The sequence below is a fragment of the Chiloscyllium plagiosum genome, unplaced genomic scaffold (assembly GCF_037043375.1).
Source record: "Chiloscyllium plagiosum isolate Xiang-an unplaced genomic scaffold, Cpla_swu_hap1 HiC_scaffold_53Y, whole genome shotgun sequence".
Taxonomy (NCBI): Eukaryota; Metazoa; Chordata; class Chondrichthyes; order Orectolobiformes; family Hemiscylliidae; genus Chiloscyllium; species Chiloscyllium plagiosum.
In genome coordinates, this window is record NW_028270192.1 from 11211561 (window position 1) to 11283649 (window position 72089).

The 72089-nt window shown below is 43.1% G+C and overlaps 1 long non-coding RNA gene, 2 other non-coding genes and 1 pseudogene across 4 annotated transcripts in view; 3 read left to right on the forward strand and 1 right to left on the reverse strand.

Moving 5' to 3' along the window:
* The first annotated feature begins 7519 nt into the window (after positions 1-7519).
* LOC148134621 (uncharacterized) lies at positions 7520-22371 on the forward strand. The gene is made up of 2 exons (XR_015755795.1): positions 7520-7633; positions 19622-22371. It is a non-coding gene; the product is annotated as an uncharacterized LOC148134621 (long non-coding RNA).
* Positions 22372-27408: 5037 nt separating this feature from the next.
* On the forward strand, positions 27409-27481 carry trnar-ucg (transfer RNA arginine (anticodon UCG)). The gene has a single exon. It is a non-coding gene; the product is annotated as a tRNA-Arg (tRNA).
* An 830-nt stretch (positions 27482-28311) lies between these two features.
* Positions 28312-28384, forward strand: trnar-ucg (transfer RNA arginine (anticodon UCG)). Its single transcript has one exon. It is a non-coding gene; the product is annotated as a tRNA-Arg (tRNA).
* Positions 28385-60285: 31901 nt separating this feature from the next.
* Positions 60286-72089, reverse strand: part of LOC122548296 (Ig heavy chain C region, membrane-bound form-like) — a 19605-nt pseudogene continuing 7801 nt past the window's right edge. Inside the window, exons 4-9 of the transcript XR_015755803.1 lie at positions 69179-69478; positions 66814-67122; positions 64659-64967; positions 63870-64199; positions 60874-61001; positions 60286-60733 (exon numbers count right to left, since the gene is read on the reverse strand). The product of XR_015755803.1 is annotated as an Ig heavy chain C region, membrane-bound form-like (transcript). The remainder of the gene's footprint in view (positions 60734-60873; positions 61002-63869; positions 64200-64658; positions 64968-66813; positions 67123-69178; positions 69479-72089) is intronic.

Consider the following 72089-nt stretch of genomic DNA (forward strand, 5'->3'; position numbering starts at 1 on the left):
GGTCATTAGGATTCTCAGGGTGCACCAACTGTTTGAATCATGATATAGTTCTGCCTACAGTTTTCCTATAAGCCAGTATTTAATAGCATTGGATATCATGTCTGTGTGGACAATGGATTTGACCTTACACAATGATCCCGACTGTAATGGCTCCGCATTGCCGTTTGCACTATTTCCATCATATTTTGACGTGAATACAAGTACTTTCCACAGTTGCTGGTGAAGTGATAGTTTACACAATATCACTTAACGTTCATGAAACAAAACAGAAGAACAATGACAATTGAAACAAAAATTACGACATCCATGCAGACAAACTCGTGGGCGCACACACTCATCTGATCACTTCATTACTGTCAGAATGGAAGTGTTTTCGAATGAGTCTCGGAGGATGCTGCTGAGACTGGAATAAAGCAGTAATAACGAAATTCGGATTCAGCTGGAGCTGTTCATTTGGAGCAGAGGAGGTTGAGGGATATTTTTCCTAAGAAACACTCAAATGTGATGCATGGATAAAATAGATGGGAAAAGCCTCCTTCGCTTGGCTGGGGAGGGGGGGAGGCGGTGGCGAGTTCGATAACTAAGGTGCTTAGACACAAGTGATAGACAGCAAACTCACGGGGAAGATTCGGAAAATTCACAACCTGAAAGGATAGTCGATGCAGGAAAACTCAAATCATTAAAAATGAGCTTCGCTATATACTTCATGTGCTATGACCTGAAGAGTTACGGATAATATACTATGAAGTGGGTGTAGGTTGGGAGCTTCTGTATTTACGTGGCACAGGCCTGATGGGCAAAGTGATCCCTCTCTGTCATTAAACATTTCTATTACTCTAAGTCCACTCTTCCTACTTTGTTGAATTCGAAGGCTGTAATTCATATGATTTATACGGGAAATGTTTCAAACTTTCATTTCAATGATATCCCAAATCAATAAAGTCCACCCGACACTCTGTCTAGTGATGTGGAAATTAATGGTCCAGTTAATGATCCCAAATGCTGCCTGGCATAACATCCCTTTATTCAAATAATGATTTGGGGATGCCGGTGTTGGACTGGGGTTAGAAAGTGAAAAATTACACCACACCAGGTTATAGTTCAACAGGTTTATTTGGAAGCACTATCTTTTGGAGCGCTGCTCCTTCATCAGGTCGTTGTGGAGTACAAGATTGTAAGACACAGAATTTGCAGCAAAAGTTTACAATGTGAATGTAACTTTAAGAATGTTCTGCGATTTACATATGAAAGAACTGAAACCAACATGTTCATTCTAAAAGATGAGAAAATTAAGTCAATCCAGTTAAATATTTAATTTACGTTTCTCATCTTTTAGAATGAACATGTTGGTTTCAGTTCTTTCATATGTAAATCATAGGACATTCTTAAAGTTACATTCTCAAGTGAACTTTAACAATTAGTGTCATGTCGGCCCAGATAATGCATTTAAGTTGTGAGGTGTCCTCTGTGAGACTGTCTGTGGCACAATGTTCAGGCTGATTCTGATCTAGAAAAAGGATTTACAGAATCTAACATGGATTCGTGCAGTTTTTGAGAAAAATAAAATGTAATTCTGCAAGTACAAATTCTCCCGACAAATTTCTTTGTGTGTGTTTGTGTGTGTGGGTGTGTATGGGGGGAGGTTATGAGCGTTCGTGTGAGCGTATGTGTATGTGTGTGATTGTGAGAGGCTGCACGTCTGACCATGTGAGTGTGTGTGTATGAGAGAGAGATCTTGTGCATGAGAGGACCCACATGAGTGTAATTGTAGGATTGTGTGTGTGTATGTAGGAGCGTGCCTCTAGGAATGTGTGTGGTGTGTCTGTGTCTGTGCATGCATCTGTATGTGTGCGCATGTCTTTATCTGGGTTTACGTCTGTTTGTGTGTGTGTGTGTGTGAGTGTGTGAATGGGAGAGGTGATGAGTGTGTGTGTGTGTGTGTGTGTGTGTAGTGCAGTGTGTAGTGTGACATGAACCCAAAGACCCGTTTGAGGCCATCCGCACAGGTACCGAACTTGGCTATAAGCACCTGCTTGGCCACTTTGCTTTGGTGCCCATCCTGGAGTTCACCTTGGAGGGCAATCACACGAAGATCCAAGGTCGAATGTCCTGGACCACTGAAGGGTTCACCGTCTGGAAGGGAACACTCCTGTCTGTTAATTGTTGTGTGGTGTCCATTCATATGTTGCAGGAGCTTCTGCTCATTCCCACCAAAGTACTATGCCGCATAGCATCCTTGCCTACAGTGTATGAGATAGACAACGTTGGATGAGTCACATGCGTGCCTGCCATGTCCACACACAAAGAGAGAAAACCAGATACATACCCAGACACAGACACACACACAGACACACACACACAGATACAGATGCACACACACACTCCTACAGACCGTCAAACATTCCTACAGATACACATTTTGAGGAAAGACATTCTGGCTATTGAAGGAGTGCAGCGTAGGTTCACGAGGTCAATTCCCAGAATGGCGGGACTATCTTATGCTGATAGATTGGAGCGACTGGCTTTTCTCCGCTTGTGTTTAGAAGGGGATCTGATTGAGACGTATAAGATCATTAAAGGATTGGACACTCTGGAGGCAGGAAGCATGTTTCCGCTGAGTCACGAACCAGAGGTCACAGTTTAAAAATAAGGGGTAGGCCAGTTAGAACAGAGTTGAGGAGAAACGTCTTCACCCAGAGAGTGGTGTGTGTGTGGAATGCTCCGCCCCAGAAGGGAGTGGAGGCCAAGTCTCTGGATACTTTCAAGAAAGAGTTGAATAGAACTCGTAAGGATAGTGGAACCAAGGGTCACGGGGATAAGGCAAGAACAGGATACTGATTGAGGATGATCAGCCATGATCATAATGAATGGTTATGCTGGCTCGAAGGGCAGAATGGCCTACTCCTGCACCTTTGTCTATTGCCTGTTGTCTATTCCTCACACGGGCTCTCTCGTAAGACAAGCTCTCTCACATACGGTCACATGTACACTCCCACATTCACATGCATCCACTCACAGACTTATACCCCTTTCCACTCACACTCATACTTGCACACATATGCACACTCTCCACCCCTCCGTGACACACACACACAGACACAACCACAAAGAAGTTTGTGAGTTGAATTTGTACTTGCAGAATTAGATTTTATTCTGCTCAAAAATTGCCTGAATCCATGTAAGATTCTGTAAATCAGTTATTTTTTAAGATGAGAATCAGTTTTTTTTTAAAGATTAGAATCACTCTCATGGACAGTCTCGCACAGGGCACCTCACACCTTAACCGCATTATCTGGGCCGACATGATACCAATTGTTAAAGTTCACTTGAGAATGTAACTTTGAAGAGTTCAGCGATTTGCATATGAAAAAATTGAAACCAATATGATCATTCTAAAAGATGAGAGACTTAGTAAACAAGTCAGGTATTTTCATTACATAATTTCAATTATATCACACTGTAAAATTTTGCTATAAATTCTGTGTCTAGCGATCTTATACTCCACAACCATCTGATAAAGGAGCTGCGCTCCGAAAACTAGTGCTTCCAAATAAGACTTGTTGGACTATAACCTGGAGCTGTGTGATTTTTAAGTTTATTCAACTAAGGTCAATAAATTAAATTAACAAACTGAAAAGCACACTCCATACACTTAGGCAGATCAGACAGTTTCATGTCTCAGTAGACACAACTTAAAATTCAGAACATTGTAATGAAGAAAGATGAGCCCTCATAACATTGGAAATTATTTTGTTTGATAAAATGATCCATCGTAGACATGCTTAGAGTAATTCCTGCGAACCAACTTGTTTATTTTTTTTGCCGGGTAACACACGAGATGTTACTTTAATCCGATTGATGTGAACCATTTACACGTTTAAAGTTATTTGAAAACGTTCTTTACAACTGACATGCCAGCAAAGTTTAGAAATTATGGATCAAAATGGGCAGTTGTTTTTTTTTCGACTCAAGGAAGATCCATAGGGATGGTTTGCAGGTGGAAGTGTTTGGACCTGTGACTGCTTTCATTTATAGTTTTGACTAAGCTCTTGGTAAACAATGAACAGCTTCTCAAGTTGCTCTCACACGAACCTACCAACCATTGGGATCCAGGAAGACGGTAATAGAAAATTTAGTAAGGACCGAGCGAGGTTTGCAGATGGGACGACGAGGTGACAATGACATTTAGCACAGGGATTTTTGACGTAATTAATTTAGCTAGGAAGGACACAGAAACACAAATTCATGTCTCTGTTTGCATTTCCATATACTATAAATTACTTTTCTATTATATTCTAAAATACTGGTGTCTTTGTCTGTTTGTAGTTAATACAGCATGTCTTCTCCTGGGCTAAGATAGTTCATTTATTTATTGAATACAAGACTCTATCTAAAATACGCTGGACTTTCTCTCAGTAGTGACCCAACTCGTGTCAGCTTATATCACTGGATGTGCTTTTTCAGCAATTCAATCTCTCGTGGATTTGGAGATGCTGGTGTTGGACTGTGACTTACAAAGTTAAAAATCACACAACACCAGGTTATAGTCCAATAGGTTCATTTGGAAGCACTAGCTTTCGGAGAGCTGCTCCTTCATTGGGTGGTTTTAGAGTATAAGACCATAAGACACAGAATTTATCGCAAATGTTTGCAGTGTGACCTAACTGAAATTATATTTTGAAAAAGACATGGATTGTTTGTTAAGTCTCTCATATTTTAGAATGAACATGTTGGTGTCACTTTCGTTTTGGGTGCATGGTGGCACAGTGGTTAGCACTGCTGCCTTACAATATAAGAGACCCGAGTTCAATCCCTGTCGCTGTGGACTGGGACTACTCTTCACTAGAGTCATCAAGTCATAGAGTTATGCAGTTCTAAACCAGACCTTTCGGTTCAACTCATTCATGCTGAACAGTTATCTGAAACTAATTCGCCCCATATGCCAGCACTTACCCCATATCTCTCTGAAATCTTCGTACTCATGTAACCACCCAGATTCTTTTTAAATGTTGCAATTGGACCAGCCTCCACCACTTCCTCTGGCAGCTCAATCCATGCACGTTCCATCCTCTGCGTCAAACCTTGTTCCCTTAGGACCCTTCTATGTCTTACCCCTCTCACCTTAAATCTATGCCCAGTAGTTCGGGACTCCCAAACACCAGGGAAAATCCCTTGTCTATTTATCGTATCCATGTTCATCATTCTTTTACAAACTTCTATAAGATCACCCCTAAGCTTCCAACTCTTCGGGGAAAACAGCCCCAGAAAATTTATCCCAACTCCTCAGAATCTGTGTGTCTCCCTACACCCCACATCACCCTCCCCACTTCACGGAGTCTGCATGTCTCCTCATTCCCACACCCAAGGCTCTGCGTGTCTCCCTCCCCCCCACACCACAGTCCCACTCCCACAGTCTGAGTGACTCCCTCCCCCCACGTCCCCATTTCCAGTCCCCAGAGTTCGAGTTTCTCCCACACCGCACACCCCATTCCCACTCCCCAGAGTCTGTGCATCTCCCTCCCCACACCCTCATTCCAACTCCCAGAGTCTGTGTGTCTTCCGCCATCCACGCCTCCATTCCCCGTCCCAAGAGTTTGAGTTTCTCCAAACCCCACACCACAACCCACTCCCAGAGTCTGTGTGTCTCCCTACCCCTCACACCCCCACCCCTACTCCCCAGAGTCTATGTCTGTCTCTCACCCCACAACCCAAACTACACTCCCCGAATCTGCATGGCTCCCTCCTCCCAACTCACACCAATCCCCGTTACCAGAATCTGTATGGCTTCCCCCCACACCACAATCACACTCCCAGGGACTGAGGGCCTCTCTCTCTGCACGCCTCCATTTCCAGTTCCCAGAGTTCGAGTTTCTCCAACACCGCACACCCCATCCCCACTCCCAGAGTCTCTGTGTCTCACTTCATCCCCACAACCCCATCCCCACGCCCCAAGTCCGTGCATCTCCCTCCCCAACACCCCCATCCCCACTCCCAGAGTCTCTGTGTTTATCTCCCCTCGCACCACCATCCCCACTCCCAAGATCTGTGAGTCTCCCTCCCTCCATAGCCCCATCTCAACTCCTAGAGCCTTTGTGTCTCCCTGCCCCCAATGCCCCATCCCCACTCCCAGAGTCTGTGTGTCTCTCACCCCATCTTTACTCCCAGAGTCCATGTGACTCCCTCCCCTACACCCCAACCCCACTCCACAGAATCTGTGCATCTCTTCACCCATACTCATCCCCACTTCCACAGTCTGTGTATATCCCTCCTGCAACATCTCCATCCCCCTCGCAGAGTCTATGTGTCTCCCTCTCCCTCACACACCCATCCCCACTCCGCAGTCTGTGTGTCTCCCTCCTGCAACACCTCCAATCCCACTCCCAAAGTCTGTACTTCTCCCCACTCCCACACTCCCATCCCCACAACCTGAGACTGTGTATCTACCTCCCTTTACATCCCCATCCCCGCTGCCACAAACTGTGTCGCCCTCCCCTTACACCTCCATCCCCACTCTCAGAGTCTCTGTGTTTATCTCCCCTCACACCCCCATCTCCACTCCCAAGGTCTGTGAGTCTCCCTCCCTCCATATCCCCATCGCCACTCCTAGCGTCTGTGTGTCTCCCTGCTCCCCAATGCCCCATCTCCACTCCCCAGGTTTCTCTGTCTCCCTCCACTCCCCATACCCCCATCCCCACGCCCAGAGTCTGTGTGCTCCCCTTTACCCCACAACCCCATCCCCACTCCGCAGAGTGTGTTTAACACCCTCCCCACACACCTCAATCCTGATTCCCAAAGACTGTGTCTCCCTCTCACCCCACACTGCCATTTGCACTCCCGTAGTCTGTGTGTCTCCCTGGCCCCCACATCTCCATCCCCACTCCCTAGAGTTTGTCGTCTCCCTCCACACCTCCCCACACTGCTGGGGAGATGATGGCTGCAGAATATAGAATCTAAAACTGATTTTAAAAAACTTTATATCATAAGAAAAAGTAACAAAAAGTGCAAGATCAGAATTATTAAAAGGTACAGTCGAAGTGTTCCAGATTTTGAGAATTGAATGATCTTGTTAGATGGTTTGGAGATTCGTCCAACAACGTCCTGGAATCGGACTGTTAAACCGAGTTCGACAGGTTGATTTGTAAATGTTACTTCAACGTAATTGCCCCATGAACCTGTTACCAGATATAGGCCACATTGGCAGATGTTTCCTCAGACTGTTTCCCCTGGGTTTTTATTTTCTGATCAGAAGTGAAATGTGTGGCACACAGAAACAGGAAGTTTTGTGTCAGCTGAGAATGACACACGGGGCAACAATTCCCTGTTATCAATGCAAGCAGTCTTCCTGCCTGTGAGGGTGAACGCACACTGACAGCATCAAAACCAAATAGGCAGATTACAGTTGGTTTCAACATTGTATTCAATTCCATTCCCAGGTTCCAGAATGAAACATAAAGCACCCAAGATAATTTTAGCTAAAGTACATTAACTGCCAGCCGAGAGTTATCACTGGGCGAAACATGCCAAAGGACAATTATTAGTTGCATTTGCAATTCTCTGTTTAAACACGGAAACCTTTCGCAAACTTCGGCGATATCTCAGGTCAAAGGCAAGGAGAGTTTGCATCAATGCACAGGTATTTCTACCTTGTACCTATCTTCAGTCATATTTTGCTGTTCTCTTTTTGTTTCATTCATGTAAGATATCAAGAAGCAATATAAGATATTAGTTAGTGAATAACAGGTATTTCTAAGAGAAAGAGGAGAGATTTAGCGCTTCTGGTGTGACGCCACGAGATTTGATTAAATAATGACCCGAGGCAGTAGCGATCTTGTTGCGAATTTTCTCTTTGTTCTGAGGTCACAAACAGTGGGCTAAGACTAGTATTATTTAATTAAATAAGGACAACTATGAAGGTATAAAAACAGAACTAATTAAAATGAGTTGGTAAATCATTCAAAGGAATAATTAATAACGGTGTGCTAATTATTAACGCCAAAAACGAGATTCCTGGATAGAATGTTGTTTCCCTGGAGCTCGGGTCAGGGATGTCACCGATCGGTTGCAGAGCATTCTGAAAGTGGAGCGTGAACAGCCAGCTATCGTGGTGCATATAGGCACCAATGATATAAGTAAAAATTGTGATGAGGTCCTGAAAGCAGAACTCAGGGAGACAAGAGAGAAGTTAAAGATGAGGACCTCGAAGGTAGTGATCTCAGGATTGCTACAAACCCCACGTAATGGTCAGGATAGAAATGAAAGAATAGGCAGGATGAACACGTGGCTTGAGAGATGGCGATGGAGGGAGAGGTTCCGATTTGTCGGACATTGGGGCCAGATCTCGGAAAGGTAGGACTATTACAAATTCAGGTCTACACCTGAACCAGCCAGAAACTGATGTCCTTTGGGGAGCTTTTGTTACTGCTGGTGAGGAGGCTTTAAACTAATGTGGCAGGGGCTGGGAACAACAAGAGAAGACGAGTAGACAGTGAGGGGGAAACTGCAGACTGTAAGGATCATGAAGCTACCATTACCAAGGGGCAGAGTAGGCAGAGAGCAAATGAACGCAAGAGAACTGGCAGTCTGAAGGGCACACACTTTAATGCAAGGAGTATAGTGAGTAAGGCAGAAGAACGTAGGGCTTGGATTGGTGCCTGGGAGTATGACGTTATTACGATCACCGAGAATTGGTTGAAGGAAGGGCATGATTGTCTACTAAATGTTCCAGGATATAGATGATTGAGACAGGACAGGGAGGGAAGTAAAAATTGCGGGGTGGGGGTGGGGGGGGGGAGTTGCTTTACTGGCTAGGGATGATATCATGTTTGTGCTAAAGGAGGACACTAAAGAGGACTTGAGCAGTGAGGCATTATGTGTAGAGCTGAGGAATAAGAAGGGTGCAGTTCAATTTTGGGGGATGAAATGCAGGCTCCCCAACAGTGACCGTGAGGTAGAAGAACAAATAGGTAAACAGATCATGGAAAAATGTAGAGACAACAGGTTGATGGTGAAGGGAGATTTTAATTGTCCCAACATTGACTGGGAAACACTTATTGGCAGAGGTCTGGATGGGCCACAATTTGAAGGAGCGTCCAGTAAAGGTTTCTAGAGCAGTATGTCAATAGTCCAATGCGGGTAGAGGCCATATTGGACCTGATGTTGGGGAAAGATCCAGGCCAGGTGGTAGCCGTTGCAGTGGGGGATTTCTCTGGGAACAGTGACCACGATTCTGTAAGTTCTAAAGTACTGGTAGACAAAGATGAGAGTTGCCCTCAGAGAAGAGTACTAAACTTGGCCAATGCCAATTATATCAAAACTCGGCACGGGCTGTGAAATGTGGATTGGGAGTCGATATTTGAAGGGAAGTCCACATTTGACATGTGGGAGGCTTTCAAAGATAAGTTGAAGATAGTGCAGGACAGGCATGTCCCTTTGAAAACAAGGGATAGGTAACGCAAGATTCGTGAACCTTGGATGACAGGAGTAATTGTGCGACTAGCCAAGAGAAAAAAGGAAGTGTACATAAAGTTCAGGCAACTAAGAACGGAATGGGCCTTGGTGGAATATCAGGAGAGTAGAACCAATCTTAAATGAGGAATGAAGTGGGCTAAAAGGGGTCATGAAATAACTTTAGTGAACAGAATTAAGGAAAATCCCAAGGTATTTCATTCATATATTAGAAACAAAAGGGTAACTATAGAAAGTTTTGGTCCTCTAAAGGATAAGGAAGGAAGGTTGTGTGTTGAACCTGAGAAAATGGGTGAGAGTCTCAATGATTACTGTGCATCAGTGTTCACTGAGGAGACGGACATGTTAAATGTTGAGGTTAGAGATAGAAGCTTATTTACTCTGGATCACATTGACATTAGGGGGGAAGATGCGTTGGGTAGCCTAAATGGTGTTAAGGTGGATAAAGCACCAGGAGAGGAGGGATCTATCCCAGGTTGTTGAGGGAAGCGAGAGAATAGCTGAGGCCCTGACAGATATCTTGGTAGCATCCTTAAACACAGGTGAGGTGCTGGTGGACTGGAGGGTTGCTCATGTTGTTTCCCCTGCACAAGAAGGGTTGTAGGGATATTCCAGACCAGTGAGCTTGATGTCAGTCCTGGGAAAATTGCTATGAATGTACTGAGGGATGAAATCCATTTATCTTTGGAAAGGAATGGGATTATCAGTGATAGACAATGTGGTTTTGTGTGGGGGAGATTGTGCCTTACCAATTTAATAGAGTTGTTGAGGAAGTGACCAAATTGATAGATGAAGGAAAGGCTGTAGATGTCATATACATGGACTTTAGTAAGGAGTTTGATCAGGTTTCCAATGGTAAACTAATGGTGAAAGTGAAGTCAAATGGTGTGCAGGGTGTTCTAGTTAGGTGGATAAAGAACCGGTTGAGCAACAGGAGACAGGGAGCAATAATTGAAGGAAGCTTCTCGAAATGGAGAAAGTTGGTCAGTGGTGTTCCACAGGGATCAGTGCTGGGGACACTGTTGTTTGTGATATACAAAATGATCTGGAAGAGGGCATTGCTGTTCCGATCAATAAGTTTGCAAATGACTGGAAGATTGGTGGAATAGCAGAAAGCATAGGGGTCTGTCAAAGAATACAGAAGAATACAGTTAGACTGGAGAGTTGGGTGGAGATGTGACAGTTGGAGTTTAATCCAGGCAAATGTGAGGTGATGCATTTTGGGAAGTCTAATTCTAGAACAAACTATACTGAAAACGGAAGAGTCTTGGGGAAAATTGATGATCAGGGAGATTTGGGAGTTAGGTTGTACCCTGAAGCTGTCTGCACATTTGGATAGAGTTGTCAAGAAGGCATATAATTTGCTTGTCTTCATCGGATGGGGCATTGAGTATAAAAGCTGGTAGGTCTTATTAAAATTGTACAAAACCTTGGTTCGGCCGTGTTTAGAATGCAGTGTACAGTTCTAGTCGACACATTACCAAAAGGATGTGGACACTTTGTAGAGGGTGCAGAGAAGGTTTACGAGGATGTTGCCTGGTGGAATAGGTTGAAGTTGTTTTCATTAGAGAACAGAAGATCGGAGGGAGGGGGGTGCGGTACCTGACTGTGGTCTACAAAATCATGGAAAGTGCACTCACGGTGGATAGAGATAAGCTTTTTCCCAGGGTGAGGGATTCAATAACGAGAGTTGACGCATTCAAGGTGAGAGGTGAAAAGGTTAAGGGGGATACACGCGTGAAGTCCTTTACACCGAATGTGTTCGGTGCCTGGAAGGCGTTGCCAGCAGAGATAGTAAAGGCAGGCACGGTAGATTCATTTACGGTGGGTCAGAACAGATACATGAGTAGGACACAGATTCTTAGGAATTGAGTAATAGGTTTAGATAGTGAATTTGGATCAGCACAGGCTTGGAGGGCGGAAGGGCCTGTTCCTGGGCTGTTAATTTACTTTGTTAATTGTTCTTCCTTGTGTAGTAATGGACATTAAAGTAGATATTTCAGAATATGCCGCGGAGATCATTTCTGCAGCGTAAGAAAACAAAACCCAAAGAAAACAATCACAATCCATGTTTCAAAATAAAATACCGGCACTAAACTGAGCATAAATCTATATTATTGCACACTGATAGGGGCTAGTCCAGAAGATTTGACAGATATAGGAAAGTGGAAGAATATAAGTTTAATAAAGAAACAAGTATCAGACTAAAAGTTAGGGTGAGCTAGTTAGATTAAATAGACAGAGATATTACTGACATGTTTTAAAATATAATTAACAATATGGACGTTGGTGTTGTGGACATTGAGTCAGTGAAACTAGCAACAAAAAGGAAATGATCAATTCATTGTATAGGTACATTGCGACAGTCCTCCACATCAGAAATAGGTGGAAAATCAGGAAAACCAAAGAAGGTTGAGATAAAATTAAAATTACAATCGCCAGTGAAGCGTTCCTGATAAAATAGTTGTAGCCCAGATAGGGGTTCAACTTCATGCTCGGAATATTAACAGAAAAGTGACTCGCAAAATGTTTCATGCATTAGTTTTTAGTTTCCAAAATCAGGGAATGTTCTATGAGATTGGAAAATTGTCAATTGAAATCCTTCATTAAAAGGGGGAGATACAGAAAGCAGAAGCTACTTGACAGTTAAGTCAGCTTCTTGCATAAGGAGTAAGATAGAAACTATTATCAAGAACGGTCAAGTTAATCAGATGGAATCAATGTGACTTTGTAATGGAAAAATCATGCCTGCAGTTCATTGCAGATTTCTGACGAATTTCAGCGTGTGCAGTTGATAAAGGAGTAGCAGTTCATGTAATGTATTTAGATACAGGAGTCATTGAAACATAAAAATATTGACCAGGAGTAGGCTATACACATCACCGAGCTTGTCCTGTGATTCAATACAATCAGGGCTAATAAAAGTCCAATGAACTTTCACAGCACTCCCTCTATGGTGATAATAGCTTTCCAGACATAAGGAAAACTTAATTGCACACCGTTCACCAATTATGGTCTACCCAAACTGCTATGCAACTAAAGCAAAGCTTCATTGCTCCAATGTTCAAATTATCTTGTAGTAAGGGCTCACATTCCATCAATCTTCCAAATGTGCATTGAGTAAAGGGTCACATCAAACATTTTTCTGGTGGATAATTAAGCAACTCATCGGAGGGGTAGGCTCCACAGATATTTCTATCGTCCCTGATGGAGAGCACAACATATCAGTTAAGGCTGAAGCATTCACAGCAATCTATCGTCAGAAGTGCCAATTGTACGATCCATCTCAGCTTCGTCCAATTATCAGCAATATTACAGATACATGTTTTCAGCCAATTCGCTTCTCTCCCCGTGATAACAAGATACTCTGGGGAGCACTGCTTACTCAAACATTATGTAGCCGACAAAAATACTGATGGCTTGAGCGAGGCAAACACTTCCAGTGTAGCTGCAACACTGGCCAAAATCCGACAGTGTGTGAAATAGTTGAAAAGTGTGGTGCTGGAAAAGCGCAGCAGGTCATGCAGCATCCGAGGAGCAGGAGAATCGACGTTTCGGACATAAGCCCTTCTTCAGGAATCAGGACTCCTGAAAAGGGCTTATGCCCAAAATGTCGATTCTTCTGCTCCTCGGATGCTGCCTCGCCTGCTGCACTTTTCCAGCACCACACTTTTCAACTCTGGTCTCCAGCATCTGCCGTCCTCACTTTCTCCCAGTGTGGGAAATAGCCAGGCACGTCCTGAGCACAGAAAACAGGACAATCCAAACTGACAAATTTCTGCTCCCATGCTCAGTCATGAGTTGGGTGTGTGAAAATGCCATCAACAGAGCAATCAAGCAGCACTGGCTCAGCAATAACCTGCTCAGTGACATGAAATGTGGGTTTCACAAGCTCCACTCAGCTCCTGACCGAATTCCACACTTGTTTTAAGCATTGACAAAGAACTGAGTTCCTGAAGTGTGGGCAGAGCGACAGCACTTGACGTAAAGGTCACATTCGCCCGAGATTGATATTACAGGGCCCGACGAGAACTGGAATCAGTGAGTATCAGGTGACAAACTCTGTACTGCCTAGAGTCGCACCTCGTACATTGAAAGATGGATCTGATTGTTGGAGGTCAATCGTCTCTGCTCAAGGATATCTCCATTAGAGTTCCTGAAGGAAGTATCCTTGGCCAAAGCATCTTCAGCTGTGTCATCAATCATCTTCCTTTCATCATAAGACCAGAATTGAAATCTGCGCAGATGATAGCACTTTTTATGACACCTCGTACATGGAAGCAGTCCACATTCAAATGTAACAATATAAGGACAATATCCGGAATTGGACTGACGAGTGGCATTGACATAACTTCCAGACAATAAGAGATAATCTAGCAGAACGCCTTGACATTCAATGGTGTTACCATCATTGAACCCTCCCCCCCACCCCCCCCCCCCCACCCCCCAACCCCATCCCTACTATCAACATGCTAGGTTTTATCGTTAACTAGAAACTGAACTCGACATTCCATATAAGCACAACGGTTAGAAGAGGAGGCCAGAGGCTAGGAATTCTGTGGCAACTAATTCATCCTCCTGACCCCCAAAGCTAATTGACTCTCGAAAAGGCAGAAGTTAGGAGTGTGATGGCACAACTCCCCACTTGACTGGATGGGTGCAGCTTCAGCTACACTCAAGAAGCTTGACATCATCCAGGACAAAGCATCCCACCTCAGTAGTAGCCTTCTCACAAGCACACATTGCTTCCAAATCTGATACTCAGTACAATCAGTATTCAGTATATAAAAAATACACTGCAGTAATTGACCAACATCCTAAGACAGTACCTTCCCATGACCACTTCCATCTCGAAGGACAAGAGCAGCAGATATATGAGAACAGCAATACTTGTAAGCTCATCTCTAAACCACTCAGCATCCTGACATGGAAATATTTCATCGATCCTTCACTGTGACTGGATCAAAACTCCAGGAATTCCCTTCTTAAGAACATTTTGGACCGCAGCATTTCAGAAAGGCAGATTATTTTGATCTTCTGAAGGACACCTACTGATGGGTAATAGCGCTCACTGTGTCGCGTAGGTCAGTTACAAAAAAAGATCCTTGAAGTGAACATATCAGTTCAATAAAGTGGTTAAGCAGGCATTATGAATACTTGATAAGCAATCGAAAGATCTAGATTCAGAGTTCAATCTCTACCATGGTAGCTTCAATTCATTGAAGGATATGAAATGAAAATTCTGGTGTAATGAACGATGATCATGGACCTTCCAAAGTTCTCAAGCAAGTTCCATGGCTCATACTGTCCTTCAGGTGACGCCTGCCCTTCCGACCTGATCTTCCCACCCGATTCAACAATAAGGTGCTTGTTCCTTGCATGTGACGAACGTGACTCAGAAGCTAAACATTTGTATTAAAGCTTCTTCTGAAAGATTAACCATAATTAGTCTAGCAAGATAGCAGACTTTCGAAAAGATAGCTGACGACAACATTGGGATATGTGACTAACATTTTCATATTTCAACCAAGAACTCAACACGTGCAAATTATGGGGGAGCATGGAAATCTGAAAGGAAAACAGAACAGAAATTTGGGAATTATGTACCAGGTGAATCAGGTTCTGCAGCCAGAGCATCAGATACAGATTTTAGATTGAGTATTGGATGCAAAGTCTCCTGTGATGCTGCCAGCATTTCATTCCAATATTTATTCGTGATATAAAGTGTCAGATTTATTGCATTTCTGTTTGTGAGAGCTTTCTCACTGCATTCCCAACATTAGGATCAGAGTGGTAATATCACTGGAAGAGTATTTCAAACTCCAGTTGGACTTTGAGTGGACAGGAGGTGGAATACACCATTTGCCAAGGGGAAATTTGAATTCAAAGTAATCCTGGAATCAGGGAAAAAAGTGGTGACAAGGTAACCACAGTCAATGGAAAAATACTAAAACAGCTGGTTTACTAATCACCATTAGAAAATCCGTCTATCGCCTTGACCTCATCAGCCAACATCATGGATGGTACTGTGGCTCAGTTGTTAGCACAGCTGCCTCACAGCGCCAGGGAGCTGGGTTCGATCCCCACACCCCGCCACCCCACCCCCGTCTGTTTGGAGTTTGCACATTCTCCCTGTGTCTGCGTGGGTTTCCTCCCACAATCCAAATTGGCCATGCCAACTTGCCCACAGTGTTACGTGCCCTAGTCAGGGGTAAGAAAGGGTAGGGAGATGGGTTTCTCTTCGGAGGGGCGGCCTGGACTTGTTGGGCCAAAGGCCCTGCTTCCACACTGCAGAGAATCTAATCATCAGAATCCGCACCCACTGTCAGGTAATTGATGATTTCTGAAGTGGCACAGTGTGTAATTAGGGAGAGATTCCCATCGATGACTGAACCAGCAACATCAACATGTTATGAAAGATTAAAAGAAAATATAAGCGTGACTAAACCTCGCAACAACAACATCGATTAGATGAAATTGCTGTGGCGGTTCTTGATTTCATTTCAACTATTTTATATGAATATTCTAAAACGCACTTTGAGCTATGTTGCATTGTTGGAAATTTTACTGTATAAAAGGACGACAATATAAATCAATGTTCAAAGTGGATCCATTTGGAGAGAAATGTTTCATTGCATGAACTTCCAGAATTCAAATATTAAGCTAAATTCAAATGTTAAATTATGTTCATCTTCCAGATATAAATAATATCTGTAGCAATCGATAGTCATGAAATTTGCATTCACTTCTGCAAACTGTCAACATTCTTCAAATAAACTTGGTTTGATTTGAAACTTATCATTTGAAACTCCGTTCATCTGGCTTTACTGTCATCAACTCTTCTTTGAAACCAGTGAAACGTTTATGTAAATAAACACAGAAATAGAACTCTCAGAATAGATGACAGAACAACAAAACCCCAGGTTATATTTCCCCACAAGCACAGCACACAAATAATGTCAAATATGCAAATAAAACAACGGATTTTAAAAAAGTATTATTCATTTGTAGGACCTAGGCATCTCTTGGCTGGCTGGCATTGATCCCTACTTGCCCTCGAGAAGGCAATGGTCAGCTGCCTTCTTGAATCGCTGTTGTGGATTGATCCATTATGCCGGTAAGCAGGGAATTTCCATACTAATTGATGTTAGTCCCTTTAAATATACAAGTTGTCTGATTCTAAAAATCACAGTGATATCAATTTCCAAGTTTAGTCCAAAAAAAACTACAATTTCCAGATTGATTGGTACAGCTAACGTTTCTTTCTCTGTCTCTCTTTCGCTTTTCCACTCCTGCCTTCCCCCATTTTTTATATCTGATGCCGTGTTTTGCATTTCCACAATCAGACAATGTTTTCTTAAATAACATGAAGTCAACGCCTTACCAATATATTGGCTCATAGAGTCATAGCGATGTCCAGCGTGGAAACAGACCCTTTTGTCAGACTCGTCCATGCAGACCAAATATCCCAACCCAATCTAATCCCAGCTGCCAGCACGCGACCCATATCCCTCCAAACCCTTCCTATAAATCTATGTAGATGCATTTTAAATGTTGCAATTGTACTTGCCTCCACCACTTCCTGTGGCAGCTCATTCCATACACGTACCACCCTCTGTGTGAAAATGTTGTCCCTTAGGTCTCTTTTACATCTTTCCCCGCACACCCTCAACCTACGCCATCTAGTTCTGGACTCACCCACCCAGGGAAAAGACTTTCTCTATTTATCTTATCTATGCTCCTCATGATTTTATAAAACTCGATGAGGTCACCCCTCAGCCTCTGACGCTCCAGGGAGAACAGCCATAACCTATTCAATCTCTCCCTGTAGCACAAATCCTCCAATTCTAGCAAAATTTTTGTAAATCCTTTTTGAACCTTTTTCAAGTTTCACAATATCCTTCCCAAAGGACAGAGACCAGAATTACATTAAATATTCCCTAATCAATGTCCTGTACAGCTGCAACGTGACCTCCCAACTCCTGTACTCAATACTCTTACCAATAAAGGAAAGTATACCAATCGCCTTCTTCACAATCCTATCGATTTGCGACTCTGCTTTCATGGAGCTATGAAACTGCACTCCAAGGTCTCTTTGTTCAGCAACGCTCTCTAAGACCTTACCATTAAGTGTATAAGACCTGCTATGATTTGTTTTCCCAAAATGCAGCACTTTGCATTTATCTGAATTAAAATCCATCTGCCACTTCTCAGCCCATTGGCCCATCTGATCAAGATCCCATCGAAATCTGAGATAAGCGTCTTCATTGTCCACTACAAATCCAATATTGGTGTCATTTGCAAACTTACTAACTATACCTCTTATGCTCGCATCCAATTCATTTATATCAATGATGAAAAGTAGTGGACCCAACACCGATCCTTGTGGCACTCCACTGGTCACAGGCCTCCAGTCTGAAAAACAACCCTCTACCACCACCCTCTGTCTTCTACCTTTGAGCCAGTTCTGTATCCATATGGTCAGTTCTGCCTCTATTCTGTGAGATCTCACCTTGCTAACCAATCTCCCTTGGGGAGCCTTGTTGAACGCCTTACTGAATTCCATATAGATCACATCCACTGCTCTCATCTCATCAATCCTCTTGGTAACTTCTTCAAAAAACTCAATCAAGTTTGTGAGACATGACTTCCCACGCACAAAGCCATGTTGACGATCCCGAATCAGTCCTTACCTTTCCAAATACATGTACATCCTGTCACTCATAATTCCCTCCAAAACCCTTCCCACCACCAACGTCACGCGCACTGGTCTATAGTTCCCTTGGCTTGTCCTTACCGTTTCTTAAACAGTGGATCCACGTCAGCCAACCTCCAGTCTCCCAGCAACTCAACTATGACTCTTGATTACACAAGTACCTCAGCAAGGGGACCAGCAATCACTTCCTTAGCGTCCCATAGAGTTCTAACCTACACATGATCAGGTCCTGGGGAGTTATCCACTTTTATGTGTTTCAAGGTCAATTATGAGGAACCGGAAGCGGGCGATTTTGTCAATGAAGTGTTGTCTTCTATTCAATGACGTTGTGGTTGGACTGATAATCCTCACCTCCGCTTTTCAACCTTTTCCCAATCAGCACTGATTCCATTAAAGATTCAAAATCTGCCCAGTTACATTTGAAAGTACCCAATGGCCCAACCTCGGTGTCCTGTAGTAAAGAATTCTACAGATTCACTTCATTTTGGGAGAAGAATTTCTCTTCTGCCTTAAACCTGTGACCTTTAAGCCAGAGATTACACTCCCTGGTCCTGAAATCTCCCAAAAGTGGAAACAACATTTCTGCATTTGAAGCACCATGTTTCCTGAAATTTCAGAATGTCACCACTGAATAATCTATGTTCCAATTGGTACAAGCTCAAACTACTCAATCTCTGTTCTCAAGACAGTCCCTCAGTTGCCAGTATTCAGCTGTGATATGACGAGAGCTTCTTCTAAGTTTTAACAAAACTTACAGTCATACAGTTATACAGCACGGAAGCAGATCCTTCGTTCCAACTCATCTGTGCTGAACTAATATCCCAATTTGACCGAGTATCATATGGCAAACAGGTGACCCATATTTCTCTAAATGTTTCATTCTCGTACACACATCCAGCTGCCTTTTAAATTTTAAACTTATACTCGCCTCCACCACTTCCTTTAGCAGATTTTTCTGTGTATACACCACCATCTATGTGAAAACGTTACCCTTCAGGACCTTTTCCAACGTTTCTCCTCTCGCCATAATCCTCTGTCTTATACTTTTGGACTCCCCAACACTCTGAAAAAGACCCTGGCTATTCATCATAACAATGCCCCTCATGATTTCTGGATCTTGTTCAGACCAACCCTCAGCCCCCTTTCCTCGTGCTGCAGGAAAAAGAAAAGCCCCAGACTATTCAGGGTTACCTTATAGATTAAACACTGAGAGCTTGTTTCTGGGAATGCACTGCGAGTCAGGCAGCATCCGAGGAGCAGGATATTCGACGTTTCGGGCAAAAGCCCTTCATCAGGAATGGAGGCAGGGAACCTCCAGGTGGGTAAGTGGAGCTCAGTCCATGGGATGATCATTCATGGTATTGTTGAACCCCATCGTAGGGTCAGATGGCTGAATCCTTCTCACATTTCTTACGTTCTGGTATTGTTATGTTTTTACAGACCTCCAATCCAAAAGACAACACTCCACGACCACTAAATAAAAATCAAAACAACTGCAGATGTCGTGTATCTGAAACAAAAGAAAACGGAAATTGTGGAAAATCTCAGAGGCTCTGGCAGCATCTGTGGAGAGAAAGCTCAACTCTCCATGATGTCCTGGTTTTCCTTTAGAGCCAACTTACGTAATGCCACCACATTAGCCAATCTCCAATCTTCCAGCACCTCATCCATGATTATCAATGATACAAATATCTCAGCAAGGGGCTCAGGAATCTCCTCCTAAGCTTCCCACTAAGTTCTGGGAAATACCTGATCAGATCTCAGGGATTTCAGAGATTTCTCTCTGTTTTTGGTTTCTAGATATGCAGTGCCTCCTCTACTCTGAGATGAACTCTTTTTAAGGCATCGCCATGTATTTCCCAATTTCCTTAGTTTCCATACACCTATTAATGCAAAATATTTGCTCAGTGTCTCATCCATCTCTTGTGGTCTCACACATAGACAGCTATGTTGGTCTTTAAGCGGCTGCATTGTCTCCTTGGTTATTTTTGTACCCTTACTGCATTAATGGAATCGTTTGGGATTTTTGTTAACTCTATTTGACAAAGTGACTTCATGCCCATTTTTGACCCTCGTGATTTCCGACTGCCCTTATATCCTTTTCCGGATTCACTCGATCCCAGCTGTTTACACCTGATATATATATCTCCTATTTCATGACCAGAGTCTCGATTTCTCTTGTCATACTGCTTTCCCTGCACCGACGAGATTTGCCCTTCACACAAACAGGAACATACCATCACTGAACTCTCATGATCTCATGTTTAAGTGCTTCCCAATTCCCAACCGTCCCTTTTCCAGCGAATAGCCCGCTATCTCCACCCCAACCAGATTTTCAAAGTTCCTGTCAGACACCGTCAAACCTGGCCTCACTCCACTTTGAAACATTCATTTTTTAATCAATTCTACCCTTTTTCATAACGGTTTTCAAACTAATGCGATTACGATTACTTGCTCCGACGTCTGCCCCCCAGGACATCTCAGTCAATTATCCTGCTCCGTATCGCAACAGATGTTCAAGCATTCCACAACCTCTAGTAGGTGCTTCCATATATTGAATACGAAATTTTCCTTGCATAAACCTCATCAATTACTCCCCATCCAAGACCTTAACACTATGACAGTCCCAAAATATGTTTGAAAAGTTAAAAATCACCGACCATAATCCGATTGTGCTTAGACATAGCTGAGACCTCCTTACATATTCACTTGCGAATTTCCAATTGACTATTGAGAGGACTATATTACACTCCCAGAAAGGTGATCACCCCTTTCTCAAAATTAGGTTCCATCCATGTAACGTCACTGGGCAGTCTCCCAGGAATTTCCTCGCAACATCCAGCCATAATGTGCTTCTGAACCAGAAGTACCATTCCTCCTCCTCTCTTGTTTCCCCCCTCACCCCGACTGTTCTTTATATAGCATCTGCACCCCTGAAGATTAAGTGGCCAGTCCTGTTCATGCCTGAGCCACCTTTCTGTAATGGTTATGATATCCCCATCCCACATTCCCATCCATGTCCTAAGTTCACATGTCCCATCTATCAGGCATCTTGCACTCAAGTAAATGCTGCTTTTCAGTCTTACCTCATTTATGCCAAACTGTTGCCTGCCTTGACTCTTAGAATGGTTCACCGTGTCTATTTTACGATCCTCAACCTTTTCCTTTTTCTCACTATTGTGTTGAGTCTCACCATCACCCTTACCAGGTTGAAGCCTTCAGGGTACCACGAGGAAGATTTCCTGCAAGTGTATTGGTCCCTTTCCAATTCAAGTGAAACCTGTCCCTCTTATACATGTCATTTCTGTTGGTGAAGAGACCTCAATGATCGGAAAATGAGAATCCTAGCCCCTGCGACAGCTCCTCAGCCACGCATTTATCTGCTCGGTCTTTCTTTTTGTTCCAACTCTCAATATCCCATTAGTTTTTAAACAAAGCCCAGCATTATGTTTGCCTTTGTTGCAGTTAAAATTAAAAGCTAGCTTCTCGTCATTCTGTGATGACGATTCCCAAATCTGTTCTGTAGATTTCAGAATTCAATCTCTATGTAAATAATATTCAGTTGCTCTACCGTTCCTGCTAAAATTCATACCTTCATTTATTATGGCATTTCTCATTTACTTCACCACGTTATATTAATATGCAAAGTTTCTTGTTCCCTCTCTTTTCCAATCTATAGCCCTCTGCAAACTGTTTTGCTTCATACCCACCAATTACCTCCTCTACAACTTTTTTGTCATTTGCCAACTTATCTGCAGTACATTCACTTCCCTCATCTAAGTCGTTAAAATATTTTGTAAATATTTGTGTCCCCTGAACCTGATTTATGTGGTATCCACCAACTACAGATTGACATCCTGTAAAGTTAAATGTGTAATCAAGCACTCTTACGATTGTGATTTCCACAATCTTCTCTCCGTGGCAACACAATACCTCCGAAACCACAGGCTGTTATCTTGTTAAATAATCTTATGTGTGGTACCTTATCAAATGTCTTCAGAAAACAAAAAAAATCACTATTTCCTCCTTTTTCTCAAAGAATTCTAATACATTTATCAAGCGAGATTTCCCTTTTGTAAATCCATTCTCAGTCCTCTTGATCATGTCATGTACTTCTAAATGCTCGGGTGTTACGTGCTTTATTAAAGACGACGCAATTTTTCCAATAAATTATGTTAATTTGCCAATAATGGCCTCAGTCAGACTTTTTTGTGTCCATACTTTTTTTGAGTAAAGGTGTTACCTTGTCACTTTGCCAATCCAGTAATACTTTTCTGAAACCTAATGATTATTGGAAAGTTACAACTATTGCATCCAACACATTTTTTTCTTATTTATTTTTCTATCTTGGATTGCGCCTCATAAGTTCCAGTGCATTTTGCGGTAAATACTCCAGCAAATTTCTCTGACGTTTTCTTTGTAGTGAAAGTCATTGTGTTGCATTGCTCGCCGTTTCTTTTGCCCTTCATTATTTCGTAATTATAGAATGTTCTTTGCCTGCGACTTTCACAGCAGGTGCAGACTATTTATTCATCTTTTCTGTCATTTCGTGGTTCCCAGTCACGAATTCCCAGCTTCATTCAATATGGGCCTATATTCACGTTGGCTTTTCTCTTCAGTTCTTTCTATTTAAGGATGCTCTTGCTGTCCACTTTAATATCAGCTGTAGTTTCGCTTTCGATGTTTACCTTCTCCTTCCTTATTAATCTTTACATAGAACATAGGACGTTACAGCGCAGTACAGGCTCTTGGGCCCTCGATGTTGCGCCGCCCTGTCAGACTGATCGGAAGCCTATCCCACCTACACTATTCCTTGTACGTCCATTTGCCTGTCCAATTTGCTGGCTTATTGATATTTCTGTAAACATTCCGAATTCCTGCTCACCGAAAATATTTCCCACATTTTATGTTTTCCTTTTAATTCAATTTGTTGCTATTTCCAACTTTTCTCCGTAAACATAATACACTCGTCCCCTTCCTAGATTTTATCCTTCTCACTTGAATTATGTCATTAATGTGAGCGTTGAACTGTTTTTCTGAATGGATTGCCATTGTTCTTCACAGGGTTTTGCTGCTAAACCCGTTTTCTGGTCCACTCCAGCAAGCTCTTCCCTCATCCGTTTACAATTTACACTTATATAAGCTGAGCACGTTTGTTTCGGATGTCAGATCCTCCCTCTCCAAATGAATGCTCAAACTTTGCTGTTCCGAGGCAATCTTTCAGTCTGTCACCATGCATAAAATCTGACTCATTGCACATTACCAGATTCAGTCCATCAAGATTCCGGGTTGAACCACGACATACTGTTTCAGGAATCTATCTGAATTCTTCTTTGTGACTACCTTTGCTGATAGAGTCATAGGAATGTACAGCACAGAAACAGACACTTTGGTCCAACCCGTCCATGCCGATCAGATATCCCAACCCAATCTAGTCCTACCTGCCAGTACCTGACCCACCCCCCTCCAAACGCTTCCTTATTCATATGCCTATCCAGATGTCCTTTAAACGTTGCAATTGTACCAGCCTCCACCACTTCCTCTGGCAGCTCATTCCATACACGTACCACCCTCTGCATGAAAAAAGTTGCCCCTTCGTTGTCCTTTATATCTTTCCCCTCTCACCATAAACTTATGCCTTCCAGTTCTGGACTCCCAACCCCAGAGAAAAGTCTTTGTTTATTTAACCTATCTATACCCCTCATGATTTTGGAAACCTCGATAAGGTCACCCCTCAACCTCCGATGCTCCAAGGGAAACTGCCCCAGCCTATTCAACCTCTCAAATCCTCCAACCCTGGCAGCATACTTGTAAATCTTTTCTAACCCCTTTCAAGTTTCACAGCATCATTCCGATGGAAAGGAGACCAGAATTGCACACAATATTCCAACAGTGGCCTAACCAATGCCCTGTACAGCCGCAACATGACCTCCCAACTCCTGCATTCAATACTCTGACCAATAAAGGAAAACATACCAAACGCCTTCTTCACTATCCTATCTACCTGCGACTCCATCTTCAAGGAGCTATGAACCAGCACTCCAAGTCTCCTTGTTCAGCAAGACTCGCTAGGACCTTACTATTAAGTGTAAAAGTCTTTCTGTCTGTCTGTCAATTGATGTGAAGATTAATTTGCCTATGATTAATACACTGCCTTTCTTTCCATGCTTCATTAGCTTCTGATCTCTGTCATGCTTTCTTAATAATTCCATGATTCTAACATTTATTCCAGCAATGTTGTCTTTCCCATGGTATTTCTGACCTTCACCGACATGGATTCTATATCGACTAATGATAAAGCCTATGACTCAGTAATACTTAAGCATGCCTGCTTTACGTCATGTCTTTCAAAAACATCTAATACCGCTTTGTGCAATGGTTGTGACGTGACTAAGAAAACCGGCAATTAAGTCTCAATTGTCCCAGCAGTGTGTCACAACAGGCCTGAATATGTTGATCGGAGAAGCGACTATCAGTCCTCACTGCCATCTGCTGGAGAAGCACTGACATTACACTGATGGTGAAAACGTCAACAATACCCGTCTGATATCAATCTATTGAGAAAGCAAGTGCACGCTTATTCTAGCTCATCACCTTAAACTGGCAGCTGTAGCATTATGAAACAACTCATTGAAAGCGGATAAGACTAATTAGCATCAAATCAAGGTCAACATTTGAGCGAAATGTCTCCATTCCTTGTCGTGTAGATATGCTCATCTCTTTTAAAGATACCAGCTCTGTCACATGCACACCCCCAAACTGCAGGAGTGATGTTGGGAATAGCAGTAAACAGGAAATTAGAGATGCATGTGATGCGGGTATTTTGGTGATCATGCATGATGTTAACTGCACATCGACTGGACTGATCAATGTAGTTACAATGGTGGAGAGGAGGAATTTCTGGATTGTATGTGGGATGGTTTCCTTGACCAATACATGTGGAAACCAACTAGAAAGCAGGCCATCTTATACTGGATGCTGTGTAATGGGAAGTTAATCATTGCTAATCTAACTGGAGCAGATCCCTTGGGGACGAGCAACCAGGACACGCTAGAACTTTTTAATCAAAATTGGGAGTGAGATCGTTGATGTGGAGAATCGGTTGCTGAAACTTTAAATTTACATTTAAAGGGTAGGAGATTTACGGGGTATCTTATAGAAATGTAAACGACCATGAGAGGCATGCACTCAGTAGTTTCCCAGCGTTGGGTAATCCAGGACTGGAAGGAATCAGTCTAAGGTTAGGATGGTAATAATATAAGGGAACCTGAGGGCCAACTTTTATACACTAAGACTGTTAAGCATATGGAATGAGCTGCCAGTGGAAGTGTTTGAGGGAGAAACATTAACCATATTTAAAAGGTATTTGGACAAATACATGCACAGGAATGGTTCAGAAGGATAAAGGGTCAAGTGCAGGGAAATAAGATTATCGTGGAAGGATAATTTGTTTGGCATGGATCAGTTTGGGCCAAAGCCCTGTCTCTGTGATGTGCAACTCTAACCCTCTCGGACACAAATCAGATACCAGAAATGTTGGAGAATGCAAATTTTACTGAGTGGGAGAACTGAGGCTGATCAATATTAGTAAAGAAATGTTGCTTTGAAAATTGCGGGGATGGACGGTGGATCAACCCCCAGAGCCTGATAATCTACATCCAAGCGTACTTCACAAAGTGGTTCCAGCAGGAGAGAATGCATTCACTGTCAGGATTGTAAACATTCCGATACAGTCCCTGCAGACTGGAGAGCAGCTGATATCACTCGAATATTCAAAATTGGAGACATTGTCTTTGTTTTCTCTATAATCCTGTAATTTCCTGCGGTAGTCCGGAGTTCTACTGAGCCTCTCTTCGGACGGAGTGTGTCCCCACGGTGCATCGTGCAATAAACTGATTAATGCTCGCGGTCTGCTTGCAGTGATTTTCTACAGCAGCGCGTGTGTTTAATTATGTAACTGCATATACATTTCTGCGTCTATTGCCATGGAAGCGCATCACATTGCCTTGAAACCACTTTGGTTGTCAGAGGTCACCAGCATGCTCTGGTCGTTGGAAGATGCTCAAGTGCATTTCAGATAATGTGCTTTCATGCAATGCAGCTTTACTGCTTGATGAAGAGATGGTATATTAGCCTTCATTGTGAGAGGTTGAGTCCAGGAGCAGGGATGCGTTGTCGCCTTGGTGAGGCCACACCTAGAATATTGTGTGCAGTTTTGGTCTCCTTTTCTGAGGAATGTGTTATCTATCCTGTCTAGTCCTGTTAAGATTTCATAAGTCTCTATGAGACTCCCTCCTCATCCGTCTGAACTCTGGAGAAATTCTGAAACGGTGTCTCTGATTCTCTCTCCACAGATGCTGCCAGACCGGATGATTTTTTTCCTGCAGTTTCTGCTTTTGCTTTTAGCTGAATGTCTATTCCATTGACCGGAATGATACACCCAGACACACCTTGTACCGATATTTAAATCTTTCAAAAGCTTAGGTAATTGAATTCAAACAAATGCAGAACGATGCACTTCCCTCCGCTCCGCAGACAGCGAAACTCAGAAAAGCAGCGGCGGGACATGGTTCTATAGGTATAGCTGAGTGATTGCACCCCTCACCGGGAGCTCCGGTTTCTCTTTGCGGTTTCGAATCCTGCTGCCTATGGCTGAAGGCAGCGCAAGAGGGAGTTTGTTTCGCATCTCTTTGTTTGGGATTCCAATCCCGGCGGGGAAACACTTCTTTCAGGTCAGAAGTGGTGTCAATCTTCGATACACTCACTGAACAGCTCGGATTCACACTTGCTTTGCCAACTTTGTTTGAACTCATGATTTGGAGATGCCGGTGTTGAACTGGAGTGTATAAAGTTAACAATCACACAACACCAGGTTATATCCTGGTGTTGTGTGATTTTTAACTTTGTTTGAATTCGTGTGTTTCCAGATCCCTGGCTCGAGCTTTCTCGCTGAATTTGGTCAATGCCTCGACTGGAATCGACCATGATTCAATGTATGAAAGTACATTTCACTGGGGTGGAACCGAAACCCGCACAGTGACTGTGAATAAAACAGTGGAAACTTCCAGCACAGGAGCAAGAGACCCTGAAGCAGACACGTGAGGGCAAATATCTTTCCTTTGTCAGTGAAAGGCACTGCTTCCCAAAGGGGAGCCATCGAAGTGAAGCAGTGAATGTGATAATCTCTTCTGATTGTTCACAAGCTGTTGAGCACGATTAAGTGGATTGGGCCAGTGGCGTAATGGATAACGCGTCTGACTTCGGATCAGAAGATTGTAGGTTCGAGTCCTACCTGGCTCGCTTGGCATTCTCTGGCTTGTGCAGCATTTTCATTCGTGCGGAGGTGCAGGGATTGGATTCGTACGTTTGCTGCGCAGATTCCTCACGGTCGAAGCTGTCACTGCTCTCACTTTCCTGCACAGCGCCGGGTTTTTAATGGGGCCAGAAAAATATGTGTTTGTGTGTTGTTTTTATGGCTAACGCAAATGACTGTGGATGTTGGGAATCTGAAACAATAACAGGAAATGCTGAGGAAACTCAGCAGGTGTGGGAGAAAACGGAATTCTCGGAAAGTTCTGGCGAAATTCCGAACCCATGTCTCTGGTTCAATCTGTGCAGATGCTGCCAGACCTGCTGAATTTTTCTTGCTACTTATGATTTGGTTTTTATCTGAATGTATATTCCATCTATCAGGCTGATACACTCACACACACAATGCATCGATATTTACACCTTTTGGAAGCTTAGGTCATTGAATTCAAACACATGCAATAATTTTTCATTGTTCCTCAGCTCCACAGACAGAGCGACCCGGAAAGGCAACCACGTGACGTGGTACGATAGTCGTAGCTGAGTGATTACATCGATGTTGAAAATGTGTCGCTGGAAAAGCACAGCAGGTCAGGCAGCATCCAAGGAGCAGGAGAATCGACGTTTCGAGCATGAGCCCTTCTTCAGGAACTTGACATCCTGGGGCGTTTATATTTGGGGTTCCGAATCCTGCTGACTACGGCTAAGGGCAGGGGAAGATGGAGGTTGTTTCACATCTTTCTGCTTGGGAATGCCCTTTCCGCCCGAAGTCCATGTTTACATTACATACCGACAACCTGGGAGGGCAAAGTGTGCGTGTTGGGCCAGTGGCGTAATGGATAACGCGTCTGACTTCGGATCAGAAGATTGTAGGTTCGAGTCCTACCTGGCTCGAGCACATGTTTCCTGTTGCATTTCCGTTTCTGAGTTGTTTGGAGGGGCTGGGATTATATTCTTGCTTTTTTGAATTTGAAAGTTGCATTTCATCCCGATGCAGCTCATTGTCAGACCGATGTATGACAGCTCCTGTTATGTCAGGGTCTGTGGAGCTGCAGGGATTGGAACAGTACGTTTTGATATTTAAAAGCTGCAACTGAGTCTGTTGACCGTTTTAAATTCCAGCTCACCGCAGCATCTCTCATTGTCTGTCCAACTGGCTTGAGTTACACCTAAAAGTGGAGAAGCATGTATGTGGGGTTGGAGGACAACAGTGAAGCACAAGGGGCGAGTATAATCCTGACATCTTTGCCCCACCCCCCAGGGTATGAGTCTGTGTGTCTCTCTCTGTGGGTGAAAATAAGTAAGTGTTCGTCAAGGGGGGCACAACACAGTGTGACCATTTCAAACTTCAGTCCCATTGTTGTGCCATGTAAGATCACAGCAATGTTATGGGTCAAGACCTGGAAACTGGGGCCAGAATAGATGGATGTCTTTGAGCCGCACTGCACGATGGACTGAATGGTCGTTTCCCATTCTGCAAAAGTTCAAAGACAAATTTAAACTAATGGGCAGATAAAAAAAAATCATAAAGAAAAAGACAAAAGCGGTTTCACTGAGAATAAATGCGACTGCTTCTCCCACCTTCTCATGTTACCTCCTGGTTCAGATTCGGTGCTCTCACCGCCGCAGCACCGGTTCTATTCCCTGTCAGGGAATGGGTGTTTTGTTCCGTAAACATATCGTGGTAACAGTATTTCTGACCAATTTTCCAAACCTGCAAGTTCATTGGATTTGTCCCAAACGTTAATAAGGTTAACATAAAACAAAGAGCTGCAGATGCTGGAAATCCGAAATAAAAAAAAAACAAGAAATGATAGAGAAACTCAGCAGGCCCGGCAACATCTGTGGAGAGAAGCAGGGTTAGTGTTTCAGAGCCGACAGAACCAGGTTAGTTTTACATTTCTATGTAATATTGCCGGGAAAATGATCAGATTTATCTGTCAGAATGTTTATCAAAATCTCTCATGAGCTTACAGCGTTACAAATTCAAAAGGACTCTATCGGCTGTAATGCTGTTTCCATTGCCCTGAGCTGCTGAAAGATTGTGCTTAAAGGTTTACCTTTTTTGTCGTTTCGTTTCTGTCAGTTCGCAGCCATGTCACCTGATGAAAGAGCGTCGTTCCGAAAGCTGGTGTGCTTCTAATTAAACTTGTTGGACTATAACCTGGTGTTGTGTGATTTTTAACTATGTCAAAAGGAGAATTAGTCCTTTCAGTGTTTACGTCAACATGTGCATCCATTTGTGTCTCTTTCTCTGTGTATCCATCTGACCCTCCTCCACATTCTCCGACTCTCTGTCTGTCCATATCCCTCATTTCCCATCTCTGTTCTTCACAAGCCTGACATTAGGAGACAGTTTGAGAGTGGAGCTGCTGAGTGGCTTTCTCCACCCTAGCTGGACTGTGTAGAACTGAACTCACGTGCTCCGATTAATATGTCTGTCTCTCCGACCTGAGGTCAGGAGACATTTCCTCCTCAATATCTTATGACCCTTTCGAAATCAAAATAGAATTCCTAATCTATCAGGAAAACGAGCATAATTACAGGCCAACTATAGGAGCACAATGATGTATTTACTGTGGGTGTGAAATGAAAGAACGGTGACAGCAGAGAATCGGGGGGATCGGCTCGAGGTGTCTGTGCCATTACCAGATCATTCCCCAGCAAGTCTGCAGTGTCTCCTGCCTCACCTCGAAGCGGGGCTGGGGGTGGGGCGGAGTAAAAGAGGAGCGGAAGCAGAAATGCTTGTGAAACAACTGAAATAAACTGAATTAATAGTTCGAGAGAAATAAAATTCACTCGTGGAATTAAACCAGGAAACATAAGCCGGATCACCGACTCAAACAGGATGCGGAATTGTTTGTGATCGGAGATCACACACTTGCAACAAGTTGACACAGCGACCCATTAACACAATAAGCAATCACCACGCAGATCTGAACGGAAAAACCCCCCTATCTACTTCGCAGGTGCATTAACCAACTAAATCACAGCACCGGGACGTGAGCAGCTTCACTTACCGATAGGTGCAGTCCTGTAACCACCTGGTCACTCACTCCAAAATGTGTTTTCTGTATCAATGTTACTCAGTGAGAATTGCAATCAACCTCCACTTTTGCAAAAACAGTTCACAGCTGAACATTCTCCACTGAAAATGGACAGAAAAAAAGACAATCTCCTTTTGCATTGGCTTCAACATGATTCTTTCGATCTGTCTAAACTGATAGGGGAAAGAGGATGTGTTCAACCTCTTGGCCTCCCTTAATCATATTAATACACACTCTGGGAACCTCACACCAAGAGGAACAGGGTCATTGAGGTGAATTGGCCAGGGGTGGTGTTTGAGTCAGTGTAAACAGTGTGCAGTGAAGGCTGACCCATGAACACCGACACTGAGCCTTGTACCACCAGCTCCACCTCACATCCTGCCTCATGCCTCCCAGTCATCTTTGCTGTTGTCATAAACCTGGTCCCTTTTTTGCCAAAAGTTGTTCCTTCTCTCAAGCATACCCTCTCCATGATTTATTTTTTCAGATGGATAACAAAGCAGGTCAGGCTTACGATGAGACCGGGTTGGTACAGGGATGAAAAGGGTTTTGAGAAGCCTTTTGTTTATATATAAACAGATGAGACTTCAGGCCAAAGTGGTCATGTCTGAGAAGTCATCCGTGGATGTGGTGAGTTCTCGCTGAGCAGTACAGTGCAGTCCAGAACTGGTTGGAAGTTCAACAGTGAGCTGAGTGGAAACTCTCTCTCCTGCCCTTCTAACCTCAACCTGGATGCATTTGACCTTTTTGTGTACTCTGTTTTAAAGGGGGTCTGCTTATTGGGAGTGTTGTGGATATTCGGAACTGCACACTTAGGTCAAATTTGGATAGACTGAGTTCTGTAGGGGTTCCTAATTGTGTTGTTCGTGTTTCATTGTGTAATTTTGAGAATTATTTAATTCTCTGATTTAAACCAGGTAGTCAACTTCGCTAACTTAATCTGGGTAATTGTAACTGTACACTTACCGATACAAATTGCAAAGTTATGGACTGGGCTGCCTGCTTAAGAACGTTTTGAGCAGTCTGGCCTAGTCCATAGCACGGTGCATTTTTATTTCACTTCCCCACTCCACTTCTCAATTTAAACCCGGCCGATTGCAGGTGTCCAAATAGACCCTATCACTATTAGAAACGCATTCCTGGGATGTCGCTGTCACTCAATGGGATGGGACTCACTGCCCATCCCTAATTACCCCAGAGATGCAGGTAATGCCTTACTTTCCCGAACACTTGAATTCCTCAGCGGGGTTGTGCAGCCATGATACCGCTCGGGAGGGAGGGAGGTCCAGGATTTAGAACCAGCGACACTGAAGGGACATCGGTACATTTCCAACTCAGAACGGTGAGGTGATTGGAAGGGGGTTTCCACTGATAGGTTCCCCCTGTATCTGCTGCCAGTGTCCTTCGAGATTCCAGGCCAGGTGTGAGAATTGGAGGTAGGTGAGCACTTTGGGGACAGTGACCACAATTCTGTGAGTTTTACTCTAGTGATGGAGAGGGATAAGTGTGCACTGCAGGGCAAGAGGTATAACTGGGGGCAGGGAAATTATGATTCGGTGAGGCACGACCTAGGATGCGTGGCTTGGAAAAGTAGGGTTCAAGACAAGGGCGTAATTGATATGTGGAGCTTGTTCAAGGAGCAACTATTGAGTGTCCGTGATAAGTATGTACCTGTCAGGCAGGGAGGAAAGGGTCGTGTGAGGGAGCCGTGGTTTAATAAGGAATTGGAATCCCTTGTTAAATGGAAGAGGGCGGCCTATGTAAAGATGAGGCGTGAAGGTTCAGTTGGGGCAATTGAGAGTTATAATGTAGCCAGGAAGGAACTGAAGAGAGAGCTAAGAGCAGCAAGGTCCTTAGTTGATAGGATTAGGCAAAACCCTAAGGCTTTCTATAGGTATGTCAGGAATAAAAGAATGACTAGGGTAGGAATAGGTCCAGTCAAGGATACTAGTGGGAAGTTGCGTGTGGAGGCTGAAGAGATTGGGGAGACACTGAATGAATACTTTTCGTCAGTATTCACTCAGGAACAGGACATTGTTACCGATGTGAATATTGACTCACAATTCATTAGAATGGACGGCTTTGAGGTATGTAGGGAAGAGGTGTTGGAAATTCTGGAAAGGGTGAAAATAGATAAGTCCCCTGGGCCTGATGGCATTTATCCTAGGATTCTCTGGGAAACAAAGGAGGAGATTGCAGAGCCATTGGCCTTGATTTTTATGTCCTCATTGTCTACAGGAATAGTGCCAGTAGACTGGAGGATAGCAAATGTGGTTCCCTTGTTCAAGAAGGGGAGTAGGGATAACCCTAGTAACTATAGGTCGGTGTGTCTCACTTCTGTTGTGGGCAAAGTCTTAGAGAGAATTGTAAGGGATAGGATTTATGAACATCTGGATAGGAATAATGTGATCAAGGATAGTCAGCATGATTTTGTGAAGGGCAGGTCATGCCTCACAAACCTTATTGAATTCTTTGAGAAGGTGACTAAGGAGGTAGACGAGGGTAAAGCGGTAGATGTGGTGTATATTGATTTTAGTAAGGCGTTTGATAAGGTTCCCCATGGTTGGCTACTGCACAAAATACGGAGGTATGGCATTGAGGGTGAGTTGGAGGTTTGGATTAGGAATTGGCTGGCTGGAAGAAGACAGAGGGTAGTAGTTGATGGTAAAGGTTCATCTTGGAGTGCAGTTACTAGCGGTGTTCCGCAAGGATCTGTTTTGGGACCATTGCTGTTTGTCATTCTTATAAATGAGTCTGAGGAGGGGCTAGAAGGTTGGCTGAGCAAGTTTGCGGATGATACGAAAGTTAGTGGAGTTGTTGACAGTGAGGAAGGATGTGTCAGGTTACAGCAGGATATAGATAAGTTGCAGAGCTGGGCAGAAAGGTGGCAAATGGAGTTCAATGTAAGTAAGTATGAGGTGATTCACTTTGGTAAGAGTAACAAAAAGACGGGGTACTGGGCTAATGGTCGGAGACTTGGTAGTGTGGATGAGCAGAGGGATCTTAGTGCCCATGTACACAGATCTCTGAAAGTTGCCACCCAGGTAAATAGTGCGGTGAAGAAAGCATATGGCGTACTGGCTTTTATTGGTAGAGGAATTGAGTTCCGGAGCCCTGAGGTCATGTTGCAGTTGTATAAGACTCTGGTGCGGCCGCATCTGGAGTATTGTGTGCAGTTCTGGTCGCCACACTTTCGGAAGGATGTGGAGGCATCTGGAACGGGTGCAGAGGAGGTTTACCAGGATGTTGCCTGGTATGGTAGGAAGATCGTATGAGGAAAGGCTGAGGCACTTGAGGCTGTTTTCATTGGAGAAAAGAAGGTTTAGGGGTGACTTGATAGAGGTGTACAAGATGATTAGGGGTTTAGATAGGGTTGACAATGAGAACCTTTTTCCACGTATGGAGTCAGCTATTACGAGGGGGCAGAGCTTTAAATTAAGGCGGGGGGGGGTAGGTATCGGACAGATGTTAGGGGTGGATTCTTTACTCAGCGAGTCGTGAGTTCATGGAATGCCCTGCCAGTAGCAGTGGTGGACTCTCCCTCATTATGGGCATTTAAACGGGCATTGGATAGTCATATGGAGGATAGTGGGCTGGTGTAGGTTAGGTGGGCTTGGATCGGCGCAACATCGAGGGCCAAAGGGCCTGTACTGCGCTGTATTTTTCTATGTTCTATGTTCTATAGATCGATGCAAACAATCACTGGACTGATTCTGGCAGAAACCACATGCGTCTTCTATGCACAACAAGGAACGCATTCTCATTCAGGTAATTCACACAAAGAGAGATAAATGTTCCTTCCCTGACTGGGAATCGTATCCAAGTCTGGGCGATGCAAATTCGGTCTCTTAAGCAGGGATCCCCCCCACCCCCCACCCCACCCGCCACCCCACCCCACCCCACCCCACCCCCGTGCTGCTGACTGTAACCTTTCTGACCTGACTTACACACAGTCATTTTTTTAGTTTAGATTCCCTTAAGTGTGGAAACATGCCCTTTGGCCCACAAGTCCACACTGCCCCTCCGAAGAGAAACCCTCCCAAACCCAATCCCCTACCCTATATTTACACCTGACTAACGCACCTAACACTGTGTGAAAGTTAGCACTGCCAATTCACCTGACCTGCACATCTTTAGATTGTGGGAGGAAACTGGAGCACCCTGTCTCTGTCCTTTGGGTTATACCCACCTTCGGCAGCAATGCTTCTCTCTCCAAGTTTCCAAACAGTTCATGTTATCGCCCTGGGTTTCAACGTGAAGAAAGTGGATTTTGATAAATTGATGTTGTTCAGGAGTAGCACTGACGGAAGGTACAGAACAAGGGCTCGTTCTCAGGCGATGGGTTGGGGTGAAGTGGCGCCATCTATAAACGCGTCATTCAACTCGTCTGATTCCAGATCCCGGGGCTAGAAATAACTGGAGCTTTCTCGCGGAATTTCTTCACGACTGGAAGAGACCATGACGCCAAGTATGGAAGTACATTTCACTGGAGTGGATCGTGAAATCGCGCAGTGACTTGTGAATAAAACGCTGGAAACGTCCAGCAGAGGAGCAGGCGACCCCGAAGTAGGCACCTGTGAACAGATGTCTTTCCTTTTGCACTGAAAGGCACTGCTTCACAAAGTGGGGACTTCCAAGTGAAGCAGTGACGGGGATTATCTCAGCGGGTTGTTCACCTTGTGAATGCTTTCTCTCCCCAATGTCCGTGTTTACATTCCATGTTGGCAAGCTGTGGGCTCATTGCACGTTCATTGGTCTAGTGGAGTAATGGATAACGCGTCCTGACTTCGGATCAGGAAGTTGTCGGCTCGAGTTGTGCGGGTTCCCTGTGGCATGTCTCACCTCTCCACCCCTTCAGGCACTCTGCCTGTATTCCTGATGAAAGCCTTTTGCCCGACACGTCGATTTTTCCTGCTCCTCGGATGCAGCCTGAACTGTTGTGCTTTTCCAGTACCACTCTGATCTACCCTCTGGTTTCCAGCATCTGCAGTCATTGTTTTTACCCTGTTACATGCCCTTACCTTGTCTGTGTTCTCCAGGAGGTGCAGGGATTCATTGGCGTGCTTTTGAAATTGGAAGTTGCATTTGGGCCCATTGCATTTCATTGCCAGGTAAGTGGATGGTAGGTCCTGTTATGTCAGCTTCTGAGGATCTGTAGGAATGGGATCAGTGGGTTTTTTTTTTTGAATTTGAAAATTGCAGTTGGGTCCATTGCAGCTCATTGCCACAGAGGTGTGTAACACGTCCTGATTTGCCTGGTTCTGAGGAGCTGCACGGATTCCATCCAAGTGTTTTTGAATTTGAATGTTGCCTTTGGGTCCATTGCACCTCATTGCCAGAGAGGTTTGTGACAGGTCATGTTATGTCAGGTTCTGAGGAGCTGCAGCGATTGGATCACTGTGCTTTTGAATTTGAAAGTTGCACCTGGACCCATTGCCCATTTTCAATTCCAGCTCACCTCAACGTCTCTCATTGACTGTGCAACTGGCTTGTGTTCCACCTAAAGCTGCCTTTTGTCAGAGAACCTTGTGTGTGAAGACAAAGGGCTCAAGTGAAGCACAAAGAGCGGATATAATCCTGAAACCTTTGACCCTCACAGGGAACGTGTCTGTTTGTCTCCCTCTGTGGGTGAAAAAGGAGATGTGTTCGTCAATGGGGTTACAACACACTGTGAACAGGCCAAACGTCGGTCCCATTTCTGTGTCATTTAAGATCACAAGGAGAATCTCATTGACTTTTACACTGGGAGCATCAGAACACACAAGGTTATGTGTCAAAGCTGGTATCTGGGTCTAGTCCAGATGGATGCCTGATGAGCCGCACTGCATGATGGGCTGAAAGGTCTTTTTGCAATCTGTGAATGCTCGAATGCAAGTAGAAACTACTCTTCAGATGAAAAGATCAAAAATAAAAATGCAGAAGCAGTTTCATTGAGAGTAAATGCGACAGATTCGGTCGACTTCTCACGAAAGACAAGAGGGGTCCTAAAGGAAGAGGACTAAATTGGTGGAAGGCCAACTATATAAACATTAGGCTGTAGCTGGGGAATGCAGACTGGGAACAGGTGTTTTGAACGTATATCCATATTCAATATGTGGGTGGTTTTTAAAGAAAGGTTGATTAGCGTTCAGGAGAGAGGATGTTCCTGGAAAATGAGCGATAGAAATGGCAAGACAAGGGAACCATGGCTGCCAGGTGAAATGCCAGCCTAGCTAAGAGGAAAAGGGATGCGTACTTAAGGTCCAGGTAACTGAAGACAGACGAACTTTTGAAAGAACATCAGGAATGTACTGCCAATCTGAAACGATGAGTTAAGAGGCCTAAGAGGGGTCATGAGATATCCTCAGTGAGCAGGGTTAAGGAAAGTGCCTTCATTCAGATATAATGAGCAAGAGGATACTAGACAAAGTATTGGCCCACTCAGGACAAAGGAGGAACCTGTTGCGTGCAGTCAGGGAAAATGGGTGAAATTCTTATTGAGTACCTGGCAACGCTGTTCACCAAGGATAGGGATATGGTGGATGTAAATGTCAGGGATAGATATTTTATTACTCTCGGTCAAGCTGGCATAAGGAGGGAGGAAGTGTTGGGTATTCAAAAAGGCATAAAGGTGGGTTAGTCTCCAGGTCTGGATCGGATCTATCCCATGTTTCTGAGGGAAGTGAGAGAGGAAATTACCGAGGTTTTAACAAATACCTTTGCAATATCATTGAACACGGGTGAGGACCTGGAGTACTGGAGAATTGCTATTGGTTTCCTCTTGTTTAAGCAGGTTAGCAGGAATAATCCAGTAATTACAGACCTGTGAATCTGTTGTCAGTGACAGGGAAGTTACTGGAGAAGATACTGAGGATTAGGATATATTTCCATTTGGAACAAAATGGGCTAATCAGTGAGAGGCAACATGGTTTTGTGCAGGGAAGGTCATGTCTTACAAACCGAATAGAATTTTTTGAAAAGGTGACAAAGTTGATTGATGAGGGGAAGAATGCATGAACTTTAGCCAGGCTTTTGATAAAGTACGCAGATGGAGAAGGTGAAGTCACATGGAGTCCAGGGTGCTTGAGCTAAATCGGTAGAGAACTGGCCGGGCAACAGGAGACAGAGAGTAGCAGTTGGAAGGGACTTCCTGAAAATGGAGATATGTGACAGTGGTTCCACAGGGATCCATATTGGGACCACTGTTCTTTGTGATATACAAAATGATTTCCAGGAAGGTATAGATGTCTCATTAGCAAGTTTGCAGATAGTGAAGGGGACTGTCAGAGAATACAGCAGAATAAGGATCGATTGAAGAGTCATGCAGAGAAATTGCAGATGGAATTCAAGCCAGACAAATTTGAGGAGATGCATTTTGGAAGATCCAATTCAAGAGTGAACTATACAGTAAATGGAAAAGTCCCTGGAAAATTGATATACAGAGAGATCTGGGTGTTCAGGGCCATTGTTCCCTGTAGATGGCAACACAGGTCAGTAGAGTGGTCAAGAAGGCACATGGCATGCTTTCCTTCATCGGACGGGGTATTGAGTACAAGAGTTAATAGGTCATGTTACACTTGTATAAGACTTTGGTTCAGCCACATTTGGAATACTGCGTACAGTTCAGGTTGCCACATTACCAAAAGGATGCGGATGTTTTGGAGAGAGTGCAGAGGAGGTTCGCCAGTACATTGCCTAGTATGGAGGGCGCGAGCTATGAGGAAAGGTTGAGTAGGTTAGGATTATTTTCATTGGAAAGAAGGAGGTTTGGGGGGGTGGGGCTGATTGAGTCCTACAAAATCGTGAGAGGTATAGGCAGGGTGGATAGCAAGAAGCCTTTTCCCATGGTGGGGAACTCAATTACTCGGGGTCACGAGTTCAAAGTGACAGGGGAAATGGTTGGGGGAGAAATGTGTGGAAGGTTCTCTATGCAGAGGGTGGTGAGTGTGTTGCCAGCGGAGGTGGTCGGGGTGGGAACACTAGCATAAAATAAGATGTATCTAGACAGATACATGGATGGACAGGAAGCAAAGGGATACAGACCCTTAGACAATAGGCAGCAGGTTTAGATAGAGGATCTGAGTCGGCATACGCTTGGAGGGCCGAAGGGCCTGTTCCTGTGCTGTAATATTCCTTGTCCTTTGTATGACTGCTCTGTTTGGAAAATCATTAAACAATACAAGGCAGCTGATGAATTGTCAGCCTCTCCTCCTCACTGATTGGTTCTGCATCCCATTCCTTCTCTCTCTTGCTCAGTCAGGGTTTTGTGAAAATCAAGGTGGGAGTAAGTAGGCCTCCTAGAGGAGGGAGGGTCTCTCAACACTGAAGGGGCATGGGGGGGGGGGGGGGAGCGGTCATATCATCCACTGGGCTGAGGAGTGACAGATGGAGTTTCATTTCAATAAATGAAAGATAATTTTTAGAACTGGATAGAGTTCATTGATGAAGTGACCAGGAAGGTTGATGAGGGCAGAGCTGTAGATGTAGTCTATATGGATTTCAGTAAGGCCTTTGGTAAGGTTCCACCTCATAGATTGCGAGGACTTGTGGCTCAGGTTGAGGTTCTAGATGTAGGTTTGCTCACTGAGCTGGAAGATTCGTCTTCAGACGTTTCGTCACGCTACAAAGTAACATCTTCAGTGAGCCTCCGGATGAAGCACTGGTGGTATGGCCCACTTTCTATTTATGTGTTTAGGTTCCATTGGCCGGTGACATCATTTCCTATGGTGACGTCAATTCCTGTTATTTTTCTCAGTGGGTGGTAAATGGAATCCAAGTCAATGAGTTTGTTGAATTAGTTCCAGTTTGGATGCCATTCCTCTAGGATCTCGGATGATACATCTGAAAATTAACCTTCCAGACAGATACATACACATTGAGGAAGAGAGAGAGAGAGACATGCAGAGAGAAAGGTCCTAGGTCTCCCTCCCAATTGCCCCCTTCTATGTTTAAAGCGATACAATGCCACATGCACACACACAGGCATGCACAGACACACTTACACAAACACACACGTGCACATACACACACTCTCACTCATACACACACTTACTCACACACACTTTCACTCACTCTCCCTCACAGACACACACTCACTCACACATACACTTACTCACTCAGACACTCACACACATACACTTACTCTCTCACACACACACTCATTCACAGACACAAACTCTCACTCACTCACACACGCACATTCATTCACACACACATACACTCTCTCACACACACACGCACTCACTCTCACTCTCTCTCTCTATCACACATAGACACAATCTCACTCACTCAGTCACTCACTCACTCACACAAGCGCAGACACATGCGCACGCACAAACAACACACTCTCTCACTCACATACACACACATTCATACACATTCACTCACACAAGCGCACACACACACAAACACACATTCTCTCGCTCACTCACACACATACACACACACTCAATCACACAAGTGCACAAACACACACTCACTCACACACATACACACAAACTCACTCAAACAAGCATGCACACAAGCGTGCACACACACTCGCTCACTCACACACACACAAACACACACACACTCACACAAACGCTCACACACACACACACACACACACTCACACACACACACACTCACACACACACAGACACACACACACACACACACAGTCACTCACACACATATGCTAGTTTGGAGAGGATTGTAATTGTACTGAGGCTCCTCAGAGTGAAACGTGTTCATGTTCAGAAATAGCCATGACTTGGAGGTGTTGGTGTAGGACTGGGGTGGACAAAGTTAAAGATTTTTAACCGTGTTCAGGAAATGTAAGTGTCCCCTCTGAAATGAGGGAAATGAATTGTCTTTGGACAATTTTCCGGACATTATCCACATTGAATAGAGTATCCAGGCACCTCTGAGTGAATCGTCCTGACAGGGTCAACTTTAAGGCACTTTCTGCAATTTCTAATGTTTTGCAACGGACTCTCTCAGACTCGAATTGAGAAACAAATTGAAGATTGGGGGGGGGGGGGGGGGGTGGAAACCAGCCCTGGGTTAGTTCATCTGCTTCTGCTCATGTCTCAGGGGCAACATCAATCAGAGAAAACTGCTCTGTGTCTCCAAAGACATTGTTTTGAAGAGGGAAACGATTATGCAGCCTCAGAGATTCCCAGCCTTTATAGCTTCCTCCAAGAAATGTTTTCCGAACCCTTTCACAACATCCTTCCTGTAGCGGGGAGACCGGGATTGAACACAATATTCCAACAGTGACCCCTAACCAATGTCCTGTACAGCCGCAACATGACCTCCCAACTCCTGTACTCAATACTCTGACCAATAAAGGAAAGCATACCAAACGCCTCCTTCACTCTCCTATTGACCTGCAACTCCACTTTCAAGGAGCTATGAACCTGCACTCCAAGGTCTCTTTGTTCAGCAACACTCCCCAGGACCTTCCCATTAAGTGTATAAGTCCTGCTTAGATTTGCTTTCCCAAAATGCAGCACTTTGCATTTATCTGAATTAAACTCCATCTGCCACTTCTTAGCCCATTGGCCCATCTGGTCCAGATCCTGTTGTAATCTGAGGTAACCCTCTTCGCTGTCCACTACACCTCCAATTCTGGGGTCATCTGCAAACTTACTAACTGTACCTCTTATGCTCACATCCAAATCGTTTATATAAATGATGAAAAGTAGTGGACCCAGCACCGATTCAGCACTGGTCATATTACCTGGGCCGACATGATACCAAGTGTTCAAGTTCACCTGAGAATGTAACTTTTAAAGAAAGTTCTGGATTTTACACATGAAAGAACTGAAACCAACATGGTCATTCTAAAAGATGAGAAACTTAAACAACCCAGGTATTTTTCAATATATAATTTCAGGTACATCACATTGTAAACTTTTGCTATAAGTTCTGTGTCTTATGATCTGATACACCACAACCACCTGATGAAGGAGCAGCGCTCCGAAAGCTAATGCTTCCAAATAAATCTGTCGGACTATAACCTGGTGTTGTGTGATTTTTAATCCAATAGAAAACTTGTTGCTGATGTAGTGGCGTGGAGAGACCACCAGAGGGTGGCATTGTATCACAAGAGGGACACAGAGAGAGAGAGAGACTGATTCATTCATTCAAACTTCCCTTCAGTGAGTCCCACTGCAGCCAGAGATAGACCCAGAGACACAAATAGAGACACACATGTGGAGACACACGCCAACATGCCTGACCTTATCTATTCACCTTATCGATGCCCCTCGTGATTTTATAAATCTCTATACGATCACAATGCTCGATTGCAGCCTCGGGCGACTGTCCGTGTGGGTTCCCTTCGGGTGCTCCGGTTTCCTCCTACAGTCCAAAAGATGTGCAGGTTAGGGTGAATTGGCCGTGCTAAATTGCCCCATAGTGTCACTGCATCAGTCAGGGGTAAGTGCAGGGAAATGAGTCACACTTCAGACGGTCGGTGTGGACTTGCTGGGCCGAAGGGCTTGTTTCGACACTGGAGGGAATCTAATCTAATCATAAGGTCATCCCTCAACCTCCGACGCTCCAGGGAAAACAGCCCTAGCCTATCCAGCCTCTCCCTGTAGCTCAAACCCTCCAACATCTTTGTCAATGTTTTCCGAACCCTTTCACAATATCCTTCCTGGAGCGGGGAGACCGGGATTGAACACAATATTCTAACAGGGGCCCCTAACCAATGTCCTGTACAGCCACAACATGACCTCCCAACTCCTGTACTCAATACTCTGACCAATTAAGGAAAGCAGACCAAACGCCTCCTTCACTCTCCTATCTACCTGCGACTCCACTTTCAAGGAGCTATGAACCTGCACTCCAAGGTCTCTTTGTTCAGCAACCCTCCCCAGGACCTTCCCATTAAGTGTATAAGCCCTGCTTAGATTTGCCTTCCCAAAATGCAGCCCCTCGCATTTATCTGAATTAAACTCCATCTGCCACTTCTCAGCCCATTGGCCCATCTGGTCTAGATCCTGTTGTAATCTGAGGTAACTCTCTTTGCTGTCCACTACACCTCCAATTCTGGGGTCATCTGCAAACTTACTAACTGTACCTCTTATGCTCGCATCCAAATCGTTTATATAAATGATGAAAAGTAGTGGACCCAGCACCGATTCAGCACTGGTCATATTACCTGGGCCGACATGACACCAATTGTTAAAGTTCACCTGAGAATGTAACTTTTAAAGAAAGTTCTGGATTTTACACATGAAAGAACTGAAACCAACATGGTCATTCTAAAAGATGAGAAACTTAAACAACCCAGGTCTTTTTCAATATATAATTTCAGGTACATCACATTGTAAACTTTTGCTATAAGTTCTGTGTCTTATGATCTGATACACCACAACCACCTGATGAAGAAGCAGCGCTCCAAAAGCTAATGCTTCCAAATAAATCTGTCGGACTATAACCTGGTGTTGTGTGATTTTTAATCCAATAGAAAACTTGTTGCTGATGTAGTGGCGTGGAGAGACCACCAGAGGGTGGCATTGTGTCAGAAGAGGGACAGAGAGAGAGAGACTGATTCATTCATTCAAACTTCCCTTCAGTGAGTCCCACTGCAGCCAGAGATAGACCCAGAGACACAAATAGACAGAGACACACATGTGGAGACACACGCCAACATGCCTGACCTTATCTATTCACCTTATCGATGCCCCTCGTGATTTTATAAATCTCTATATGAGCACAATGGGTGGTTCGATTGCAGCCTCGGGCGACTGTCTGTGTGGGTTCCCACCGGGTGGTCCGGTTTCCTACTACAGTCCAAAAGATGTGCAGGTTAGGGTGAATTGGCCGTGCTAAATTGCCCCATAGTGTCACTGCATCAGTCAGGGGGAAGTGCAGGGAAATGAGTCACACTTCAGAGGGTCGGTGTGGACTTGCTGGGCCGAAGGGCTTGTTTCCACACTGGAGGGAATCTAATCTCATCATAAGGTCATCCCTCAGCCTCCGACGCTCCAGGGAAAACAGCCCCAGCCTGTCCAGCCTCTTCCTGTAGCTCAAACCCTCCAACATCCTTGTCAATCTTTTCCAAACCCTTTCACAATATCCTTCCTGTAGCGGGGAGACCGGGATTGACCACAATATTCCAAAAATGGCCTAACCACACACACACAAACTCCTTCCCTCTCTTACACCCACCCACACACACACACACACATACCCTCTCACATACCCTCTCCCTCTAACACACACACTTTCACACACACACTCTCTCTCACACACACCCACATACCCTCTCCCATACCCTCTCCCTCTAACACACACACTCTCACACACACACTCTCTCTCACACGCACCCACATACCCTCTCCCATACCCTCTCCCTCTAACACACACACTCTCACACACACACTCTCTCTAACACACACACATACCCTCTCCCTTTCTCTCACACACATCCACATACCCTCTCCCGCTAACACACACACGCACTCCCTCTCTTACACATGCTCTCCCTCACACACACACCCGCCCTCTCTCATACATACACACTCCCTCCCTTTCTCTCTCTCACACACATACCCTCTCCCTCTCTTTCTCACACACACACACTCCCTCTCCCTCTCTCTCACACACACACTCCCTCCCTTTCTCTCTCACACACACATACCCTCTCCCTCTCTTCCTCACACACACACGCTCCCTCTCTCACACGCACACACACTCCCTCTCTCGCACACACACTCCCTCTCTCACACGCACACACACTCCCTCTCTCACACACACACTCCCTCTCACACACACACTCCCTCTCTCACACGCACACACACTCCCTCTCTCACACACACACTCCCTCTCTTTCACACACACACACACACACACATCTATGGGGTGAATCATTCCATCCAGGAGGTCTGATTGACTGCTGGTGTTTTTTGATTATTTTTGGACATCACACACCTTGAGACCACAGTAGGACAGTGTGACAGGTTGTACATTCCCGTTTCTGGGATACAGCAAACCTGACTCCAGGTTAAATTTCTGAGACAGATCCTGAACGAAGCTCCCACCTCCCCATCAGGAGCTGACTGAAATGGCCCCTTTTGTATATTCCTGTTGCTCTACTTGATGGAATTCTGGGATGTTCGACACAGACGGGAATGTTTAATTAGCTCAGAGCAGCAACTTTAAACAGGTTCTGGAATTTGCATCTTAAACAATTGGAACTTGCCTATCATTTCTAACAGAGTTCGCTGTAACTCGGCTTCTGCAGAGGAAGCTGACATTCCTAAACTTCAGCAATGTATCAATGAAAACAGCTTAAAGCTTTTGTAAAGATTTGTAGCTCAGGCTGTGGATCAGGTGGTTGAGTTGCTCATTGAGCAGGTAAGTTTGTTCACAAATGTTTCGTTACTGTTCTAGGTAACATTGTCAGTGAGCCTCTGGCAAAGCATTGGTGTTCGGTTCCGCTTTGCTATTTATGTGTCCTGCTTGCTATTTATGTGTCCCACTTGCTGTTTATGTTTCCCACTTGCTATTTATGTTTCCCGCTTGCTGTTCATGTGTCCCGCTTGCTATTTCTGTGTCCCGCTTCCTATTTATGTTTCCCACTTGCTATTTATGTTTCCCACTTGCTATTTATGTTTTCCACTTGCTATTTATGTGTCCCACTTGCTATTTATGTTTTCCACTTGCTATTTATGTGTCCCACTTGCTGTTCATGTGTCCCACTTGCGATTTATGTTTCCCACTTGCTATTTATGTGTCCCAATTGCTATTTATGTGTCCCACTTGCTGTTCATGTGTCCCGCTTGCTATTTATGTGTCCCGCTTGCTATTTATGTTTCCCACTTGCTATTTATGTTTCCCACTTGCTATTTATGTTTTCCACTTGCTATTTATGTGTCCCACTTGCTATTTATGTTTCCCACTTGCTATTTATGTTTTCCACTTGCTTTTTATGTGTCCCACTTGCTATTTATGTTTTCCACCTGCTATTTATGTTTCCAACTTGCTATTTATGTTTCCCACTTGCTATTTATGTGTCCCACTTGCTATTTATGTGTCCCACTTGCTATTTATGTTTTCCACTTGCTATTTATGTGTCCCACTTGCTATTTATGTGTCCCACTTGCTATTTATGTTTCCCACTTGCTATTTATGTTTCCCAATTGCTATTTATGTTTCCCGCTTGCTATTTATGTGTCCCGCTTGCTATTTATGTATCCCACTTGCTATTTATGTGTCCCACTTGCTATTTATGTTTTCAACTTGCTATTTATGTTTCCAACTTGATATTTATGTTTCCCACTTGCTTATTATGTTTCCCACTTGCTATTTATGTTTCCCACTTGCTATTTATGTGCCCCACTTGCTATTTATGTTTCCCACTTGCTATTTATGTATCCTGTTTTGCTATTTATGTGTCCCGCTTGCTATTTATGTGTCCCACTTGCTATTTATGTTTCTCAATTGCTATTTATGTTTCCCACTTGCTATTTATGTTTTCCACTTGCTATTTATGTGTCCCACTTGCTATTTATGTTTCCCACTTGCTATTTATGTTTTCAACTTGCTATTTATGTTTCCAACTTGATATTTATGTTTCCCACTTGCTTTTCTGTTTCCCACTTGCTATTTATGTTTCCCACTTGCTATTTATGTGCCCCACTTGCTATTTATGTTTCCCACTTGCTATTTATGTTTCCCACTTGCTATTTATGTGTTCCACTTGCTATTTATGTTTCCCACTTGCTATTTATGTTTCCCACTTGCTATTTATGTTTCCTGCTTGCTATTTATGTGTCCCGCTTGATATTTATGTGTCCCACTTGCTATTTATGTCTCCCGCTTGCTATTTATGTGTCCCACTTGCTATTTATGTTTCTCGCTTGCTATTTATGTTTCCCACTTGCTATTTATGTATCCCGTTTTGCTATTTATGTGTCCCACTTGCTATTTATGTTTCCCACTTGCTATTTATGTTTCCCACTTGCTATTTATGTTTTCCACTTGCTATTTATGTGTCCCGCTTGCTACTTATGTGTCCCGCTTGCTATTTATGTGTCCCACTTGCTATTTATGTTTCCCACTTGCTATTTATGTTTTCCACTTGCTATTTATGTGTCCCACTTGCTATTTATGTGTCCCGCTTGCTATTTATGTGTCCCACTTGCGATTTATGTTTCCCACTTGCTATTTATGTTTTCCACTTGCTATTTATGTGTCCCACTTGCTATTTATGTTTCCCACTTGCTCTTATGTGTCCCACTTGCTATTTATGTGTCCCACTTGCTATTTAGGTGTCCCACTTGCGATTTATGTGTCCCGCTTGCTAATTATGTGTCCCACTTGCTATTTATGTGTCCTGCTTGCTATTTATGTGTCCCACTTGCTATTTATGTGTCCTGCTTGCTATTTATGTGTCCCACTTGCTATTTATGTGTCCCACTTGCTATTTATGTGTCCCACTTGCTATTTATGTTTCCCACTTTCTATTTATGTTTCCCACTTGCTATTTATGTGTCCTACTTACTATTTATGTTTCCCGCTTGCTATTTATGTGTCCTACTTACTATTTATGTGTCCCACTTGCTACATCCTACATTTGAAAATGGAAAAGATGGAAACATTTTAGGCTGAATAGCCTGTCACTATCTTCCCGGGTGCGTCAGAGGCTGGGAGCTGATCTTATAGATGTTTTTCAATCATGAGGGGCATGAATAGGGTAACTACACAAGTTCCTTCCGCTCAGGTGGGGCAGTGCAGAAATAAAGGGTATATTTGGTGTGGGAGGGTGTGGTGTGGGAGGGTGAAAATTCGAAAGGCAGTGAGGGGCAACGGCTTCACGCCCAGGGTGGTGAGTGTCTGGAATATGTTGCCAGATGAGTTGTTGGTGGCTGGTACAATTCCAGTACTTTTAAGGAATCTGGACGTGTATTTGAATAGCAAGGGTTTAGAGAGACATGGGTCAAGTGCTTGCAATCGCGGCAGGATCGGTTTAGGAGATATGTTGGACATGGACGAGTTGGACTGAAGTCTGTGCTTTCTTTGCTGTCCATATCTAATGGCTCTATGATATTGCTGCGCACGTTGCTAACAGGGTGCGAGGGTCATATGATAACTCCAATGTTGATGCATGAGAGTTGAGCCAGCGAATTCATTCCCCTGGAAGTCGTGTGAAAAGTATTGATAGAGATCCAGCAAAATAAAATGAACACATCTTTGATTTGATTTGAAACCTGAACTCTGTTTCTCGTCCGAGACTGTGCCCGCTCTGCTTCATACTGCATACATTTCATGTTTTGCATTTGGATTCTCCTTAACTCTGTTTGCCAAATCTCTCTCATGCCCCCTTTTTGCCCTCCTGATTTCCTTCTTAAGTGTACTCCTATTGCCTTTGTTCTCTTCCAAGGATTCATTCGATCTATCTTGTCTGTACCTGACATATGCTACCTTCGCTTTGTTAACAAAATCCACGATTTCTTTACTCATCCAGCATTTCCTTCACCTACCAATCTTTCCTCCCAACCTGACAGGAATATGCTGTCTCTGGACTCTCGTTATCTCATTTCTGAAGGCTTCCCATTTTCCAGCCATTCTTTCACCTGTGAATATCTGCCCCAATCAGCTTTTGAAAGTGTGTGCCCAATATCATCATAATTAGCCTTCCTCCAGTTTAGAACTTCAACTTTTAGATCTGGTCTACCCTTTTCCACCACTATTTTAAAACTAATAATATTATGATTACTGGCCCCAAAGTGCTCCCCCACTGACAGCCAAGTCGCTTGCCCTGCCTTATTTCCCAACATTCGGTCAAGCTTTACACCTTCTGTAATATGTGCATCCACATAGTTAATCAGAAAGTTTTCTAGTACATACTTAATAATTTCCTCTCCATTTAAACCCTTAACACTTTGGCAGTCCCAGTCAATGGTTGGAAATCCCCTACCATAACCATCCTATTATTCTTACAGATAACTGATAACTCCTAACAAATCTGTTTCCAAACTTACTTCTGTCTATCAGGGTCTCTGTGGTACTCAGTGCCATTATCTATATGTCAGCCTTACTTCACCAGTCTAATTTCCCATTCTGTCTATCTCCCTGTCTCCTGTATGTTTTCAGGAAGTTCCTGTCTCCATAGATCTCACAGTTGCTGAGTGTCTCGTCCATCGCGTCATTGAAGATGGTTTGTTATCCAGGGGGACAAACGTTAATGGAGGCCTGGAGCTTTCAATAAATCCTGCAGTGAGGTAAGATCACTCACTGTGAACAGAGCAGAGATCAATAGGAGGGCTCCAATCATCAGTTAACAAAGTGTGGCGTAGATACATTTCTGGAGGTGGAGCACAGTATGGACACACTCCAAGCTTAATCACCATCCCTAATTTAATGTATGTTGTAGTAAGACAGCAAAAGGAGAACACAGTCATCAATCCAGTCCTGTACTGTCGAGTGGGCATCAGTACAACACAGGTGAAAGCAGCTCTACCAAGAGACGGTGGCAATGCTTCCTGGGATCCTTGTGTTCTGTGTTCCCTCTCTGAAACAGTATCTGTGGCACATTTTGTCGACCAGTGTCTTCAATCATTCTAACTCCTATAACAGTTACCAACGTTGTAACTTTCTCGTCTCGCTTATTTCTCCACATATTTGAAACTACCTCTGACATCTGTCTTATTTCTATCACGACCGAATTTAAAGCTATGTCCCATCGTGCGAGCCATCACCATCCGAGGAAAAACGCTCTCATCGTCCACCCTATCTAAACCTCTGATCATCTCATATGTTTCAATTAAGACTCCACTCAACCTTCTTCTCTCTAATGACAACAGCTTCAAGTCCCTCAGCCTTCCTTCATATGACCTCCCCTCCATACCAGGAAACATCCCAGTAAATATCTTGTGAACTCTTTCCAAAGCATCCACATCCTTCCTATAATGTAGCGATTGGAACTATGTGCAATACTCCAACACCAGCCTCACCAGAGATTTGCGCAGATGCAGCATGACCTCATGGCTCCGAAACACAATTCCTCTATTAATAAAAGCTAAAACAACGTAGGGCGTCTTAATACCTTTATTAACCTGGATGGCAACTTTCTGTGCATGGACACTGACATCTCTCTGTCTATCTACACTACCAAGACACTTAACACTAGCCCAGTCCTCTGCATTCCTGTTACTCCTTCCAAAGTGAATCACCTCACAGTTTTCAACATTAAACTCCATTTGCCACCTGTCAGCCGAGCTCTGCAGCTTATCTATGTCCTCCTGGAACCAACAACATCCTTTGGCACTATCCACAACTCTACCGACCTTCATGTCATTCGCAAATTCACTAAACCATCCTTCTACACCTCATCCCAATTACTCGTAAAAATGACACACACCAGTGGCCCCGAATGAGATCCTTGTGGTCCAACACGAGTTAATGAACTCCAGGATGAACACTTCCATTCAACCACAACTCTTAGTCTTCTTTCAGCTCGCCAAGTTCTGACCTGAACCGCTAAATCACCCTCAATCCCATGCCTCCATATTTTGTGCAATAGCCTACCGTAGGGAACTTTATAAAACGCCTTACTGAAATCCATGTTCATCACATCAACCGCTTTACCATCACCCACCTGTTTCATCACCTTCTCAAACAATTCAGTAATTTTTGTGAGGCACAATTTACCCTTCACAAAAGCGTGTTGACTATCCATAATTAACATATTCTTTTCTCAATCGTTATAAATCCTATCTCTTACAACCCTGTCCAACATTTTACGCACAACCAAAGTAAGGCTCATTGGCCTATAATTGCTAGAGTTGTCTCAACTCCCCTTCTTGAACAAGGGAGCAACATTTTCCATCCTCCAGCTTTCTGGCACTATTCCTGTAAACAATAACAAAATAAAGACCAAAACCAAAGGCTCTGCAATCTCCTCCTTGGCTTCCTAGAGAATCCTCGGATAAATCCCATCTGTGCCAGGAGTCTTATCTACTTTCACACGTTCGAGAATTGCTAACACCACCTCGTTGTGAACCCTACTCCAATCTAGTCTGGTAGCCCGTATCTCAATATTCTCCTCGATAACATTGTCGTTTTCCATCACGTATGCTGATAAAAACATTCACTTCGTGCTTAAACTATCTCCTCTGACTCCACACACACTTCCTAATACTATCCTTGATTGGACCTAATCTTACTAGAGCTGAAAATGTGTTGCTGGAACAGCGCAGCAGGTCAGGCAGCATCCAGGGAACAGGAGAATCGACGTTTCGGGCATAAGCCCTTCTGAAGATTCTCCTGTTCCCTGGATGCTGCCTGACCTGCTGCGCTGTTCCAGCAACACATTTTCAGCTCTGATCTCCAGCATCTGCAGACCTCACTTTCTCCCCTAATCTTACTAGAGCCATTCTTTTATTCCTGATAAACCTTCCGAGTTTTCCTTGATACTATCCGCCAATGGATTCTCGTGTCCACACCTGGGATCTCCTCAGCTCTCGATCTCGGTCTTTCCTAGTTAACCTGTACTTCTCAAGCACCCTAACTGAGGCATCACATCTCATCCTAACATAAACCTTCTTCTTCCTCTTGACAAGAGGTTCAACTTCTTGAGAAACCATGGTCCCTTCACTCGACAGCCTCATCCCTGCCTTACAGTCATATACTTATCAAAGACACGCAGTGGCTGTTCCTCGAATAAGCTTTGCATTTCAATTGTGCCATGCCTACAGTTTCCTCCCACATCCTATGCATCCTAAATCTTGCCTAATCACATCATAATAGACTTTCCCCCAGCTATAACTCCTGCCCTGCGGTATATGCACATCCGTTTCCAGCGCTAAAGTAAACATAACCGAATTGTGGGAACTGTCAGCAATGTGCTCACCCTCCTTCAAATCTAAAAACTGGCCGGGTTCATTCCCCAGTTCCAAATTCAATGTGTCCTCGACCCTTATTTACTTGTCGACATATTGTGTAAAGAATGATGAAATACAAACAGACTCGAACCGCAACGTACCCGCAACGGGACAGGCTGCAAGGTCGTTCAGTGAATAAATGGACGTAAAATTTCAAGGGAAGGAAAGAGTCAAGTTTAGAGTGGTGCTGGAAAAATACAGCAGGTAAGGCAGCATCTGAGGAGCAGGAAAATCGACGCTTTAGGCAAGAGCCTTTCATTTTTTTTAACAACAAAGTTACATTTACAGCTGCAAACAAGAGACAGCAATTTTACAAGGGAGAGGAGCAAAGCCAGGCCCCAAACCCTACCATTCAAACAGTTTACAGGGACATGAGGACAAACCTCAAATCCCAGTTTCACAAAGATATAAAGAGACAACAGCAATGACAGTTGTACATTAGACAGTACTGTTACATACAAAAGTGCAGACAATACAGACTCAGCAGGCAAGAGCCTTTCATCAGGAATGGTGAAGCCTGCTCATTGGATGCTGCCTGACCTGCTCTGCTTTCCCCGAATCACTCTAATCTTGACTCAAATCTCCAGCATCTGCAGTCCACACTTTCACCCTAGGGAAGGAAGGAGTTGCAGTGCCTCTTATATTTCCATCTGAATGGTATTTTATTGATTTCAAAACAGGGAAAGGATGGCCACTCAGTTGGACAATGTGGAGTCTGTTCCCATCAATGCTAGCGTTTTATTAGCAGTAGGTGCGTCCACCATTGTGTGGGATACCATATCCGGAATGCAAGAGGCACGCCTGAAGACTTAGGATGTCCCACCTAAACAAGACCATATAGCTAACAGCAGCGTATCCCAACTGCATACTGGAACAGCCTCCTGTCCATGATCGCAGTCATTACTGGAACTGGAAATCCAAGCAAATGAGTAGAAGAGGCCATGGGCGGCGGAGTGTACACAATGTTGCCAGGACCAGGTTGGCAGGTTCTGCTGAGGCCATTAATGATTCATTTAACATCCCCCCAGTTGGCGCATGGAACTTCACCAAGCGGCAGTATTATGAACACAGCTATTTCAGTGCTGTCAAGCTAAAATTGAACAGCGGCCATGCGGGAAAAAATATTCACGTTCAGTGCTTTACACTTGAGACGTTTCTGTGTGTGTTTGTGTGAAAGGATTTGGAATATTGTTAATACTCAATTCGTTTCATACAATCGTGATTATTGTTTATTCATTTGTGGGACTTGGGAGTCGCTGGCTGTCCAGCATTGATAGCCCATCCCTAATTGCCCTCGAGAAGGTCGTGGTGAGCTGCCTTCTTGAATTGCTGCAGTCCACGTGCTGTGGATTGACCCACAATGCCAGTAGGGAGGGAATTTCAGGGTTTTGACCCAACGACTGTGAAGGAATGGCGATATATTTCCAAGTCAGGATGGTGAGTGGCTTGGAGGGGACTTGCAGATGGTGGTGTTCTCAAGTACCTGCTCCCCTTGTCTTTCTGGATGGAAGTGGCTGTGTGTTTGGAAGATGCTGTCTTGGAATCTTTGGTTAATTTCCGCAGTGCACCATGTAGAGTGTAATAACTGCTGCCACTGAGTGTTGGTGATGGAGGGACTGAATGTTTGTGGATGTGGTGCCAAACAGGCGGGCAGCTTTGTGTTTAGCTTGTTCAGGGTTGTCAGAGTTGCACCTATCCAGGTAAGAAATTGAAGGTTTAGTTAAGGAAACGAAGGAAGAATATGTAAGGTATAGACGGGATAGATCGAGTGCATCCTAAAAAGAGTATAATGGCAGGAGGAGTATATTTAAGAGATAGCTTTCGCAAATAGAATTAAGGAGAATCCAAAAGGTTTTCACAAATACATTAAGAACAAAAGGGGAAGTCGGGAGAGAATAGGACCCCTCAGAGATCGACAAAGCGGCCTTTGTGTGGAGCTGCAGAAAATGGGGAGATGCCAAACGAGTATTTTGCATCAGTATTTACTGTGGAAAAGGATATAGAAGATATAGATTGTAGGGAAATAGATGGTGACACCTTGCAAAATGTGCATATTACAGAGAAGGAAGTGCTGGATGTCTTGAAACGCACAAAGATGCAGGGAATCCTGAGGGACAGGATGTGCATGTATTTCAAAAGGCAAGGACTTATTAGGGATAGTCAACGTGACTTGGTGCGTGGGAAATCATGTCTCACAAACCTGACTGAGCTTTTTTGAAGAAATAATAAAGAGGATTGATGAGGACAGAGCGGTGCCGGTGATCTATATGGACTTCAGTAAGACATTCAGCAAAGCTCCCCAGAGGAGACTGGTCAGCAAGGTTAGATCTTAAATACAGGGTGAACCAACCATTTGGATACAGAACTGGCTCAAAGGCAGAAGACAGAACGTGATGGTGGAAGATTGTTTTTCAGACTGGAGGACTGTGACCAGTGGAGTGCCACAAGGATTGGTGCTGGGACCTATACTTTTTGTCAGTTATATAAATGATTTGGAACCGAGCTTAAGAGTTACAGTTAGTAAGCTTGCAGATGACACCAAAATTGGAGGTGCAGTGGACAGCGAAGAAGGTTACCTCAGATTACAACAGGATCTTTACCAGTTCGACCAATGGGCTGAGAAGTGGCAGATGGAGTTGAATTCAAATAAATGCAAGGTGCTGCATTTTGGGAAAGCAAATCTTAGCAGGATTTAGGCAGTTAATGGGAAGGTCCTAGGGAGTGTTGCTGAACAAAGAGACCTTGGAGCGCAAGTTCATCTTAATTCCCTTTTGGATTTCGTGGGGACTCATAGAGTCATCGAGATGTACAGTACGGAAATAGTCCCTTGGGTCCAACTCATCCATTCCGACCATATATCCCAACCCAGTCTATTCCCATCTGCCAGCACACGGCCCATATCCCTCCAACCCTTCCTATTCATATACCTATCCAAATGTCTTTTAAATGTTGCAATTGTACTAGCCGTCACCACTTCCTCTGGCAGCTCACTCCATACATATACCACCCTCTGAGTGAAAATGTTGCCTCTTAGGTCTCTTTTATATCTTTCCCCTCCCACCCTAAATCTATGCCCTCTCGTTCTGGACTCCCCCATCCCAGGGAAAATACATTGTCTATTTATCCTATTCAAGCCCCTCATGATTTTATAAACCTCTATAAGGTCACCCTTCAGTCTCTGATGCTCCAGGGAAAATAGCCCTAGCCGTTTCAACCTCTCCCGATGGGTGAAATCTTTCAATCCTGGCAATATCCTTGTAAATGTTTTCTGAACACTTCCAAGATTCGCAACATCTTTTCTGATAGGAAGGAGACCAGAATGTGCGCAATATTCCAGAAGTGCCTAATCAATGTCCCGTACAGCTGCACCATGATCTCCCAACTCCTGTACTCAGTACTCTGACCAATAAAGGAAAGCATACAAAACGTCTTCTTCACTATCCTATCTGCCTGCGACTCCGCTTTCAAGGAGCTATGAACCTGCACTTCAAGGTCTTTTAGTTCAGTAACACTCCCTCGGACCTTACCATAAGTCCTGCTAAAATTTGCTTTCCCGAAGTGCAGCACCTCACATTTATCTAAATTAAACTCCATCTGTCACTTCTCAGCTCATTGTCCCATCTGAAAAAGATCCCATTATAATCTGGAGTAACCTTCGCTGTCCACTTCATCTCCAATTTTGGTGTCATCTGTAAACGGACCAACTATACTTCTTATTCTCACATCCAAATCATTTACATAAATGATGAAATGTAATGGACCTAGCAACGATCGTTTTGGCACTCCACTGGTCACAGGCCTCCAGTCTGAAAAACAACCCTCCACTCCCACCCTCTGTCTTCTACCTTTGAGTCAGTTCTGTATCCAAATGGTGAGTAGCCACAGTATTCCATGAGATCTAACCTTGCTCACCAGTCTCTCATGGGGAACCTTGTTGCGCACCTTACTGATGTCCATATAGATAAGGTCTACCACTCTGCCCTCATCAATCCTCTTTGTTACTTCTTCAAAAAAACTCAATCAAGTTTTTGAGACATGACTTCCCACGCATAAAGCCATGTTGATTATCCCTAATAAGTCCTTGCCTTTCCAATTACATGTACATCCTGCCCCTCAAGATTCCCTCCAACAACGTGCCCACTACTGGCATCAAACTATCTGGTCCGTAGCTCCCTGATTTGTCCTTACCACCTTTCTTAATCAGTGGCACCACGTTAGCCAACATCCAGGCTTCGGGCACCTCACCTGTGACTATCAATGATACAGATATCTCAGTAAGAGGCCCTGCAATCACTTTCCTAGCTTTCCACAGAGTTCTAGGGTACACCTGATCAGCTCCTGGGGATTTATAACTTTTATGCGTTTCAAGACATCCAGCACTTCGCCCTCTGTAATATGGACATTTTTCAAGATGTCACCATGTATTTCCTTACATTCTATATCTTCCATGCACTTTTCCACAGTAAACACTAATGCAAAATACTTGTTCAGTATCTGCCCCATCTTCTGCGTTTCCACACAAAGGCTGCCTTGCTGATCTTTGAGGGGCCCTATACTCTCCCTAGTTACCCTGTTGTCCTTAACGTATTTGACAAAGCCCTTTGGATTCTCCTTAACTCAGTTTGCCAAAGCCATCTCCTGTCCCCTTTTTTACCCGCCTGATTTCTCACTTAAGTACACACTAACTGCCTTTATACTCTTCTAAGTATTCACTCGATCTATCCTGTCTATAGCTGACATGTGCTTCCTTTTTTTTATTGACAACCTCTACTTCTGCTCTACTCCATGGAGGAAATGTTTTCTCTGCACCTGCTCTTATCAAAACCTTTCATAATTTTTGACCCCTCAGCCTGTTTTTCTTTTCAAGAATGAAGTGAACGGCACAACAACTCCTCCAAAAATATACACACCTATGAATTTGTGTTTCACTCTTTTAAATCTCTCTTCATCCTCTCCACTGCTTGTGTGTCCATTCTATAACGTGGCAGCAGGAACTGCAGGCAATACTTTTAATTATAGTCGAAACCAGTTTTAATAGGTATTGAGCAAGATATCCCTACTTTCAAATCTCTCCATTTATACATAAAGCTTAGAGCTTTGTTTGTGTTTTGATGGTCTTAGTTTTCCTTTGGCAATTTTTTTAGTGACTGATGTAAATGTGTGAGATCTCTTTATCTGTCTCTCCTACTTAGACGTGCAAATTCGAATAAGTGACCTGCTACACTATTCCTACCAAGATACATCACGTTACATTAATCTGTATCGAACTTCGTTTGCCAATTATTTCACCACACTGTAAATTTATTAATGACATTCTGTAAATTTTTGCCGACCTCAGATCTGACTTGTTTACCACATTCCCAGCAATTTGATGTCATTGAATTGCTAAATACTTTTATTTTGTAATAATTAGAGACAGTATTTAATTTGCAGTTATACTTTATTGTGCTTTGGGGATTTCTTTTGGTTAAGTACTCAGTGAAGTGCAGTAATTCACATGATAACTGTAACAACTAAATGTAAAATGACCGGTTGATAAAAGTTATTACAAATACAGAAATAATTTATAGGGTCTATTAACAGCAAGCTCTAGAAATTGAAAAGGCACCCATCCGCGATTTCAAACTAACTGATATTAAAACAATGATATCATTCATGTAAAATGCAGCATGATTTATGAAGGACTCCCTCCCGGTTTCTACATCTTCACGGCCACATTCAGTAATATAATAAGAGGCTTAATAAGCTGCTTGTTTTCCCTGGAGCATCTGAGGGCGAGGAGTATAACATTTTGAGTGGCGTAGAATATAGTGGATAGACAGGATTTCTTTCCTGGATTGAGGGAGTCCAGAACTAGAGGGTGTAGGTTTAGGGTGAGAGAGGAAAAAAAATGAAAAGGCCTTAATGGGCAACTTTTTAGTGCAGAGGATGTTGCATGTATGGAATGAGCTGCCAGAGGAAGTGGTGAAGGTTGGTACAACCTTCATATATTATATATCGTATCATATCACTTTTCTCCCTCCTGATTTCTCTTTTTAAAAATGTCCCTACAACTCTTATATTCTTCAAGAAATTCACTTGATCTCATTTGTCTATATCTAATATACAACTCATTTTTATTCTTAACCAGAACATTAGCATCTTTATTTCTCCATTGTTTCCTCGTGTTTCCAGCCTTACCTTCACTCTAACAGGAACGCAATGCCGCTGAAGTTTCGTTATCTCACTTATGAAAGCCTCGCACTTGTTCGCTCTCCCTTTACCTGCAAACAGTTTACTCTAATTAACTCTTGGTAGTTTTTGTTTCATACTATCAAAGTTTCCCCTAATCCACTGAGAAACGTTAATTTTTACACAAGACCTATCATTTCCATAAGTATTTTGGAACTAATTGAATTATAGTCACTTGCCCCAAACTGCTCCGCTACAAACACTTCAATCACATGCCCTGCTTTATATCATAAGACAAGATGCTCAGGTCTTGTCTGGGCTGCTGTACCTTCAGAGTATTTTCTACTTGCTTTTTTGATGAAATCAAACTCATTCCATTCGCTGTTTTGTAGTAGCCAAACATTTGTTACCAGAGGTTTGCTTTTTCAGGATGTAAGTTGCCTTTTCATCGACATCCTCGGAGTTCAATGTTTGGTGTACTTGTTGATACAACCTCTGCCTCGGTCCAATAGACGCAATTAAAGAAGAGACATGAATAACAATTTAAGGTCATTTATTGCGATGTTGGAAGAACAAGATAGAACTTCAAATTTTTACAGATGTTGCAGGGAAGGACATCAAATGGAAAGTAGCAGAAGTTCCAGTAACGACCTCCTTGTGTCAGATATATCTCAGTCTCGTGAAGGTATGACGTGCTTCTTTATTTTGTGATGAACTCAGAAGAACATATAAGAGTAAAAGTGTAAATCCAAAGGTGAGCAGAAGGAGAGGATCATCGGTGTATGTGTGCTCAAATCAGGGAATGTACCATGACATGTCGACAGAAGAACAAATAAATACCAACTTCATAAAGAGTGCTGCAGACAACAAGTACAAAGGAATTCTGTTAAACTGAAATAAAACAGTCTGTTGTCTCACCTGGAATATTGCATCCAGTTTCAGGTGCTACGTTTTTGAAAAACAATGCAAAGTCATGAGAGAGGGTGCATGACTGATTCGCAACAGTGTTCCTGGGATGATCCATCTCATCGACTTTGAGAAATTAGGACTGTTCTCTGCTGAACAGGAATTTTTAATTTGATTGAACCCTTAAATCCCTGATACATTTTGGTAGATTCGCTTAGAGAGAAACTGTTCCCGCTGAAGAAGAATTCAGAGCATTCAGGCACTTTCTAAATATAATTGGCAATCGAAATATCACAAAACAAGATAAAGTGAAACTTACTTGAATGCAGCGAATGCTTTAGATAATTTCTACTCCTGTAAAATGTGCAGCGGACTCAGGATTAATTATGACATTCAAGGTGCATTCGCATTTTGCCTGGCGTGATGCTTTGAAACAGCAGTTGTGATTGATCTGTGGATAAGCACATCGACCTGGACCCAATATGCCGACCACTGCAGCGGACAGGTGGAACTGACAACCGGAAGCGGCAGATTCAAACCACTATAAATGCCGGAGGAAACATCACAGAAGCGCTTCACAGGAGGCTCCCAAGCACTGAGGATGTCACCTAGACAGGGGACGAAACGTCTGCAACACAAATTCCCAGCTCGGCGAACAGAACCACAACATATGCGACTAATGTTCGAACGTTTTAGGGAGAGCCTCTGTGTGTGCCGATTTTCTTCAAATGACCAATTCATTTCAAATTTGAGAAGGTAAATGTCTGTATTTAAGTTGATCATTTGTCCCTTGCAGAGGTATAAATTTCATGTTTAACGATGAAATGATAAATTAAAATACATGGAAAAGCTTCGTTTTGTGGATTTCTTATCAGGTCTCGAGTAGTCACAGATCGTTGGGTGTTCTAGATATCAGATTTGGCAGAGACAAATCTAAATTGATGGATTATTTGAAAAATCTACAATTGTTTTCATAAGGGATTCATACTACATATATAGCTTCCCGAACTAAAAAAAACTATGATCAGTAGAGACGTCTTCAGAGTCTCTAGACCAGATCGGATCCAGACTCTGCAAACAGTTTCAATGATTGGTGCTGAATTCCGACTGTACATCTGATTTCTGCCTTGCCTGATCGAAATCGAGCTGTGATTTATAAGTTTTGAGGGTTTCTGTTCAGTAATATTCCTGTATAAAACATATCACAGCCTCACTTAATGTGATTTGAGAGGTGTGGTGTGTCAAATAGATCCTAGAATTTATGCTCCATGAGTCGTATGTGTGAGAAAAACTTTAGTTGAGAGAATCCAGCCCTGGTTTGTTCATGTGTTGTGCCTGCATATGTGACTGAACGTTGACATTTTTGGCTGATGAACGTTTAGTTGGACATTTGGGGTGTCGAGTTATGCATTACTAACCCAGGCTGTCCTGACATTGGGAGTACTTTTAGTTTTAGTTTTTAAACAGATTCAACTTTCTAATTCCATTGCCTGCCTCTTATACGTTTCTGTGGAGCAATGTTCCTGATTTTTATTATCACATGACCCGTGGGTGTGACGATTTGTGCTTAAGAGGAAACGGTGTCTCATCATTCTGCCTCTGGAGAATTCTATAAGACAGACAGTGCGAAAGATGCATTTATATTAGTGGTCCACTTGGTGGCGCAGCATTAACCTTATGACTGGATGAAACACAACTGGACAGATCAAGTGAAAAGTGTTTGCTGGGAAGGGAATGGGACGTGGATCCTTGGGAAAATATATTTTTACTTATTGGACTTGAAGAAAGAATCAAGCAAACTCAAAGTTAGTGCATTTCATTCAAGATTTATTAACCATTTCAGAAGCATTTTTATCGAAAAGCTTATGTTAAAGTTAATAGAAGTGAATATATTGACTGGATGCTACATTGAGACGAGATTGCATGCACTATGAGCCGTGAATTTTATGTACATCTGTAACATTCGCCAGAAAGAGAATACAAGGGCTCAACATATAAGGGAGTCAACCATTCTGAATAAGGAACAAGTAAAAAAAAACAAGTTGAATTGGGAAGCTATAAATTATTCCAACTATAATAATCTCAAAGATATCAAAGTGAAAGTGAAAGGCCATCAATATTTATTACAGTTACACACTGACAAACTTAAGTGAACTCACTGTTCGAGTCAGCAACAGGACAGATTGTGGATTGGGAATTCAGAAGCCTTGATAAATAGATGAGGAAAATCTACGGTGTCCACAACTCATTCACTTAACCTGGAAAAGAGAGATAAAGTCATGATGCAGATGTTTATGATCAGATGCATTCAGGTTCTCAGTTGTATTCAGTGGCACACTTTGATATTTCACAAGACATCTTTGGCTCCTTGCTGTGTGAAATATTTGATTACTCTCACCTTCACCAGAGTGACGGCAGCACTGTAGAAAATACTCAGGAAGAACAGGGTGATGAATGTGGAAGCAGTTGTCCAGATGTTGCCATTATCATCCTCATAGTCTTCAATCCAAGTGCGATCTATTGAATCTATGAATATAAAGCCGAGAGAACGTATTCAGATTGTTTCTTGATCCTGACTGATCTATCTGCACCTAAGTATTGTAATTAGAGACCGTTGCATCTTCTTCAGGCAGTCAGGTGTTTCTCAGGTTTGACTCTATCTGCATGTAGTAATGCATTACTGACTCTCAGCAAGAAATTACTAATACTAACTGTACATTTTTCCTTACTGTCCGTGCCAGAAAACTTTGAATTACTTTGCCTTTTAATCTATCATTGAAGAATATTATCATTTGAGGAATACTTACTGAGAACAAATATTTTAATTTTATCGTTATACTTTAAATATGGGCTGTGATCGCAGTTTAGTTCAAAGTTTTGTCCATCACTGGATAAAGGTTCAAATATGGTTCTCATCTTCATGATATATTGGTGACCAATTGCTTGGCAAATCGTGATTATAAATTTCATCCACAGTAAAAACATTGCTTCATATTTTTGTTTGTAGGATCTGCATATTTAGGATTAAGTTTTTGTCCATGTCTCTCTTAATTTATTTTTTCTACTGTTTGATGTGTATATCTTTCCTTGTGTTTGTGGGCGTGTCTCTTACTTTGCACTTGCCCATTTTGGAGTGTGTGCATGAATAAACATACTCATATTCTTTACTGCTGATGTGCTCACGTGTATTTTGTATGTAAATCTTGTTCCCTTCACAATGTGTAAGCATCATCATGCTAAAATGGCACTTCGTTGACGCCTATGTTAATCTTTTAATGTCCTTGTGCGTGTTTAGTTTTCGTTAGTGCCATCCTACCAATAGACAACAGGATCTGTCTATTTCAGGTCCTACCTACATTAGGTTATTTTCATTTTTGTGCTCAATAAATGTGAGCATGCAACGTCATGTTTGGTGGATGTTTATCTTTGCGTGATGATCTCTGTTTGTGTGGCAATCTATCCTAAACCACTGTCTGATGTGCTTGTTTGTGTTATTATGTGTGGATGTTTGCTGACGCTTGTGCCATTCTCCTTGTTTAATAAACGCCCCATTACTTGCGCGTCTGCATGTGAGACTCTGAATTTATGTGTGTGTGTGACCATGTATAAGTGCTGATCAAAGTGGTTTAAAAATAAATTAAGCTGCCTCTGCAATCATATGTTTGTGATTATGAAAATTAAAAAATAATAATATTAATGTCTAACTCTGTGCTCATATGTGTCTGTGTGAGTTTACATGTGGGAGGACATTTTTCAGATGTTGTATCTGTGTGCGTACGAATGTATGTCTGTCAGCATTATGCTGCATGAATAGAAATGCAGTCATGTCCATTTGTGTATTAATTTGCGTCTATGCTTTTCGTAATTATGTGTGGATATCCTTGTTCACTTGTGCACGTGCTATTCTTTCTGTGTATGTGCGTTTTTGTGGGAGCTTAGATGAGTGTTCAAGTACCATTTGCATGTGTGGCTCTGTGTATGTAAGAGTGTGTGACAGTTCATCTGTGTGCACGTTTATGTTGTGCATAAGCATGTGCTTTTAGGTGAGAGCCTGTGTATGTGTTTTTATGTGTGTATTTGTGAGCATTTCTCTGAAACTGTTTCAGTTGTTATACTAGACTGTAATTTGAATTATTGTTCCAGTTTTTATGGATTGTCAACATTTATATCTGACTCTGATGTTGTCAGGAACATTTCTGATCGTCGTGGAGAGATAAATGCTTTAGAACATAGAACAATACTGCGCAGAACAGGCCCTTCGGCCCTCGATGTGAGCAACTCTTTTGTTACAGCGAAAGAATTTCTGTCTCTGAGACCAGAGACCTGATCTCAAATCCCCACTACTCCAGATATGCAGAATTGCATTTCTGAACATGCTGATTACAAAATATCTACAAATGTTCTGTACGTGAAGCAAAATTATGTCAGATGTTCGAATACCAGAATTTATCCCCATGTGCTCCAGAAAACTGAGACAAAACTATGGATGACAAACTGGGATAATGTAAATACCAGTTTTGGATTAAGGGGAGTCAATGTTAACAAACGATTAATAGGGTCAATCGAATTCGGCAGACAAAATGGTATTATTTTATATGGAAACATGGAATCTTCGGACAGTAAATAAGAAGCTGGCTGTTACTGTCAGCAACTGGGTTACATTTCAGAGGACTTCTGTCTTGAAAACTCTGCAGAGTGAGTAAGAGTACAGACCATTAATAATTCCCCTCTCCCCCTACCTCGGCTCAACAACAATAACCTTCCTTTCGGGTCTCTTTGGTGTGGAAATAAAGATGCATTCTGTCAACCACTGCACTGGTACAAGATCCCTCGTTCCACAGAAACAAGGGTTATATTCAACTTACTCTGCACTGTTTGCGATTGGCATTTTCCAATCAAAACTAATTCCAAATGTCTCTTAAGATTGCGTTCGCAATTGTTGCATTGTGGCAGTTTAAAGCCGACATGAATTTTGTGAGAATGTGCAATCGGGGAATCAGGAAAACAAAGTTCAAAGTTCGTGGTCTTTACTTGAGAGAAATTGGGCATTTTCAGATTTCGTTTTAATGGAATTTAAGATGGTTAAGGTACTTTGCAGAATCTGACATTGAGTGAGCTTTACTCTGCCTCCGATCCTAAGTTTACCTGAGCAGGGGACATTAACTGCACAAGACACGAGTCCTAGACCTGTTAATAATCCAACTTAACTTTACAGGTGGAATATAAGTAAAAGTGGGAAACACAATTAATTAAACGGTTGTATATTTAAATCACAATTTGAGGAAAAAGCTTTATTACTTTTGTTGAATTATTAAAAGCAACTTTGAGTTTTTTATTGACATGAATTAATAGTGTCCATCAGTGCAAGTGAAATGTTCACAAAACTTGGTTTACCGCTGGATTTATCGACTGTTCTGTTGATGATCTTCAATGGAATCGCTTCATGTCCCACCACACAGGAGTAAGAAGCACCGCTGGCCCACTCCTCTGCTGTAATGGATAACAGGCTGTACATGAAGAAGGAGGTGTTCTCGCTCTCCGCCATCACCTCGGTGTTCTTGTAGTTACTGGGATTCACTGGCTTGTCATTGTTTGTCCACTTGATGAAGATCTCTCGGGGGTAGAAGCCTCTCACTAAACAGGTGAGGGAGAGAAACCTCTGAGCGGAAACGTCTTCTGTTGGTGGCAGTAGGATAGACACTGATGGCTCCAGTAGCTTTTCTCCTGAAGAATATTTGAAACAAATATAAATCAACTATAAAAATCCAGAATCAATATTGCAATTTCACTACATATTAAAATATGCCAGTTTTGTTTTTAAATTTGGGCTTTATACACTCTCATTTTCTAAACCAGCAGAATGATATCCATTCTGTTCATTAAGAGTAAAGAGTTTAATTCGAAAGTCGACTCCATGTTTCTAACCCACAACTAAGACATCCTGTCCATTTGTCATTGCTGATGTTAAAAACATAAACCAGGCTTCTTCCCACTTTATTTGACTTATGATCATAAAAGATCAACCTTTGGTCCATTCTGTTCTCGATCAGATATTTAGCTATCCTGCTATCAGACACATCTTTCATGCTCCCAACGTTATTTGGAGCCAATCTAAGCATGCCATGTATGTAACTGGATCTAGATTACACATGGAATACTTTGATCTTTCATCTCACCGCTCACCATTTCCCTTGCGGATGGAGTCTCTCAGAGGAGTCGGTAGATACGGATGGTTCACCACACATTCAAAACTAACGTGACTCAGCCAGGTTTGAGTAGAAATGCTCAATTTGCTGATCACGCTGTCGGGATCTTTTCCAGGCTGGTTAGCAATCTCTGATTTCAGAGTCTTCTTTTCTTGTATCCAGGTGACATTGACTCCAGAAGGAAGATTGGACACAACGCAGGTTAATGTCACCGTCGCCTCCAGTAAGACCTGTTCTACTGGCGGTGGTAGAATTTTAACTGTGTAATCGTGGCACTCATTACCTCCTATGAAACAAAAATCAAATCAATGAAAAATGCCTCTTTAGAATCAAAACACCGAGCCTTCAGGCTACTCCCACATGAAGTGAAGAAACCACCTTTGACATGGCAGTTTCCAACTATTGCTAAAATGATGGTTCCTGTTGTTGAGATATTTTGATTTGTGAAAACATTTGTTATTATCTATAACATGCCCCGTGTAATCATTCATAAAGAACACTGGATTTGTAACAAGTGAAACCTGTGAAAAAGTAAAATCAAAGATACCATGGCGTAACACACGGAATTACCTTCCTTTCAGACTTCTTCTCTCACTTACGACCATCCATTGATACTTGTGACAAGAGTAATCTGAAGAAAACGACTTCATTTCTATGTTCATGAAACTTACTTGCAAATGCTGCTGGGCATTCTGGATGCCACATTACATCCCCAATTTTGGGCAAACTGTAATCAATCATAATTATTGTCTTTGTTCTCATGCATTTGCAGAGGATATAAGGTGTTACGGGGCAGTGATCAGTCACAGAAATTCTATTCAATATGTTTAACGTTATTGAAAATAATTGACATTATTAGTGTGAGATTATTCTCTAAAACACACCATGAGATATTATTACTCCTGTCAAATTTGGAGTAGATCTAAAAACAAAACAGTGAATTTCTTAGTAGAACAAAGACTAAACAAATACGAGTGTCTAAAATTATTCTACCAACTTGATGGAAATTTGCACGAGTATTATTCAGACTTCCACTGCTCACTGCATGAACATTTCCTTCCTCACCCTGGGCTCAAATTCCTAGATCGTTCATCCCTACTGTAGCCTTACCACTAAAATGTATTCTCCTGCCACATCCACTAATTGCAGAGAGTATCTTAAAGAGGCTCAATTAGGTCATGTTTATCCAGATTAATCAAATGTGATACAAACTTGGTCTGCGATCTGGTCCCATGAATGAAGTTGAAGAGCTCAGTACCAGATAAAATCTATGACGTACAATGCCCAAGGACAACAGGTCATTCCTGAGCTGGAAATGAAGCACTGAACACATTTTGATCTACTTTGAAAAAAGGGTCGCTGCACATTTTAACCATGTCATTTTGAGACCACAAGATAGTAAGATAAAGGTGCAGAATGAGGCAGTTCGGCCAATCGAGTCTGCCCTGCCATTCGATCATGGCTGGTATGTTCTTCTACCCCATTCTCCAGCCTTCTCCATGTACTAACCGATCTATCGCCACCTTAAATACAGTCACTGACTTGGCCTCCAAAACCCTCTGCAGCAATGAATTCCACACATGCACCACCCTCTAGCTGAAGAAATTCTTCCCCATCTCAGTGCCAAATGGTACACCCTTTGACTCCGAGGATATGCGATCATGTCCTACTCTAGCCTACTGGCAAAAACATTTACTCCACGTTCACCCAATCTCGGCCTCTCAGCATGTTCTATGTTTCAAAGAAATACCTCTCTGACCCTGCTCCCCGGCCCCCACAAGACACGGACCCCTCCCCCATCCCCAACCCCTTTATCCTTAAGCAAGTCACCAGGTATGGATTCGGCACTCTGCCACTCCAAATGTGGTCAGCCAACAAACTACTTTAAAAAATGACTGTTAATCCAGCTCACTGACTATATGTCTTCAATATAGAGGGAAACATGCTTTTCTGATTTGACATAATGTTGAATTATGAGCAACGCCAATGTAACACTCAAACTGAAATACATGACACGTTTGTGAATGGGATGCTGTACACCTTAGTGCTGTTCACTAAATTTGATAAATGTGTGTATCTGATTAACATCGGAGTTCAAAATGATTTCTAGTTCTCTCGTATGTGTGTCTTACCCTGGGGTGTGGTGATGTTTTGACTTTGAGTGTTCTCTCCATGAGTGACCTGGCAGGTATACACTGCGCTGTTGAACCATTCACCATAAGGGACTGTCAGCCGACTCATCACCGAGAAGTTCCCATCCGCCTCACACACAGGAGATGTGAAGACAACAGAATCCACGGATTGGCCATTTTTCAACCATGTCACGGAGATTTCCTTCGGATGGAAATCAATGATTGAACACACGATGGTTGCAAACTTGCTGCTTGCAATTTCTTCACTGGGACTCACGGTGAGAAGAAGAGTTGGCGAGAGAAGTGGACCTTTATGAAAAACATTGCATAAATTATCTGACAAATTTGATAACAAATACATTCACTTCTATTATAACAAAGTTTATTATGCCTAATTGATACTAACCTTGATATTACAAGTATCATAAAAGAGTGTTATAGAAGCTGAGATCAACACATTACAATTAGCAGGACGATGTGATAATGACAATGTAATGCTAAAACTACAGGTCACAGCAAGGAAGTCAAGAAGGCACAGAAATGATAGGCCAGTTAAATCAGAGGGTGAGGTAGTAAGGTTGGATGGTATTCATTTCAATGAAAGGAGTATGATAAACAAGGCAGATGAGGAAACGGCATAAAGGAGGAAGTGTTGATATCATGGAGACATGTGGAGAGAGGGGCAGGCGTGGCAGTTCAATATTCCAAATATAATGCCTTCAAGCGAGACAGGGAAAGATGTAGAAGGGCGGTAAAGATTATTGATGCTCATCAGTCTGAGGGAATATGTGGGTATCGAAAACATGGTGAAGTGTTGTGATGTTTTTTTTCAGGAATTAGGATAGATGATGTGATGTACTGCCTTGCTTGATGAAAAATAGTTATATTTCCAGGGCAGATAAAATGTATGCCAGGCAAAGGATGAAATAGTGGGTCGCTGGCAATAATTTATAATTCCTGGCCACAGGGGATATGGCTAAACTGCCAATGTGGTATTGTTACACAGGACGGATGAAGGGAAAAACAATGAATCCACAGGTTCGGCTTTAGCTGGATTCAGTAGTAGGGAAGACATTGTAACTATGGAGAGGGGAATTAACCTTCATCTGGAAGAGTAATCAACAATTCTCAGCACGAATTAATTGTGAGGAAGTCATGTCTGACCAATTTGATGGTAGTTTTCGCAGAAATAAGTCGATGTCCAGATGATCGTAAAGATCAGAGCCAGGTGAGATCAAGTCAATTTGACGAATTGAATCCTGAGGTAGCTGAGTGGCGGAGTGCAGAGGATAATGGCCATAGGATGTTTGTGTGGCTGGAAGTATATGTCTAGTGGTGTTCTGCAGGATTCAGTGTTGATTTAGTGATGTCTCTATTATGTAAAAGTGATTTAGAATATACTGCAGGAGATTTGGCTAGTAAGTTCACAGATGAAGCGAAAATTGCCGTGTTGGCAGGTAGTGACCATGATAGCTTTAGATTGCAGCAAGATACAGAAGGGTTGGCCACTTGTGCTGAGAAATGGCAAATTGGAATCATTCTGGATAACTGTAAGGCGATGCACTTGGTCAGAAGAAACTAAGAAGTATTATGTTTTGAATGGTGGAACCCTGAAAAAGATTGCATGCCCATCGATCCCTTATAGTAATGTGGCAGGGGGATAAAAAGGCTAAGAATGTGTGAAGGGTATTTGCTTTTATGAGCCAAGACATTTACATCAGGTGTTGGGAGATGATACTGGAAATTAATGAAATACTGGTTAAGCCAGACATGAAGCATCGTGCGTAGTATAGGACTCCATGTTATGGAAGGAATGTGATTAGACAGAAGGCAGCATTGTTGAGATATTCCAGGATTTTTCCTGGGCTGGAAGTTTTTAATTATGAAATGTGATTCACCAAACTGGTATTTTCCTTGGAGCAGAGAAGATTGAGAGAGAAGATGATTGTGATGTCTGGAATTATGGTAGACATACACAGAGTAAACAGAACAAAACATTTTCCCCTTAATGGATGGAGCAATGTCTCAAGGGCATAGGGTTAAGGTAAGGACAGGAGGATATCGGGGAAAACAAAATCACACAGAGGGTGTGAATCTGTAGCTCAGTGCCAGTGAGCGCCGCATAATATGTGAGAAATATTTAGATGCATATAACAAATGCCAAGTCACACAAAGCAATGGATCAATTGCGGACATATTGAACTGGAATAGTTAGGGAACTGTTACTGATTGGCTTGGACTGGATGGGCCGAATGACCTTTTCCTGTGCTGTATATCTCTATGGCTATGTCAAATGTATTATAACTAATGCCCTATTCATGTTAACCACAGATGTACTGTTCACCTCAGTTCCCACAAGACTTACATGGCATTCCAGTGCTCTGCTTTGACCCGCTGTGTTGAACCTCACAGGAGATTTTGCTGCAATCCGCTTCCGACTCAGGCAGGGTTAACTGGCTGCTCAGGGTGTAAGTTCCCTTCTTGTTTCTCACGGATGGATAAGTCTTCAATGCAGTCGTGATTGGCTGCCCACCTTTCTTCCAGGTCACCTTGGTAACGTCAGGGGAGTAGTCCATGGCCAAACAACCAAAGATCACTGAACCGTCGGCGTTGTGTTGCTGACAGGAGGAGACAAGTCCATAAAGTGTGGGGGTAGATACAGTCTCTAGGATAGAATGAACAATTGAGCAAGTTACCTTCGGTTAATTCGACCTTATTGGTGACCCAAATGTTTCCTCAGCTGTAAATGTATGCCAGTGTGTTCCTGCTAAAATCTTCAACATACCTTGAGTTTATTTTTGTTTCCAATCAGTCGTTGATCATGATCTATTGTTTCCCTCTTCAGAAACATGCCCTCGACCTTGGCCATTACTATATAACTTAGAAATAAGAACTCCCTGATCCCACGAAAAGTAACTGTTAGAAAATCTCCCCAACTAACACTTCCATTGGATTGCAGGTGACGAGCACAGTCGTTTCACAAAATGCAAACCCAGAAAACGTGGAAGTTGGAATTGGAAATAAAACCGAAGTTGCTGGAGAAACCCAACAACTGGCAGCATCAGTGGAGAGAAACCAGAGTGAACGTTTCGAGTCCAGTATCCCTTCCTCGCTTATCAATATCAGTCAGAATCTCCTCTCTGTGAAGAAGGCAGTTGCAGGGCACTGGGACTGAGAGAATGTCTGTCACAGCTGATATCATGCCAATTATCTGGAAGCTCAATGATCGACTTGACAATTATCTGATTTCTGGAGGCCTCTGAAACATAGAGGACCATTAATGTTCAGAGACTTTGGAGTGTGACAGCTAGCTGAACTGAGCATTTATGTTAATATGATTCGAGAGATGAACAAGTACTCTTTTACTTCAATAACTATTAAACTTACAAGCAGTTCATGGTAAAACTCTAATCTCTCAGACTAACCACCGCTCTGACTCTCTCTCTCACCCTCAATTTCCACTCACATTGACAACCCCTACACTGTTACACGCTCATTCACCCTCGGAACACATGACCTTCATCGCAAGAGATAACACACATTCAAGGCAATCCATATTCCGGACGAGAATGTAATCTCGATTCCTTTCACTCAATTCCACTCCTGCGACACTGCACCTGGTCCTTGGTGAATCTAGTCCTGACATCAGACTTTTCACAACCCCTGACAGGATGCCACTCCCCCAGATATGACCTCAGACCTTCACCACTGACCTCTCATTTTACACAAGTCAACCTGTGCATATTGCATCCTAGCTCTGTTCCCATCTGCCCTTCGCCACACTCCGACCTTTACATTTTGACATCATATCCACTTGTCACATCAGTACAGCCCAGCACTCTGCTAAGCCGATCAACTAAACTTCCCGACACCCTGCCCACCTCTTAACTAACCAGCCCGGCAGCCTGTCCACCTCTCAGCTAACCAGTCTGACACACTGCACATCTCGCAACTAACCAGTGCGACACTCTGCCAACCTCTCAACTAACCAGACTGACGTCTTGCCAATGTCAGAAATAACCAGTCTGACACCCTGTTTACCACTCAACTAACCAACATGACTCCCTGCCCACCTCCAACTAACCAGCCCCGCACCCTCCTCAGCTCTCAACTAACTAGCCCTGCAGCCTGCTGGCCACTCAATTAACCATCTTGGCACCAGGGAGACACCCTGCATTGCTGCTCAAACGACCCCTCACCTACCAAGTACAATGTGACCAAGTTATTTCCTTGTGACCATTATGATTTGCTTTGATGCCACCCTGCCAGACCAGGTGCATGCAAGCGTACCCAGCAGCCACCCAACACCTCACGGCCTATCAGCTCAAAATCTACGACATCACCAACCTACCTCCTCACGAGATCACTAGCTTCCAACTTTCAACCTACTCCACCATAAAGTCAGAGATTTAGAGAGTCATACAACACAGAAACAGCCCGTTCGGCCCAGCTCGTCCATGACAACCACGGTTCCCAAATTAAACAAATTCTATTAGCTGGCATTTGGCCCATATCTATCCAGATCTATTCAGTTCCTGTACCTGTCCAAATGTCTTGGAAATTTTGTAACTGGATCTGCATTTGCCACTTCCTCCGACATTCCAATGTCAGGTACAGTTGCAACACAAACTCCCAACCTTTATACTCAATGCTCTGTGCAATGAGAACACATTTTGCAAACACATTCTTCAACACGCCAGCTACTTGAGACACCACTTTTAACAATATATGTATCTGATCTCTCAGGTCCCTATATTCGACAAAGCTACCCATTGCCATATCATTAACTCTGTACGAATCTATGTATCTGAATCCCCAGGTGCTTCTGTTCGATATCACGACCCAATGCACTACCATTCACTTTAAGTTGTTTCCTGATTTCTGTTCCCAAAATGCAATGAGTCATATTCAGTTGAAACTGAACTCTATCTGCCCCTCCTCTGCCCATTTGCCCAGATGATCATGATCTCGTTGTACTTTTAGATAACTTTTATTGTCAATTATAGACCTAATTTTGCTGTTATGTGAAAACTTAACAACCATGCCCCATTCAATTTTTTCACAATTTTCAACCACTATTGTACACGGTTCAACTTTTTTTTCCCCACATACATATTGTTTCCTTCAACGCTTGAAAAACCTATCATCTTCTTGAAATCATTTGATGTTTTGACCTCAAACCCTTTCTGTGACAGAGAAATCCAAAGTTTCATTCTTTAGTTGAACAGTACACAAAAGGGTTCAATCTTGTCGCGTGAGGGTAAGATTGTTGACTG